Here is a 72089-nt window from a genome sequence, read left to right as displayed (position 1 = left end):
GTTATCTCTCTTTTCTATCTCATAAATTCCAATATGCCATTAATGTGAATGCCCATTTCTTTATAAAGTGACGGCTCTTAGGGTTTGTATTGTAATTATTTGTGTGCCCTAGGGAAAGGTTCCCTTCATGTATGAGGCACAATTGGTTTGTGGGTTCATGTGTATATCTTCATATAAATATCTTCTTTTGTCCTTTTCTATTCCCAGAAATGTTGTCCATAATGTTGCAGCATAATTTCATTTCTCATCAAGTTTCCTTAATTTGCACATGCAACACTAAAATACCACCTTTCTCTAATAGTATCACCATTTTATCAACAAATTAAGTTCAATAAGAAAACTCCACCACATGCATGATTTATGAACCTTTATGAAACTAAATGAACTTGAAAACTAACAATGCCTTAAGTAAAAAGACATGAAATATACCATTTTATAACGGTTAAGAGCTACCGATAAAGGGTCAAAGGCATGACGTAGTTTAGGTGCTGGTGGATCTATTAAACAAGTCTGCTAATTTTCTACTAGTATTGATGGATTTCACCTTAGAAAAGTTAGCTCTACTTTACATTAAAAAAATAATGAGATTGTATGAAGTACCAAGACCGAATATTTCTAATTGAAATTTGAGTTTCACTTCGAGATTTTGGAAAACGCTTCATGATAGGTACCCAACTATATTTTAGCACTGTCTTCTATCTGCTGGCTGATGGTCAATTTGTTCATGTGATTTATATTTTAGAGGACATGCTTAGGTGTTGTGTTATAGACCTTGAGGGTGGTTGGGAGGACCATTTACCGTTAGTGGAATTCGGTTACAATAATAGTTTTCAGTTGAGTAACCAGATAACCCCTTTTGAAGCACTGTATGGTAAAAAATGTAGAACCCCATTGTATTGGACATAACTTAGTGAAAGAAAGTTAGTCGGTCCTGACTTGATCAGACAAATAGAAATTTTGAGTGATTTAGTGTCGGTTGATAGAGGCTTTCGATAAATAGATGTCATACACAAAATTGAAATGTAAGGAAATAATGTATACAATTAGTGACAAAATGTTCCCCAAGGTGTCTCCTTGGAAGAAAATGCTTCGATTTGGACGTAATGGGAAACTGGCTCATAGCTTTATATGACTGTTGATAACTCCATAAAAAGGTTATACATAGGGCCCTTTCACTTAAGTTATTAATTGTTTAAGGGCTAGCTCATACAGGTCCGGTTAGATGCATTTATGAGCAAGTAATTACATTTGGTGGATTTATTTTTCCCTGGTATTTTCTTTTGAGAATGGTGCTATTTTATGGGGAAAGTCTGGTTTGGATGTTGATGCTTAGGTTCTAGGAGCAATGGTGTGCAAGGAAAATTGTCGTGGCAAACTGGCTAAAAAAGTCGTGGCATTTCTAGGTGGAGTGCAAGGAGAATTGTCGTGGCAAACAACGCTAAAATGATGCGACATTTATGGGTGTAGAAAAGGACAAGGAAGTTGAAGATATTTTCACACAAGGCCATTTGTTCTTTCACCATATGTCCGTTGCTGCCAACCGCCTATAGGGGGCCCACTATCAGCTATTGTACTATTCCTCACATGTAATTTTCGCATAAAAAAACCTAATTATATTCCCATGGTATATACAGATTATGACACCACAAATGAAGGAGCTTTTTATTGGAAAATCTTCTAATTTCCATTTATGAGTGAAAGGGGCAACTAAAATGCTTCTTTTTTTCTTCCATTTATTTCTTCGTGAGGGAGTGGAGAGTTTGGCATCCGAGAGGAGCAAACGACACTAAGGCAATTTGTGGTGGCCAAGGAGATCACGACAATGCAAGTTGGGAGTTTTCCTCCACCTTTTTGTTTTGCTTTATTTCTCTTTCTATTCGATGGGTTGCATGGAACATATTATTTTTATGGATTATTTGACCCTACCATGAATTAAACCTTATTTGGTGGGGTTTATGATTGATGATTAAGTGTTTTTATTTAATCACTGGTTGATACTTTTATGTTTATCACTTTTTTTTACATTGCTTTGAATTACCTAAGATCGTAGGAGGCATGAGAGTGACCATTTTTTTTAAGTATATTACATAGTGTTTAAGAGAAACTAAGTTAAAGATCCTTAGTGTTTGAGAGAAACTAGGGGAAGATCAACATTAGTAATGGGTTTTAGATAATAACTAGAGCCTAATCTGACATTAGTGTTTGAGAGAATCTAAGTTAAAGATCCTTAGTGTTCGAGAGAGACTAGGGAAGAACAACATGAAAAATGGGTTTTAGCTAATAATTAGAGCCTAATCCAACATTAGTGTTTGAGAGAAACTAAGTTAAAGATCCTTAGTGTTCGAGAGAAAATAGTGAAAGATCAACAATGGGTTTTAGCTAATAACTAGATCTTAATCCAATATTAGTGTTCGAGAGAAACTAAGGTAGGATTTCAGCTACTAATAGGAGTTGAGATTATTCGGTAGGTTAGATGTTGATGCTCAGGCCGAAAGGATTTGTCGTTGCATTCTCATCTGTCAGGTTCCTTGACTAGATATAGCATTGGAGCACTCTCGGTGAACTCTCTCGAGCAAGTGAACCATAAAAGTTTAAACCATTCTAAAAGACAAGTATTAGGATTCCTTAGCGACCCCATCAATCATTCCCATAAAAGGTTGCTTGTGAGAGAATTATAAAGTCTTTTTAGTTAATTCCCAAGTTATCATTTCACTTTGCCATAACATTTTTATTCAAGTTGCCCTACATTTCCATTTGCTACACATTCACATCATCAAACCAATTTCATCTTCATACATTTCATTTTGCCTCAACATAATCATTTATGCGTACCACTAGCTATACATAGATAAATTAGTTTGTTGCTTTAACTTGACTCATAATTACCTCCAATCCTCGTGGGATCAATACTCACTCACTTTTTATTATTTGTGCACTTGTGTATACTTGCGCATATTTTTGTGTCCAATCTATAGTACTCACAAACACACAACAAGTTTTTTACGTCGTTGCCGGGAATTTGGTAACTGGAACTTTAACAGTTTTGTCATAGCATTTTTATTTTACTTCTTTATTTTTGTATAATTTTACTTGCCACTTTATTTTTTTTAGGTGATGATTAGTGCATGACCAGAGGACATTCTGAAGGACCACCACTACCAATCAAAAATGAAATTGAAAAACTCTTTAGATGAAGCAGACGTGCTCAACATGCTCAACGGAACATGTATGCAGTAGGACACCAAGGTGTTAATAAAGTATTGGAGGATCAGGCAGATCTAAATGCTTGAGTAATTCCAAGTACTGGGAATGTTGCTATACCTCGTGCTATTCGACATCACTTAAATCCCATCATGGATTATCTAAATCCTATAATTATGATACCCAAGATTCAGGTAGCCCACTTCGTGCTTAAACTAGTCATGTTCAACATGCTGAATTCTATAGGGCAGTTTGGAGGTATGCCTCATGAAGATGTCAGATAACATATTCTTAATTTCTTGGAGGTATGTGATACTTTTAGGTAAAAAGGAGTGCATGGGGATGTGTTAAAGTTAAAATTATACCCATAATCATTGTGTGACCGAGCAAGAGCTTGGTTGAGTGGAGTTCTATTCGGCTCGATGGAGTCATGGGCTGATCTATGCATAAGTTTTTTGCTACGATATAATTTGCCAAACATGAACAATCAACTCAGAAATGAGATATCATCTTTCTGTCAAGCTGATGACGAGTCTATGTATGAGTTTTGGGACCAATATAAAGGATTACTTCACAAATGTACTAATCATGGATTCCAAGTTGGACTCAAGTTGTAATGTTTTACAATGGAGTTAATGCACCCACCAGGATGATGCTAGATGATTCAGAAATTGGCACTTTTCTAGACAAATCACTTGAAGAGGCAGTCGACTTTCTTGATAAGATTGTGAACAACGACTACCAATTTCCTTCTTCAAGGCATGGAACTGGGAGGAAGGTACTAGGGACATTTGAGCTAGATGCTAACGATTCAATCTCTATCCTACTTTCCACTATCTCAAATATGTTGAAGAATTTGCAACATTCTAATAAGGTGAAAGAAGTACAGGTGACCAATTCAGCATGTATGTTATGCCGTGACAATCACCATGAAAGTGAGTGCCCGGACAATCAATAATCCATCAAATATGTGAATTTTAACCAAAGTGACAAAAAATAACCCTTATTCCAACACCTACAACTCAGGATGGCGTTAGCATCCTAATTTCTCGTGGGGAAATCAAGGAGCCACTAATGTTGATCACTCCTTTTGCAATAGAATGTATACGAGTCCCCAGGTTTTCTAGCAAATATGCTATGGAAAAATTCCAGCAAGGGGCCGCGTCTTCATCTAATACCAACACGTTGGAGCTACCATGCGAGAATTTATAGCAAGCACAAGGACTATACTACAATAACATTCTACCGCTATCAAGAATCAAAGTATAACAAATTGCCATGGCATTACAAGAATTCCAGCTAGGTCATCTTCCCAGTGACACTGAGGTCACTAAACCTCATGGCAAGGAGTAATGTAGTTAACTTACACTAAGGAGTGTCACCCAAATTAATCATCAAGAAAAGTTTGGGTGAAATAAGCCACAAAATTCCATCCCCATAAATGTGCATGTAGAACCAGAATTACCAGAAGAGATACTCGAGGAGAAGGAAAATGATGAGGGTTCAACTAGTGAGCCTGTTGAAGGAGAAAACAAAAATTCCAAGGAAAAAGTTATTCCCACACTATCAGTAGAAGAAGTCAAACCACCACCAATCTTCCATCAAAGGCTGAAGAAGCATAATTATGAAATTCATTTCAAGAAGTTTGTAGACATTCTTGACCAACTATATATTATTGTTCCACTTGTGGATGCCATTAAATAGATGCCAATATATGCCAAAATTTTCATGGACATTATCACCAAGAAGAGAAAAGTCGAGAAGATTAGCCAAATTACCATGGAAAAAGAGTACTGCTTCGCATTAAGAAAGTTGTCGCCAAAGCAAAAAGATCTAGGCAGTTTCATCATTCCATGCTCTATAGGTGACAACTATATTGGAAAGGCACTGTGTGACCTTGGATCAATTGTGAATCTGATGCCAATGGGAAATGCATGATCCGTTATTTTGCAACTAGCCGACCTCTCCCATGTTCGTCCTGAGGTGAGAGTCAAAGATTTCATAGTAAGGGTGGACAAATTTGTATTTTCAGTTGACATCCTTATACTTGATTGTAAGGTTGATGTCAAGAAACCATAATTTTTGGAGACCTTTCCTACTTACTGGTTGCATTTTCATTAATTATGAGAAATATGAGCTCACTATGAGAGTAGCTGACCAGAGTGTGACCGTAAATGTATTTCAGACTCTCAAGTATGTGGATGAGTACGAAGAATGCCAGATTATTTTGGAAATGAACTCAATCATAGAAGAGTAAGTTGATCAATTTTTCCACAACAATTTTATACAACTAGCAGATTATGAAAAGCTCTTGGCAGAGGAAAATAAAGAGGAGGCCAATGAATTTCCATTAGAGGTACATTTGTCTAGCTTACTCTTGGCTAGACTAGGTGTGTTCTTTAAACCTCTTGATTTCAATGAATTTATTCATACCAAGCCCTCAATATAGTATGAACTTACCTTATAGCTAAAAACATTACTCTCGCTTCTCAAATATGCTTTCATAGCTAGTAATGAGACATTGTCAGTGATTATCTCCTCAAGCCTTAATCCTGACCAATAACGTAGTTTGCTAACTATTTTGTCACATCATAAGAAAGTGTTGGGATGAACCATGGAAGATTTGAAGGGGATAAGTCCCACCATATGCATGCATAAAATTATTCTTGAAGAATGTCACAATAATTCTATAGAGCCACAGATAAGGCTCAACCTTGTCATAAAGAAGGTGGTGATGAAGGAGATTCTCAAGTGGCTTGATGTTGGAGTTATTTACCCAATATCTAATAGTTCGTGGGTGAGACTGATGCAATGCATCCCTAAGAAAAGAGGCACGACCGTGGTAAGCAATGATGACAATAAGATCCTACCCACGCACACCATCACTAGATGGAGGATTTGCATGGACTACAACAAGCTCAACAAGGCTACCAAGAAGAAACATTTTTCTCTACCTTTTATCGATCAAATGCTTGATTGATTGGCGGGTAAGGCATACAATTACTTTCTAGATGGATATTTGGGGTACAACCAAATTATCATTCCACTAGAGGACCAGGAAAAGACAACATTCACATGCCATTATGGCACTTATGTTTTTAGGATGATGCCTTTTGCCTTTGCAATGCTCCGATAACTTTTCAACGATGTATGCAAGCCATTTTCTCGTGGAGGATTTTCTGGATAATTTATCCATCTCTAGAGACAATTTTGAAAAATGCCTTGGCAATCTGGCAAAGGTTCCCAGGCGCTGTGAAGAGTATGAACTTATGTTGAATTGGGAAACGTGTCACTTTATGGTAACTGAAGGTATTGTGTTAGGCCACAAGATTTCGTACAAGGGTATTTAGGTGGATAAAGTTAAAATTGAGGTGATAAAGAAGTTACCCCCACCAACCACAGTGAAGGTTAGGAGTTTTCTTGGACATGCGGGTTTCTATAGGAGATTCATCAAGGACTTGTCTAAGATTTCTAAGCCCTTTTGTAACTTGCTACAGTAAAATTACCCTTTTTTGTTCGATAAATTTTGTCATGGCACATTCACAGAGCTAAACAAAGCCTCATCTCAGCACCTATTGTTGTTCCCCCCGATTGGACACCAACGTTCGAGCTAATATGTGATGCAAGCGATTATGTCGTGGCATTAGTGTTAGGGTAACATCGAGATAAAATCTTCCATTTAATATATTATGCTATTCATACTCTGAATGATGCACAACTTAACTATTCTACCTCTGAGAAAGAATTACTTGCAGTGGTATTTGGATTTGACAAGTTTAGGGCATACTTGATAGGCACCAAAGTTATTGTTCACACTGATCACTCAGTTATCAAATACTTAGTTAATAAGAAGGATGCCAAGCCTAGACTTATTAAATGGATACTACTCTTGCAAGAATTTGACTTAGAAGTTGTATATAGGAAATGTACTGAGAACCAAGTTACGAACCATCTTTCTAGGCTAGAGAACAATTCAAAATGCCATGACAATTTGGAAATCAAAGAAGAATTCCTTAATGAGAAAATTTTATATGCCACGGGAATTCCATGGTACGCTGACATTGTTGATTTTTTATTAGTGGTATTTTTCTTTATGACATGAACAACCAGGGAAAGAGGAAATTCAGGCACGAGGAGAGATTTTATTTTTGGGAGGAGCTATACTTGTTCAATCAGTGTGCTGACTAGACGATCCGAAGGTGTGTCTTTGAGGAGAAGCAAAAGGACATCTTACACCATTTCTATTCGACACCATGTACAAGTCATTTTGGAGGAGCAAGGACCACTGCAAAGGTCCTTCAATCAGGATTTTATTGACCTATACTATTTAAAGATACCCATGAGTTTTGCAAGGCATGAGATAGATGCCAGCGCACTGGGAATATTTCCAGACGACACAAAATGCCATTGCAAAATATTTTGGAGATAGGGCTTTTTGATGTGTAGGGCATAGACTTCATGGAACTCTTCACGTCCTTGTTTGGTGACATGTATCTTGTTAGCTTTGGACAATGTGTCCAAGTGGGTTGAAGCAATTGTGACGCTGAGAAATGACTATAATACGATGCTCAAGTTCCTTCACAAGAATATCTTAACATGATTTGGAGCACCTAGAGCCATTATTAGTGATAAATGAACCCATTTTGATAACAAGTTGATTGCCAAGGCATTGCAAAAATATGGGGTGTGACACAAAATTACCATGGCATATCACCCACATACCAATGGGCAAGTTAGAGTGTCAAACCGTGAGATCAAGTAAATCCTCAAGAAGGTGGTGAACCCTATATGAAAATAATGGTTACCAAAGCTCGATGAAGTACTATGGGCTTACCGCACAATATTTAAAACTCCACTAGGAATACCCCCATTCAAATTGGTGTATGAAAAAGCCTGACATCTCCTATTGAGTTAGAACACAAAGCTTATTAAGCCATCAAAAAGTTAAATTTTGATGCACAATTAACTGGTAAGCGATGATTATTGGAGCTTAATGAAATGGAAGAGTTTAGGGTACAAGCATATGAAAATACTAAGATATTTAAAGAGAAGGCCAAGAAGTGGCATGATCAAATGCCTTTTCCACATCATTTTCATATTGGTCAGCAGGTCCTCTTCTATAACTCAAGGTTTAGGCTCTTTCTCGGTAAACTTAAATCGAGATGGTCTAGACCCTTCGAAGTGCACCAAGTTTACCTTCATGGAGCTGTAGACATCAAGAACATGGACGATAGGACTATCTTCAAAGTCAACGGGCAACGATTGAAAGCGTACAATAGAGTCTCACCCTTGTGTGACTAGTCGACACTCTTACAAAATGTCTGAGTTACCCTTTTAAGCTTTTTGAAAATTCTATGGCATTTTGGGTTTACTTTTGTGCATAAATAACACATGTCGTTTATTTTTTTTTTCTTATTTATTCAATTATTTTAAATCCATTCTTCGTTTTTTATGGCTCACAAAGGTTACATGCATGAGGGTGGTGGCTACAGTACACAAGGATAAAAAAGAAGAATAACCCTAAATTTTAAGGATGGATGACAAAAAGACAAGAGAAGAGAGAAGTTTTTTAAACCATTTTTTAGTATTTTCTCTTTCCTTTTTTTGTCATTTCATTAATTGTTTTTCATCATTTTATACTTGCAAAACCCATCCACACGTTACTTAGGATAACTACCCCTTTTTATTTTTCTTACTCTTTTTCTTCTTGATTTACTCTTATCACTTCATCTTCCTCTATTTCTCTTTCACGCCGAAAACATCCATAGCCATTAAATCTCAAAGAATTTTTTATTATTTTATTCACTCATACGAGTAACAATAGTTCACACTCGTCTTTTAAGAAAAAATCCTTAGAAATTCCAAAATTATGAGGCAAGAGAGTAGTTTCAAATGATAAAGAACTAGCGAGTTTTCTATGATCAAGGATTTATTTTCTCTAAGGATATCAATGGTGACCTTGGGCTGGATGTTATGGAGGTCGTCACTCAATAACACTGACAGAAATTCACACGTCATCCCGGGAATATCAATGCTACCCTCGTTAAAGAGTTTTGTGTCAATTACTCTGACCCAAACCAACACTCAGTTTTCGTGTGAGGTAATTCTATTCGTTTTACACCCTCTACGGTTAATCGATACTTTAAATTGCAGGGCATCGTTGATTATCATACTAAGTTTAAATAAGAGGATGACAAAGTGACCTATCATGGGGTGATGGAAGATTTATGTTTTTCGAACACCAAATGGAATGGATAGCAAGCAAGTCGACACTCGATGGATAGAGAAATGGTTCAACAAAAGGGCCAAGTTATGGAACCACTTTATAAAGAACAAGCTATTGCCAATCTCCCACAATACTACCATCTCACTCCCCCGGATGATGCTCTTGCACTCAATACTTGTGAGGCGATCGATTGATATGGGTAAGATTATTGTCAAGTAAGTGCATACTTGTTTGAAATGGCTGACTATGCCCTAGTCTTTCCCAACCCCATTACAGCTCTTTATCGTAAGAAAAAGGTCATGGAAGAGCAATTTGATGAAATCTTACCCGAGTTGAAAGGTAACATGAAAGCAAATCCCCCATTCCTATTGTGGTTAACTGAGAAAAAGGATGAGGACAATGATGAGGAAGCTTCAAAGTTTGATGCAAACCAATATGCTACATCAAATTTCAATGCTCTCAAAGACCCAATATAGCAAATGAGGGAACAGTTAGAGGCCCTAAGTTATGATCTCAAGACTTTCATTGCTTATGCAGTTGTGCCAAGCAAAGAGACGTGATCTTGGCATCTATTTACAAGGAACTGCTTCCATATTTGGCTCATAATCTTCCAGTGTTTTCAGACACAATCTTACCAACATCTGAGGATGCCACAACATTTCCAAATCTCACCCAGCAAGATGCTACGCCCAAGCCACAGGATGATACCCCCTCAACATAGTGCTTGAGTAAGTGTGTGAGCCCCAGCCAAAATACCAGTCTAAGCCCAACCTATTTAAGGAGACATACACTTCTGATGAGCCCTCGAGTGAGATACCTAGCCAGATAAAAATGCCACACTAACCTTCATCGCGTATGAGCAGAAGACACCTGAAGAAGTCTGTTGGGTATGTGGTGACCTCGACTCCTAAGGCTACTGAGAGACAGAACACCCCACCTACTAAACCCAAATTAGACCCCAAGTCAAGCCCTACCCTACTGAGGAAACGCCCCAGGCACAACACTTCCAATACTGCACCACCACCATAAGTAAGTCAAGGTACCCCTCAAGTTTGGGGGAGGTAGTGTTCTTAATAGGTCATTTTCATGATAGTGTTACCGGAATTAGTAAGATTTAGGATAGTTGGTTGGAATAAGTTGATAATGCCCAATGATGATGAATTCTTATGGCTAATATGAACTGAATGTACATGACTTTGGAGTTGGATAGGATTTACTCTAGGACTTGGTTGTTTGTGCTTTTAATTATTACATGATTGTATGCTCTCAATGCTTAGGAATTTTTTTTAGGAAATAAATCTTGAATGCCTTAGTGTGTATTAATGAGAATGAACTTAATTGTTTAAATTAGACTCCCTTACATTTGTTAATTATGTTTAATTGTGAATAAATGTTTCGGTATAACTATAAAGGGACACTCCTCTACTATGACATTGTATGGATACTGCATTTCAATAAATGGAAGCTATAGCATATGAGTGAATAAAAGTAATCATGTGATGACTCTACACCTTTACCTTTCATTGCATCGCCTGGATATTGCATTTCAATAAATGGAAGCAATAGCATGAGTAAAGGGTAGTTGTGATAGGCTGACTCCCCTCATAGCAATGTTTATTAAAAAAAATCATTAACTACTAAGGAAATGAGAGTAATGAACTTGTAAAAGACTTTCTTAAAAGACCTTGTCCTAGGGTAATACTCTTGAATTCTCCACTTGTCAAACTTGTTGATGGCAATACATTTATGAGGGCTGAAACTCTATTCCACATGATTGTTCTGAAAGTGAACTTTTCCATTACTTTTTTCTTTTGCTAACTAATATCCATTGCTTAAAGATAAGCAATAGCTTACGTTTGGGGGTGTGGTAACTTTGTAAAAAGGCTATAGTTATGACCTTTTCACTTAAGTTATTGAAAGTCTAAGGGATCATATAGATTCAGTTAGATGCATTTAGGAGCTTGTAATTGTATTTGATGGATTTGTATTGCCTTGGCATTTTATTTTGTGAATGGTGCTATTTTATGGGGAAGGTCTGGTTTGGATGTTGATGTTTTAGGAGCATGGGTGTGCAAGGAAAATTACCCTAGCAAACAACACTAAAATATCACAGCATTTCTAGGTGGTGTGAAAGAAGAATTGTCGTGGTAAACAACACTAAAATATCGTGACATTTTTTGGCGTAGAAAAGGACAAGGAAGTTGAAGATATTTTCACTCAAGGCCAGTTGTCCTTTCACCACATTTTCTTTACTACCAACCGCCTATAAGGGGCCCACTGCCAGCTATTGTACTACCCTTCATATGTGGGAAATGTGGCTTAGGGTACCATTAGAATTTTGGAACAAAAACCTAAGTATATTCCATTGGTATATATAGATTATAGCACCATAAATGAAGGAGCTTCTTCTTGGACAATCTTCTAATTTCCATATGTGAGTGAAAAAGGCGGCTAAAAAGCTTCTTTTTCTTCCATTTATTTCTTCATGGTACTCCTCTATCAAACTAGCTTGAGGGAGTTGTGAGCTTGGCGTCCGAGAGGAGCAAGCAATGTTAAAGCATTTCATGGTCGGTAGTGCAGGTTGGGAGTTTTCCTCCACCCTTTTATTCTTTGTTTCTCTTTTTTTCAATGGGTTGTACGAAACAAATTATTTTTATGGATAATTCAAACCTTACCATGAACTAAACCTTATTTGGTGGGATTCATGATGGATGATTAAGTGTTTTTATTTAATAAATGGTTGATATTTTTATGTTTATCACTTGTTTTGTTCATTGTTTCGAATAACTTAAGATTGTAGGAGGCATGAGAATGGCCATTTTTTAAGTATATTACTTAGTGTTTGAGAGAAACTAAGTTAAAGATCCTTAGTGTTCGAGAGAAACTAGGGGAAGATCAACATGAATAATGGGTTTTAGCTAATAACTAGAGCCTAATCCAAAATTAGTGTTCAGGAGAAACTAAGTTAAAGATCCTAAATGTTCAAGAGAAAGTAGGGGAAGAACAATATGTATAATGGGTTTTAGCTAATAATTAGAGCCTAATCTAATATTAGTGTTCAAGAGAAATTAAGTTAAAAATCCTTAGTGTTCGAGAGAAACTAGGAGAATATCAACATGAACAATGGGTTTTAGCTAATAACTAGAGTCTAATCCAAAGTTTGAGAGAAACTAAGGTAGGATTTCAGCGACTGATATGAGTTGAGTTTATTCTATAGGTTAGATGTTGCTACTCAGGCCGAAAAGATTTGTTGTGGCATTCTCGTCTGTTAGGTTCCTTAACTAGAGATAGCGTAGGAACACTCTCAGTGAACTCTGTCGAGAAAGTGAACCATAGAAGTTTAGACCATTCTAAAAGACAAGTATTAGGATTCCTTAGTGACCCCGTAAATCATTCCTATAATAGTTTATTTTTGAGAGGATTATAAAGTCATTTTAGTTAATTACCAAGTTATCATTTCACTTTGCCTTAATATTTTTATTCAAGTTTTCTGACATTTCCATTTGCTACATAGTCACATCATCAAAACAATTCCACCTTCATACATTTTATTTTTCCTAGGCATAAACATTTGTGTATACCAGTAGCTATAAATAGGTAAATTAGTTTACTGTTTTAACTTGACTCGTAATTTCCTCCAATCCTCGTGGGAACTATACTCACTCACTCTTTATTACTTGTGCAACTGTGTATACTTGCACATATTTTGCGTCCAATCTATAGTACTCACGAACACACAATAATTGTATTAGGTACTCGAAAGGATTAAACTAATAGTTTATCGGTTAGCTTTGCCTCCAGAAATAGAGCGCATTCACTATGTGTTCCATGTATCAATGCTTAAGAGGTACCACTTTGATCTATCCCACATCATTACATTAGAACGTATCGAAGTAAGTCAAGAAATGTCTTACGAAGAGGAACCGATAAGGATTTTGGCGTGAAATTTTAAGGAGCTAAAAAATAAGAGGATCATAGTAGTGAAGATTTTGTGGAGAAACCATGGTGCCAAGGAGGTAATGTGGGAGACCGAGGAAGATATGCAACTTCAATATCCATATTTGTTTCGTTCAGGTAAATTTCGATGATAAAGTTTATTCTTAAAAGTGAGTTGTAATGCCCAAAATTCTTGGTTATTCGTTTTGGGTTAACTTGAATAGGATATAGGTAAACCTAAGAGCCCAACAAGAAGCCTTGAGTCAAGTTTGAGTTATTAGGTTTGGATTGAGCTTACATGTCAATAAAAAGAGCATTTTTTTAATTTAAGACCAAATATGGAGGGACCAAAGAGGTAAATAACTCATAAAGTATTTTAAAGGTTGAAGTCATTAATTTTTTATGACACCACATGGGGAAGCAACAAGGCAAAAAGTTGTGGGTATTTCTTATTTTCACCCCACTCTTGTCTTCTTCTTCATTCCATATCTTTTTCATTTCTTCTTGGTGGGTTGAGCAAAGGAAACACATTGGTTGTGTACATTCCATAGTCTAGATTTATGAAGGTAAGTAGAAGAATCTTCATCATTAGAGCTCTCTTTTATGCTCTTAACTTTAAAGTTTGGTCATGTTAGGGTTTAGGAGGGTATTGAGTCCTAAAGCTTGTGGGTGGCTCTCAATTATTTCTAACCCTTTAAAATCATGTTTTCAATCCTTTTAAATCTTTATATGAGTTATTAAATCATTCCTCTGGTTGTTTGATTAGTGAAAAAGTTGGGTGAAGCCTTTAAAAGTGATGGTAAAGAGAAGTTGGTACTTGGGTGAACATGTGGTTGTTTCTTCAGCAACTAATACCAAGATAACACACCTCTAACACTTCTATAACTCTTTTAGATCAACATGTGTAGTTTGGTTTCTTGTATTAGTTCATGAAGCATGTTTGGTACATTCATGTTCATGATAGGGATGTAGTGTGTTAATGTTGTTCATGCATAAAGAAATAATCTTTTATGATCCCTTGAACATTTATAAGTTTTAATAACATTTGAGGGCCTTAGAAGGGTCTTGGATATAAGTATGAGTGTTTTACTCGTGAAAAAAAAGTATTTTAGGTTCAGGGTATCAATATTATTCATCTAATATGCCAAAAAAGGAAGGCTTTGGATAGGTGGTATCAATACCCTATTTTTAGGGATTTGCTACTATTCTTAGTGTATCGATATTGTTCATAGGGTATCGATACTCCGGGTTTGGTATTGATACCAAATGATAACGTTAAATTTTAATAGCCAAAAGTGGTATCGATACTAGGGTAGTATCGATACTACAAGAAAGAGTGTGTTAACCTTGTAAAAAAGGTATATTTCATGCCTTTTTGCTTAGGTTATTGTTCGTTTTCAAGTTCATTTAGTTGTATAAATCACGCATGTGGTGGAATTTTCTTATTCGATATTAAATTGTTGCTGAAATGGTGCTACTATGAGAGAAATGTGGGATTTTGGTGTTGTGTGTGCAGGTTAAGGGGACTTGAGGAGAAATGGATTAATGCTGCAGAATTTTGGACAACAGTTCTAGGAGCATAAAAGAACAAAAGAGGATATTTTGTGATAGTTGTTCACGTGAACCCATAAAGCCAATTGTGCCCCACATGTGGAGAGAATGTTTTGCATAAGCACACAAGGAATTAGGGCACAAATTGTGAGTTAAGAAATAGAGGAAAATGTGTTTGCTCATTCTTCTTCTCTCCTTCGTGGTGACCTCTATTTTTGAAGCTCCAAGAGATAACAAGTTGAACTTTGAGAGAAGCAGCAAGCTAAAGGTATTTCACGACATATAAGATCTTCTTCTTCATTAGTGCTATTTCATTTCTCTTTATTTTAATTAATGGGTTGTATTATTCTAATGAGGATGGATGATTTATACCTAGTCATGAAATAACTTTAGTTGTTTTGGATTTATTGTGGATGATTATAACTTATCTTTATGATTGTTGAAACATTTCTTGTTTTACACTTACTTTGTTCACTATTTTGGTTGCTTATATTTGTAAGATCTTGCGAGAATTAGCCTTAATCAATGTTTGATGCTTAATATTCAAGAGAGTTAAGCGTAGATCTACGTGAACAATGGGGGTTAAGTTGAGAAGAAAATCCCTAAATCATTTTAGTGATAAGGATATGGTTTCAAAGACTAAAAGTAGTAGAGCTTCATAGATAGTAACTTGCTAGGGTTTATGGAGAGATATATTGCTTTAGCATGTCCACTATTAGTTTCTTTCCAGGGATAGCTTAGAAACACTTTAGTAAAACTCTGTCGACCAGCGTATTAAGGGAAGATGTTAACTAATTAAATATAAGTTATGGGAGTCCATAATATACCCAACCATTTTATCCTTCTTGAATGTTTTACATGTGTGAGGTCTCGTATCGTTGTCTTATCTCATAACCCAGTTCTTAACACAATTTTACTACAACATTCCTCTACTTTACCTTTTTGTTACAGTAGTTCATACTCTTCTTATTTTGTTAGAGCATTCATCTCACCTTGTTCAAACCATTTACATACATTATTTGTTTATAGATCTAGTGTGCATATTCTTTACTTAATTTCCCTCCAATCCCAGTGCAGACGATCTCACTCATCACTTCATTACTTGTGCGACATGTATACTTGCACAGTTTGTGAATCATAATACACATGCAACATATGGTAAACAAATAAGGTTGTGAGTTTCGCGATACTATGCGACCCCGAGCTATACCTTGATGCTTACCCTTGTTGTGTGTTGATGCATGTTTGTTCATGACTATTCCTGTAGCATGTTCATATGGAGAATGCATGTAGTGTAGTAGTGTTACTTGTGTGGTACTAACCTTGTGAGCTCAGTGCGATATTTGAAAGAGTTGCACACCTAGATTAGCGCGACTAGGCCAAGCCTCGATTTCCAATTTTGCGTTTGGATATCTCTAAAGAAACTCCCATATTTTACTATTTTTTTTCCTTTCAATTCTTCCTTCAACCAAATAGGAAATTCCCCTACCGTCAATCAAAATAGAATGTGAAAAGTGGAATCCCAAACCATAGATGTACGAAAAAGGCAAACAAACAAAAATACCAACACTTTTTCAATACATATATGGAAATAAACAAAATACAAGAAAATTTAAAAATAACTGAATAACACAAGCAACTTTGACTACACAAACAAGAGATCAAAGTTGTAATCTACAGGGTACAATCATAACATGAAAACATCGATCATACATTGAAATTAATATGGTTGTAAAGCTCAATTCCAATGAACCAAGCTCCTTCTTCTTCGTCTATTTCGTGCTGCGATGTGCGTATAGCTCGTCCAATGCATTGTGTATTGCCTCGGCCGCTACCCTGAGCTCCTCCGCGGCCTCCATGAAAGTCTCGGTGGAAGTTAGGGATGAACACTCCAGTCCCTCGTGACGGCGGAAGGTCTCCGACGTACCAAAATAGGTTATTTCCTAACGGAATGAAAACGGGAATAGGAGTTCTGACTCTATGGCTTGCCATTGAAGAGGAAAAGGTGAATCTTGATAAGGAAAGTCAAATGTTTTATAGGACTTCCATTGTTAGAGGATGATGAAAGATGGCTTGTGCGCGTATTTCTTTTTGTTTCGTTGTTAATCACACAACATTGTACGTAATATATGTGATCAAATGGTTATTAAAATGGTTATTAATATTTAAGTAAGTTTTATTTTTCCACTAAAATTTTAAAAATAATAAATTAATTATCAAATTATCGATTATAACAAAAATGATTATTAATGTCAGGATACATATTTGTTTTCCCACTAAAGTTTCATAAGTAACAAGTGACTAATTTGTAACAAAAGTTCACTGCACCATCATCCTTATTAAATTGATGATATGGTAACGTTAACAAAAAGGTTAATATTTATTTTTACTCTTAAATAATTACTAAAATGTTAAATAAGTATTAAAACAATGATTTTATATTTAATTTATCTAAAAGGGTTTTTAATTTCTAATTTTTTCCAAGTACTCGTCACATCACTAAATTCATCTGAACCATCTACCCTTGATGCAGTTAGGGATGGACTTAAGCGAGCTGTCACCCCTGAAAATTTAAAATTATCATATATTTTAATTTTTTTATGTATTTTCTATTGAAAATTAGTTTTCGCCCTCTAAAATTTTATAAGTTCAAGTTCGTTCTCCCTTGAATTTTATAAGTTCATGTTTGCCCCTTAACAAAAAATCCTACCTCCGTTCTAGATTCAACACCAACAACGAGCGTGGGTGCGGAGATCGCTTGATTTAGACCGAAAAACAAGATTTGATCCCTTACACTTTCCATCTCATCACGCTTCTACTCTTCTTCGTTCATCTTAAGAGTCTACATGTTCTTGGAAACTAACGTTTAAAGTTTGGTCAATGAGTATATTTCTTCTTCCTTCTCGGCCCATGAAGTAGAACTTGCCATTAAAGGAAACAATATCCTGAACAAAGTGCAAAGTTTCAAGCATACTCCAGACCTTTTCGCCCGACCTCAAAAAAGCCAAGCTAATTTCACTATATAGACCCGGTATTGGGGCTCTAAAGGATGATCGATATGAGTATACTTCATGTCGAGCAGTATATTCATGGCCTAGTTCAATGATTTGAAAGTTGTTCAAATCCAATACCATTAAAAAGTTACCGAATAAGTTAGTTTCAGATCAGAATCTGTAAAAGGTGTTTATGAGAGAGTGGTCGTTTCTACCGATAGATGTGTCGGGAAAAGTTAAGGGCCGGGTAAACTTTTTGTGGAATGCCAAGAAGAGCAGACAGACTGGATTCTAAGAATATCGAACCCAGTTTCCAGGTGTTTGCCGATTACAAGTAGAAGTTCCGATGGGAGTTGAGACCGGTTGGCTGCATCTTTTGTTTTTGGGTAAACTAGATATTTGTTCAATCACCTATTTGATGTTTCATTAATTTATTTAAGGTAAAACTAAATATTAATTTATTTATTTTTTTGACATTCCTCCGTCATCAATTTAATGAAGATAACAGTAGAGTGATCATTTTGTTTCAAATCAACAATGTTAGTAGTTAATTTGTTACTTCTGAAACTTTAATGAGAAAAACAAAAACTATTTAAATATTAGTGTTAATTGTGTAATTTACTCAAATTTAAAATCCTTATGAAGGAAAATATAAAAAGAAGATAAACTACTCCAATGGTAACTAATGCTTGGGTTATTGTTTATTTTCACCATTGATGTTTGAAAAGTCATAAATCGGTCACTGACGTTATCGTTTGCTACAAAATGGTTACTCGGTGTTAACGACCATTAATAATCGTTACTGCAGTAACGGAATACTAACGTGACACGTTAAACCTGATGACTTAACATGTTTAACCGACCGTTTGACTCTTCTTTTTCTTCTAAACCGTTAGTGATTTGCTGTTAAACATAGCTATTGAAACAACATTCTCAAATGGGATAATATGTTAGAGAAAAACATGGAAAAATATAACCTTTCATTCGCCTCAGAAACATGTACCCCACGTTCATCCATGTCTCAAAAATGGAAAATCCAACACGATCTCACTAAAATCCCCATTATTTTACACACAATTCGTTTCTCTCAAAACACATCTTTTGGAAGAGGGAATTCTCGGGAGATTTTTCCTTATTCTATACACAGCATGCAGCAATTACAGTCAAAGATTTCGACAACTTTAAAGATGGTTGCCGTTGTCGTTGTCAAACAAGAAAAAGACAGTTTAAAGCTTAGTAAGTTGTTTAATTTTCGGGGTAAATCGTTGGGTTCGAAGAGTACGGGCGTCAACAAAGGTGGTGGTGGTGGGTCGGAAGAGGCAGCGGAGAATGGAGGGGTGGAGGGAAGGGAGTTTCATCAGCTTTAGCACTGTCGAATGCCATTACGAAACTTGCCGGTACTGGTCCCTTTTCCTGTTAATTACTACGGATTTTTGGTCTAATCTGTGCAAAATTCCTCACCGATGTTTCATCAATGTCTTGTGCAATTCCTTCACCTGCATTGAACTTCTGTTTTCTGTGAACAATCGCGCTTGGAGCCGATGACAGCTGAAACGAGAGCAAGGTGGAGAAAAGAGATCGATTGGCTCTTGTTTGTAAGTGATTGCATTGTTGAACTTGTTCCCTCTCAACTCAACAGAAGAACAAGGATGGATCAAACATTGAGGTTCCTAGTTTTCTGCTACCCTTTTCTAACTCCATCTAAGCAATTATAAAGCTATAACTATATCTATATATTTTTTTGTTTGATTTTCAGATTATGACCAAGAAGAAGAAGAGTCAAACTATCGGTCAAACATGCTAAGTCAACGGATTTAAAGTGCCACATCAACATTCTATTACTGCAGTAACAATTTTCAACGACTATTAACATCAAGTAATCTTTTTATAACAAACAATAATGTTAATGATCGATTTGTGACTTTTCAAATACCAGTGGTGAAAACAAATACTAACTCAAACATTAGTTACCATTGGCGTAGTTTACCCTAAAAAGAAATCCTATACAACGAATTAATGAGAATCAACTGGCGGCAGAGTTAAAAAATTTTGTTTACTTTTTAGATTAAAAAAGCGTAGGACATCATTTTTTATTAATAATTGAAATATTGATATGATAAATTAAACATAGTTTAAGATTAATTAAAAGAAGATGAATTGAAATTTTATAGCTTTTAGATTCTGAAATAGCCTCTTCCTTTCACCACTTCCTTTATGGGTTTTGGTGCTCCAACTTACTGAGAATAGCCTCTTCCATTCACCACCTCCTTCCTTTAAAGATTCACAGTTCCATTTAAGCCCTTGCAATCTTGAACAAGGATCAATACCAAACTGAAGTTAAATTCCCTGGACTAATAATGTGCATATATATATATAAAGCAAACTAGAAGAGATGCTCTTTGAATCCAACATTTGCCATAAAGAGTAGATGTGCGTACTCAAATTTGGAAAAAAAAGCAACGTTGCAAGAAGAAGCAAAATTACGTATTGAGGCTGGATGACTAAGAATTTCAGAATTTGATTCTGATAAAACTGAATATACAATGTCTATCGAAACAATTGATTACCGGTTACAATGCTGTTATGATGCTGTACAATCTGGTGAATTCCAACATGGAAGTTACCAGTAAACATCGAATCACTGTAAATTCATAATGACAAGGCAAACACGCAGTCCTAAATTTGCTAATGTAGCTGCATGCAAGCAATTTTTTAAACAGAACAGAAATGTAAAAAGTCCAGAACCCGGTGGCTTTCAAATACGAAAAGTCTGCAAGTGTTTACCAAATATTGCATTGAGCCAAAACACAAAAATGATGTTCTGCATTGCTGTCAAAAATTGTTATGGAAATTCAAATGATTATTTTAAACTAAGTTGAGATGTATAATAGATTGAAAAGGATAAAGAATTGAGTGTTTAATAATTTCATACCCAAAAGAACTTTTTGAAAACCAAAAGAATTGAGAGTGTCTAAAAGTCCTAGCATGCAGCAGTGGCTCTAGCCTGGTGCATAATTAAACCATACCAATCCATAAAATGCTGCTAGCCACATACAGTGCCTAACTATGTTACTCGAATTCCAATGTGTCGGATTTTCCAAGATTTCCAAGTATTTGGAGAGTACTTGGAGGATCATGTCGTTGTATCCAGACAAGAGTGTCAAACAGAGATATTTCAATAAAAAGAGCCGGGGCAAATTTGGCACCTAGGTATATATATCTTGCTTGAATAAAACACTCAATGAGAAATGACAAGGAAAAAATGCTACTGACCTTGTTTGTTTTGCCATGGGAACTAAGCTTGATGCCTGAAATTCCACAACAAAAACAAGCGCCATTTGGAGAAACAAAAGAGAATCTATGAACTGTCTCAGCTTGTGGATCTATACTTGATTGAAGCAAATCTACATCATCTTCAGCAACATAAGAAACTCTATTGGTTCCTCATCTTCTTTAACAATCTGCTCATAGTAAATAATCTATCTCCACATTAGAAGGTTAAAAGGTAAAAGAGTTGATTCACATCTATTCTTCGGCTGTATACAAAGGAACATAAAAATAAGACAGAATCTCGCAAAAGAGAAATCACAGACAAATCTTACAAATTTCTTTTATAGAGGTACAAAGGTTTTCTGTATGTTTTCTTCTCTCCTTTTTACTTTGTTCGTAAATTAATAAGATTTACACATTAATCTCCTAGTTTTATATGAAAGATATTAACTTTAAACTAAATGCAACTTTGTTAATTATTAATGGTTTTTATAATTTATTTTATAATAAACCCCCGGTTCAACCAGGAAGCGGAAGTCCAAGCTCAATACAACCTCTGGGCCAGATTTGATAATGGTGGTGAAAATCTCAAACAAAATTCCACTCTAGCATAAGCATAACAAGAACATTTTATTTGAAAAGAGAATAGATCCCTAAAGAACAATCCATGACACCAATCTTATGCTTGATTGAATATAATCTAATAAGTAGCACGGCATATTTAGTTAAATTCACCAAATCAAACATAGATATGGTTCCTTTTTAAAAGGATTAGGAATTATGCAATGATATTTCTGAAACATCTTGTGGTTATCATATTTTTAAACATTGATATACAGTTGTTAGGGCTAAAATCTTATTCAGGATCTTAAATCAGAAGCAAACATGCCATAGAATATATACCATAACGCGTGAATGGACATGAAAACAAGAAGTAAATAATATAATGTCCAAAACTTCAAAAATATCAATCACCTTGACGGGGATATCCTTTGGCAGACCCACTTGAGTTAGAACATCATAACCAACTTGGTACCACCCAATATCCACTCTATCCATCATCATTCTGCTGCTATCTAACTGAATCGAGCTTTTCTCCTGTTGAAAAGACCTTCCTATCCAAAAATATAGAATCATATCTTCATTTTTGCCTAAGGCTGTAGTCGGAAAAAAATTGCAAAAGCGGATTTTGAATCTAGATCAGTTCTATTAAATTTTTTCATCTTCTCTATACTGGGCTAGCGGTATACTAAAGGCTGAAGTACACCAGGGCAAGCTGGAATACTTTCCTCCATTCTGTTTGGAACAGAAGACGCAGGACCATCACAAGGAAGATTTTCTGGACTTTCACAAGTTTTAACAAAAGCAGAGCCCGTATCACGTGAATCAGCATTAGCTAGTCTACCAGGAGATATCTTCAAACCGGAATCTTGAATCAAAATATTCACACCATTTCCACCACCACGCTTGGAGTTGAAGACAATTTCAATATCTGATTCACATGATGAACTAGAATTTTTATTTATCCCGATCCCATCTTTCTTGGCAAGAAAACATGACCGCTCATTTGTGTTTCTTACATTATCACTCACCACCGGCAGCTTGAGAGACTTTGACAAACTGCCTCGGCGTTCAGCAAGAGAAGGTGAAACCTTTTGTACAGGTGATGAAGCGGATTGAGAACAAGGTTGAGAAGTGAGATCAACACAGCCAATTTCCATGCTATTGGATTTATGGTGTGAAGAAGTTTGGGATGAAACAAGAGACAAGTTAGACAGGTTAGGCAAAGTTGAAACTGGAAGAGTATATGAAACAGCTAAAGGTGAATCAAGAGAAGATTCTGAAAGGTACTTTGAACAAGTGCTGGAATCAGAAGAGATAGAATCCGGTGAAAGATAAGGAGGTGAGGAGGATGAAGATGAAGAGGATGATGTCCATGACGGTGATGATGAATGAACTATCATCATGGAATCTGAATAAACCCTGTAGTGCAATATCTTTGGTGCGGAAACAAGCTCCATTACACCAGAGGCAAATTAACATCGAAGCATGCTCCAACTGCTTTCTCTTGCAGGAAGGTGGGTTTCGACTTCATTCTCGGATAAAGCAAACGGAGGGACAAAACCACCCTTTATAGCCTTCTCAAAAATCTCAAATTCAACATTATATGAATCACCTTTTCTCTCACCATGGCAAATCTTAACTGCTGATTCCCCTAACTCGATTTTATTTCCAGATTTATCCATCAATCTGACAAACAGCTCCTAGTGCATCCCTTTCCATGATAGATTCACAGTTTTGGCCAATCCAAATATATATTGCAGAAGGTATATGAACAATAAATGCACCTCGAGAATCCAGACCCAAAGGAGACGGATCATTCAGCATTTTAGGGACCAGGTGCAAAGGATCATAAGGTGAGTGAGGTGCCATTCTATACATCCTCAATAAGGAACTAGGGCTCAACGGGAATGCATGGACCCTCTTTTGGCACTGTAACAACTGGCAAGCAAAACCCATATTCGGATCAGCAATTCCTCTTGCAGCTTTTACATACTGAAAGGCATCATCGAAACTCTGTCCTTCTCTCCACATAAGATATGCTATCACCAATGATGTGGACCTCGATACACCCTGGCAGCAATGAACAAAAATTCTTCCACCCAGCTCCTTAACATCTTCGAAATAATCAAAAACATCATAAAGTATGCTAGTAATATCCTCTGATGGACTGTGGACTGTCTTGCAACCGCAAAGTTCTGTACACAAAATCGGCCTTGAAATATTCCGGCCAAACAAAGCCGACACAATTTAAAACATGAGTGATACCATTCGTCTTGAGTATTTCCCTATCCTTCGCAACGGCATCTCCACCGAGATAAATATGCTCTGCCACTTTCGAGCATTCTTTATCGAAGAAAGCAATCTTGTCCCTCTTTAGAAGCCAACCATTCTTATCATTATTCCACTGAATTGATGATAAATCAAGCTTCAACCTCTCACCACTCTTGCTCCCACTTGGGGTTGGCCACTCACCAAAGTCATCAGAACTAGCTTTCGGCCACTCATCCACACTCCTACGTGCAGTGGCTGCAAAGGTGGCAAACAGGACCTGGCCTTACAATTCTGTTGTGAACGTGGAGTTAGAGGAGGAGGAGGAAACTGGCGAGTTTGTCCATTATTATTTGTACCATCATTACCTTTAGGACCTTCTCCTAGATTCTTGTCCTCGGTTAATGGAATTTGGCCACTCGTCTGGGAAGCGGACCATGAAGCTGAACGCCAAAACATTTTCCGTGAGCCGGAAACCTGGCATGACGGAGCCCTAGGACTAGCAGGAGCATCCTCATTGCCCACCATTTCCACTTTACAATATAACCTTTAGTAATATTGCAAGAGAAACAAAAAAAAAATCCCAAGAAAGCTCCCTACTCTTTATCCACAATGCTGCCACAATTACATATACAATAATAAGCTCATCAAAAAAAATATATGAAACAAATCCAAAAACCTAATAAAAACCCTAAATTTTCACTATTTTCAGCATACGCAGTTTCAATACTTCAATAAAAATCACAAACTAGAAGAAAGAAAAACCAACTTGAAAAATTAAAAAGGGAAAAGAAAAACCCTTACTTGAAATTACGAGTGGAGATAGCAGAAGCAGAACTAAACCCAATATGTGAAGAAATCAAAAACCCATGTAGATCAATCATGAAGAACAAGTCTCTGCAAACACGAAGAGTAAAGAGTAAATCGAAATCCCATCTTAAATGCTACAAGTACAGAAAAAAAAGAAAAAAAAGAAGCAAAGATTTCAATAGAAAGAAAATCGATTAAAAGAATGGAAGACCCAACCTGAAAATCTATCAGTTTTTTTTTTAAGAAAAAAGAAGCATGAAAAAAGGAGAAAAAAATAGAGATTTGGGAGTTACAGAAGCTAAAGGAAGATGAAAAAGCCCTGGTGGAGTTAGAGAGAGGGAAAAATATCAAAAACCAAAAAAAAAAGGAAAAGGATGAGTAATGAAGGGATGATACCAGTCTTTTTTTTTTCAATAAGTTTCTTTCTTTATTTTATTTGACTCTGTTTGAGAGACTGAAATTTAGAACTGTTCCTCAACATTAATTCTTATTCCGGTAAAGTACACAAATGGTCACCAAAATATAGGGTATTATTATATTAAGTCTCTCAACTATTAAAAATTATAAAATGATCCTCAATACTATATAATGTTGTTTTATTAAGTCCCTCGACTATTAAAACTTACAAAATTGTCATCTGACTATTCAATATGTTTCAAACTTATCATTTTTATTAAAAAATTGGCGGTTGTCTAAGTTAGATGTTAACATAATAACTAGAATACGATAGTCGTTTGAGATTATGATATCAGTTTTTTTTTATCATGGTCGACAAGTTAGCGTTCAGCTCATAATACCATCAATTTTTAACAGAAAATGACAATTTTGGAACATAATAAATAGTTGAGTGACCATTTTGTAAATTTTAATAGTCGATGGACTTAATAAAGTAGTACCCTATATTTAAGGGACCATTTGTGTACTTTACCCTTCTTATTTTTAGAGGTGTTCACTATTTGATCATTTGTCCATTTTTCTTATTTTAAAATATTTTAAATCTAATATTTATCTTTAAAAGATTACAATTAATATGTATAAATCTTTATAACGAGGACTCGTGGTTGATTCAATTTCAAAATTTTAGCATCAACCAACTTACATAAGTGGTTAAAAGAATCGTTCTTGTTTCTAAATGTCACTTGTTCGAACACGAACAGTTACAGTAGGGTGATTGAGTGTTCATTTTCAAATGATCGAGAGTATTTAGAACATATATTAATTTATAATCACCTTAAACTTAAAAAAACTTCAAAATTTTAGGATTTTTTAAGTAAAAATTTTAATTTTAAAAATATTACTATTTTAAATGATTAATTTTAAAATGTTAGCATTGCGTGTTATTTTTTGGATAAAATAAGTTTTAAAAATAGATTATTAATAATTTTTTATTTAAAAATAATTATATTAAAAATAAATAATAAAAAAATGCAATATAACTTAAAAATATATTAACACTTTTAATCGTATAAAATATAAAAAATATACATATAGTTAAATAAAATAATATTTTAAAGTTATTTTTTATTTTATAGTGGGGTTATGTACGTAAAATAAAATAAAATTAGGAAAAATTAGAAAATAGCATAATTACCTAGACATGTATGACAAGAACAATATAATTACATTTTAACTTATAAATCATCATTAATTGTAAAATTTTGTACTATACATTTATATAAGTTCCAATTCTAAATAATATTAAATATTATAAAAAAATAAACCTTACCTTTTTTTATAAATAATTAAGTATTATAAAGTAAAACTACAGATAAAAATAAAATTTACTAGAATTGCAAAAATGTGTTATAATTATATATAAAGAATAATTATAAATTGTAAGTTAATGTTATAAGAAAAAAATATATAAGAACTTCGTATTTATATATATATATATAATAAAAATATATTTTATATATAATTAATGTTATAAGAAAAAAATGTGCATACCTAAAATGATAATTAAAGGTCGGATGTAACATCCTAAACTCGAATAGATGTTACATCGGAAACACCACTAAAATTTAAAATCTTTTTAATTTTCATTTCAAAACATGATACGTTCATCAAAATAGATGCATAATAGTTATAAAAATACTTTTATAAACCAAAAATCTGTAACACATAGTTTAAAACAAAATAATACAAGTAGTTTAAATTAAAATAATACAAACTTAGAGTTTCAAATTCAAATATAATAACAAGGTTCTATGTATACATATGCCCGCTAAAAGTAACAGTACAATACTCTAGAAGGAATGTTGGAAGTCCTATTATGATAGTGCTCACCGAACGACTCAAGCGACTAACCTACAAACAGGAAAATCCAAATGTTGAGCTTACAAAGCTCAGTAATATAGTTAATCTAGAACATTATGAATTTCTTAAACATAAGCATGATATAAGACATGATTAAGTAATAGGTACATACATGATCATGATCAAGTGTACTTAAGGTTCAACAGTTCTATCAAAATAGTACGAGTTTCATGCTTCCCTTAGTCTACTGTTAAGGGTCTCGTCGTGAGTATGCATATACTAAGTCTCTAACCACAATATCATACAATTATGCATCATCATATATAATACATAATCATCACACAAACACTGATAGCACCTGATATCACAATAGCCTTCAGGTACTAAACACATATTGGGAACCCAGTGTCACATAAGCCTTGGTAAAATTCTCATCAATCATACAAATGATCTCTCGGTCATCACATAACCTTCTTGATGTGATCCCAATCAGCACTTACTTTCTTCTTGATCTGGTTAAATCATTGAAGTTCACCAAGGCTGATTCAAAGGGAGTTCTACCTTACTTTATGTTTGTATTTACCTCTTAGGATATGCTTATCATATGATATCATTCATCGCATGAATTTGCATGAGTTTTATTAGTTGCATGACATCCATTGCATTTAATAAGTGTTATGTTCATTTAAACATGCATTGCATTTAAAGCATCTAGTTCATTTAAGGAAGTAGTTCATTTATGCATATTTAGATCATTTAGTAAGCTACTTCATTCATGCATCTAGTTCATTTAATAAAGTTACTTCATTAATTAAACTAGTTCATTCATCAAACTAGTTCATTTATTGGACTAACTCTTAATTTTTTAATGCATGTTTTCAATTAAAGATTGAATAAAGTTCACCTTTGTGTCTAGGTGCATGAGAGAAGTTGAACGGTTTCAACAGATGCAAGAATATCGGTCAGAATGTATTCTAATTTTGGATGCGATACAGACGTTTTTGGGTCCAGAAATCAATTGGAAATTATTCATCTATCTTTTATCTTTTCAACGCCTTTTGAATCACCTCAATCCGATATCGGGAGCTTTAGATATGACCGATTTACTGAAGACACTGCATGCTGGAATTTTCATTACGGGAATTTTATACAAGGATGATTTGGATGAGTTTGAGCCAAGGAAGAGTCCTTTCATCTTCTACTAAGAGACAAGCCATTTAAGTTCATCTTAATTCACCAATTCAAGGCATTCAAGGTTGATGTTATCACCCATTGAAGGTTATTCATGTTCAAGCAAGGGGACATGTAATAACCAGCATTCAAAATTATCATTCAAGGTCTTTATCATCTTTTGAAGGATGATCATATTCTACAAGGGAACAAGCAATGAAAGCTGACTTTATTTCATTTAACCACCAAATTTAGTGATAAAATCAACAAGGAATTTGAAGAGACAAGCTGGTTTGGACATGTAGGATGTCCACATTCATCCCATGACTTCATTTATCCTCTTTTCTTCCATTTGCAAGCAAAGTAAGGCAGCCCAAGAGTCACCCCTCCTTTTTGGACGAATTTAAGGTTGGAATTATCTTAAATTAAAGCTTAATTCAACTATTTTCAATCTACATGGCCAGCCATCAACGGATAAGAAGAATGACAAGTCATTTAATTAAATTCAATTAAATTTAGGTGATTGTTTTATTTTAATTGTAAAAACTCTTCATATGGTGTCTATCAACACTATAAATAGACACCTCCATTGATTTGTACATATAACTTTTTGCATAATAAACTCTTTGAAAGGTTGCTTTCATTTTAGTTCTTGGATTAGAACTCTATCGGTTTCTTGTCAGTCTTGAAGCCTTCCTCCATTTCATTTTTTTAATAATGTTGGTTCCTAGCTCACCTATAGCTAGTGGGTCATGTTCCACACTCTATCACTTCGATTTCATCTTTGTATATTGTTGGCTCCTAGCTCCATATAACTAGCGGGCCACAATCCATACTTTTTATTTCATCATTCATCTCCCATACCATAACATCTTTTACCTTCACCATACTGTCATTCTTTCCACACTATAAATTATTATCACCGCTACACTTTTCCCATTTTCCTTTATTTCCTTAAACCACAACAATCATCACTCTTCCATCACCATCAAACCACTTTATCATAACCTAAAACCTTTCATTTTCAATTTACTTATATCAATTTGTTTCTTGTAATATTGTTTGTGCATTTTTAGTCTTCAATCAAAGCACTGTGAAGTTCTTACTAGAACCACGATTGGGCAACATCGTATATGACTTGAAACACATAATCGATATCATATCATTTGGTATCAGAGCTAGCCAATTCAATAAGTGTATCGTATCATTTTCTCTCTCACGGGTTAGTAAAAAATTAAAAAATTAAAAAAATAAAAAAAATAAAAAATAAAAAAATAAAAGAAAAGAAAATTTTAAAGAGGGCGAGAGCAATCTTTTTCATCTTTGAAAAAAATAATTAAGAAGGTTTCGTATTTGTTTCATCATTTCTTTCATTATCTTTACGATTTCATTATCTATTCTTATCTTTGTTCTTTCTTGTAGCCATTTCTTTCTTTACTCACATTATTCTCCAACCAAGCCACAATTGTTTCAGCCGAAGTCTACGAGACGCCTTGTAAACCTCGAGGGAGTTCCACAAGAACTTTAAAGGAAAGTAAGAGAGGTAAAATGCAAGAGTGAACATCAGGGGTAAAAGCCATCCCGAGTGAAACACGAGTGTAGTTCCTTTTTTTTTTCTTTGGAGTGTATTGGTGAGATTTTGTGTTGGTGATGTCTATTTTTCATTTTTTTATTACTAATAATGTCTCGCAATTATAGAGACAATTATCATATTTTAGGAGGTAATGCCCAAAATGATGGTGGTGCACCAAACTTGCAAATACAAGCCATGACACGAGAGATAAGGAGTTTGTTTCAAAAGTATCTCGACCCAAACTCAAAGAAACTGAAGTGAATGATTGAACGACCTTCTTGTTCACAAATGCATACATCGGAGATCAAAACAAAACTAAAAAGGAGATACGACAATCAATCTTTTTTTCTAGTTCTACACCCAATTAAAACAAAAGATCTTACAATGAAGACCCCAATTTTCTAACAAGAAGCAATGTCAAAAGTTTAACGCGAAGTGATCCAAGGAATTTTGTATCTTTCAATCCAGAAAGTCTAGCTCATCTTCAAGTGTTTTTGATAATTTTGTCAAAGAAACACAATTGCAAGAACAATTATAAAAAGAAAGTTTATGCAAAAAAGAAGAAAAAGCGAGAGTTGAAAATGACATTGAGAGCATTGAAAAAAGAATTGAGAGTGAAAATGAGCACATTGAAAAACAATAGTGTGGTATTGAAGAGATAGTTCAAATGAAATATTAAAGTAAAAGATAAGAATGTGAAGAGTTGGAAAATTTGTTTTCTACTAACCAATCTTTTCTTCCTACTCATCCTCTTGATTTATAGGATATTCCAAGAGCATACCTTTACAAAATGATGATTCAAAAAGCATGTCCATTGAAGTTCCAAAAGGAGTGACACTTGAAGTTTCAAAGGTTGAATCGCTTGAAATTCCAAGGGAAATGTTTATTGACATTCCAAATATACTCTATATATTCGAATAACCTCATAAAAGGGAAGTTTCAATGAATCTGATTCTTGAGAATGTCAAGGGCCAAATTCCATTCATGAACTTTCATGAATTTTCTATGTTCATTCATTTTATTAATAGTGTTCCATGTTCTAACTTAGATTTGTTTTTTAGAACATTGATTCATGGAACTTCTCTTGTTTGTGATGATCGATTCAAGGAGATGAAACAAGTATTATCGATCTATTCAAGGTTGATAATGTGGAAGGGCATGAATATTAAAGTTGGCAAGATCTACCTACTTGAAAAAGTCCAAAATAATTGTGCACATGCAAACCCAAACCATTTATTCAATGAATGTTTACAGGAGCTTCATGCATTAACCAATTGGCATGATGATTCCAAGGGACACCATGAAGAAAGATCACATGAACCAATGCATATTTCCATGAAGAACCTCAACCATCGACCACTATCTCTGAATATTCTTGGGTTTGTTTTCTCTGTCTCTTTAAATTTGATTTCCTTTTCTACTAATCTAGTTTTGATTATAGGAAACGAAAGGAGACATCCTTTTGAAATAGAACAACACCGAAAGATAAGAGCATTTGAAGATAAATGTTCTTTAATCAAAAGTTGTAACCTTTCAGACCAAGGAATGATTCAAAGGACAAGTTCTGTAACACCCCTAACCCGTATCCGACCTAATATGAGTCTGAGGTGTAACATTGACTTTTCAAACTTTGACACTTAAGAAAAACAGGGAAATTTTAAACTTTCATTACAATGAAATACTTTAATTTACATTAAAGAGACCACGAAATAAAAAATAGATCAGAGCATTCGTAAATGAAACTTTACTTACATGCCAACACTATACACAACAAAATACATACTTTATCAGTTACTTCTGATCTGATCCTCTAGCAGTGATGCTGTTCTTTCCACCCTATTTTCGCTCTTCCTTATTCTTGGTACCTACGTGTAAATCACTTACACGCTAAGTCACAATCTTAGTGATGCATAATATAAATGTATGTATACACATTTATAACCATGAATTTATGAATATGCATTCTTACCGTGGATCAGTACATTTCAATGTTCATGTATCAATTACACTATAACATATATGATGATAACATGTACATATAACACATACATTTTCATGCCAATTTCACTTTAATTTATCTTTGGATTGCCCATGTACATTATTGAGAACAAAGGTATGTGAGTACATAGAGGTTGTGCACTATGTTGTCACCACAGCTTGTATAATTTCCTCAAGGGGCACTGAATATTTGTCCCGAAGGACCACTATGTCCCGAAGGACCACTGATTGTTTCGAAGAACCACTATGTCCCAAAGGACCACTGATAATCCCTCGACTCTTGGCATGCCAACTATACCTATAGCTCTCGTATCATATAACATGGGCATTGCTATTTATCATTTCACATATTCATATCTCTTTCGTCACTGTACATGTAAACACATAAGTCGTTTATATGATCATTTTCATTATTTCACATACCTAGAATAATCCTCTGATAATAGCATTCATTCCTATGATGTCATGTTAATCATAAATGAAAAATGCATGGAATCACTATAACGTTAACACTATATATGTATGCATGTGCATGAATATAGAATCATAAATTCAATGATAAGAGATAGACTTATCGCAAGTCTTATCTCAATTTCGTTTCATCTAGGATATGCGCTCACCTTGTCCTTTCTTGTTTTGACTTAATTCTAATCCTTTGTTTGTTCCGGGATGAAGTTATGTTCTATAACTACATAATAATACATTGATACATGTCAATATACTAATTGATATATTTTTAACTACCACTCCTTAGGCTAAAAAGGAAGCTATTTTTATCTTTTAATGAAGGTATGCATCGATGCACTACACCATGTATCGATGCATCCCTTGACGGGTGCATCGATGCACTTCCTATGCATCGGTGGATAAATCCCATTCGATGTTTGTAATTTAAACAGGTGCATCGATGCACTCCTTATGCATCGATGCACTAATGGCATTCGATGTTCATTATTTAAGAGTGCATCGGTACACATTGAATGTGCATCGATGCACACAACCCAGAAATTGTATTTTAAGCCCGAAAATCATCAATTTTTCACTCAATTCCTCTATTTTAGACCCCTATCATATCATTAACCCAACCATCATTACTTAAACCAACTTATATCCATGAAAATCATCTTTAACCTCAAAATCATATCCTTCATATGTAATTCAAGAATCATTCTCAAATTTCAATATGTTCTAAATACAATTCTAACACTTCATATTAATTGATTAAGTCGATGACAAGTCAAATTCAACCTCCGATTTCAAATATGAACTATGTTTCAAAATTCCCTTTAAGAACTCATAATCTTTAATTCTTCCTAAACCCTTCATCTTGTTGTTTTACAACAAACTAAGCTTTCCTTAAGCTTAATTAGCATCTAAGGAGAAAAACCAAACTTAAATTTCAACTAACAAACAACTTATAAGAAATCTCACCTTTGCTATGAGTTTTCACATTGGGAGGAAAGAAGAGAAGAAGAGAATTCTGGAAGCTTATGTTTTTCTTCATTCTTTCCACGTGTAACTAAAATAAATATAAGAAATCTTAATTATTTTCCCTTACAAATGACCCTTCTATCCTTCAATTCCATCTTCCTTGCAATTTAACCATATATCAAATTACAACACTATTTAATCATTCTATTTTAATCACCAAATTTTGAAGTTTTATAATTTAGTCACTAACTCGGTATTGAGGCTATTACAAATCTCTCCCTAAAGAAAATTCGCTCTCGAATTTTCATTGCACGAAGAGATGGGGGTACTGATTCCTCATATCCTCTTCACACTCCCATGTAGCTTCCTCTACTTTGTGATTTCTTCATAATACTTTGACTAATGGAACAGTCTTGTTCCTTAATTGCTTAATCTCATGAGCTAAGATTTTAACCGGTTCTTCCTCATATGTTAAATTCGGTTGAATATCGATCTCTTCTGGAGTCACAATGTGGGGGGGATCAGATCTATACTTCCGAAGCATTGAGACATGGAAGACATCATGAATCTTTTCCATTTCAGATGGTAATGCAAATTAATATGCCACTGGTCCAACTCTCTTTACAATCTCATAAGGTCCAATGAATCGAGGAGTTAACTTTCCTCTTCGACCAAATCTCGAAACCTTCTTCCAGGGAGACACTTTGAGAAACACTTTATCTCTTACTTGATATTCGATCTTTTTTCTCTTTAGATCCGCATATGATTTCTGTCTATCAGCTGCTGCTTTGAGATTACTTTGAATTACTTGAACCTTTTCTTCCACTTCCTTGATCAACTCCGGACCAAGAATTTCTTTGTCTTTAAGCTCGAACCAATTTAGAGGCGTACGACATCTTCTTCCATAAAGAGCTTAATAAGGAGACATTTTGATGCTTGATTGATAACTATTGTTATACGCAAATTCAGCAAGTGGCAAGTACCTTTCCCATGATCCTTTAAACTCGATAACACAAGCTCTTAATATATCTTCCAAAATTTGGATTGTTCTCTCTGATTGCCTATCGGTTTGAGGATGAAACGATGTACTAAAGTTCAACCGAGTTCCCAACGCTCCATGTAATGATTTCCAGAACCGTGAAGTAAATTTAGGATCTCGATCTGAAACAATAGAAATAGGTACACCATGTAGACGTATAATCTCCCTGATATATAATTCAGCATACTTATCCATGGAAAAATCAACTCGTACTGGAATAAAATGAGCTGACTTAGTCAATCTATCTACAATCACCTAAATGGAATCTCTTTTATTCAGGGTCAAAGGTAACCCCGTTACAAAATCCATTGTTACATTCTCCCATTTCCACTGAGGAATAGACAGAGGTTGCAACAGTCCTGATGGAACTTGATGTTCAACTTTAACTTGCTGACAAGTTAAACATTTGGATACGAATTCCGTAATGTCTCTCTTCATTCCAGGCCACCAATATCGACTCTTGAGATCCATATACATTTTATTTCCTCCCGGATGCATAGTCAATGGACTACAATGAGCTTCTGTTAACAAGTCTTTCTTCCACTCATCATCATATGAATCACTAGCCTCCCTTGATAATATAGGTTCCCATCACCTTTCACTTCATAATCTATAACCTCTCCATTCCTTATCTGCTGTAACTTCTTTAAACATTTTTTATCTCTAGCTTATAATTATTTAATTCGATCTAACCATGATGGCTTGAGAGTCAATTCCGCACATATGGCACCGTCTCTTCTTAATGATAGTCTGGCATCCAAAGCTCGTAAGGCTGCAAACGTTTTTCGACTTAAGGCATCCGCTACCACATTCACTTTCCCTGGATGAAAATCGTTCACTACATCATAATCCTTTAAGAATTCCACCTATCTTCGTTGTCTTAAATTTAACTCCTTCTGAGTCATCAAATATTTCAAACTCTTATGATTCGTATACAAGTAGCTTCGCTCACCATACAAATAGTGACGCCAGATCTCAAGTGAAAATACTACTGCAGCCATCTCTAGATCATGTGTGGGATAATTCTTCTCATGTGGTTTTAATTGTCTCGAAGCATAGGCCACCACTTTGCCTTCTTGCATTAACACGCATCCCAACCCATTATGAGACGCATCACTGTACACTACAAAGTCTTGTCAGACTCGGGTTGAATCAACACTAGAGCTTCTGTTAAAACCTTTTTCAGCCTTTCCAAACTTTCTTGGCACTCCGGAGTCCATACAAAATTTACCTCTTTCCTCAATAATTTAGCTAGGGGTTATGATATTATCGAAAAGTTTTTAACGAACATTCGGTAATATTCTTTGGAACTTCCCATTTTAAAATGGCTTTGATATTTTGAGGATCCACTCAAATTCCTTCCGCATAAATCACATGTCCTAGGAACATCACTTCCTTCAACCAAAATTAACATTTAGAGAGTTTAACATAAAGCTTCTTTTCTCTCAAAGTCTGTAGAACGATTTTCAAATGCGAACTATGCTCTTCTTTCAACTTTGAATACACTAAAATATCGTCAATGAATGCCATAATGAATCGATCCAAATAGGGTTGAAATATTCGGTTCATCAAATCCATGAAAGCAGCTGGAGCATTTGTAACTCCAAATGGCATTACGATAAACTCATAGTGACCATACCTCGTTCTGAATGCCATCTTTGGAATACCTTTGTCTTGAATCTTCAATTGATGATAACCAGAACGTAAATCAATCTTCAAAAACACTGAAGCTCCTTTTAACTGGTCAAATAAATCGTCAATTTGGGGGAGTGGATACTTGTTCTTGATGGTCACTTTATTGAGTTGCCTATAATCAATGCAAAGACGCATGAATCCATCATTCTTTTTGACGAACAAAACTGGAGGTCCCCATGGTGAGACACTCGGTCTGATAAACCCTTTGTCCAGTAATTCTTGTAACTCTTTTTGGGCCATTCTGTATGGTGACATGGCAATAGGTACATTTCCCTACATTACTTCAATCTGAAATTCTACCTCTCTCTCTGGAGGAAAACCCGGTAACTCTGCAGGAAAAATGTCAGAAAACTCTCTGACTGTAGGAATTTCTTCTATCCCCTTCTCTTTTGCTCTCACATCCAGCACACTCGCAATAAACCCTTGACATCCCTGTAGTAATAACTTCTTTGCCGACATCACTGATATTACATTAGCCAATGGGTTCCATCATTCACTAAATACAATAACTTCTATACCTTCTGAACTTCTCAACGTTACTCTTTTCAGTCTATAATCAACATTAGCATAGTAATGATATAACCAATCCATTCCCAGTATCACCTCGAATTTGTCAAAAGGTAATTCCATCAGATTAGCAGGGAATTTAATTCCCTGAATCCGTATGGGACACCCCCGACACACCATATTGACTCGAGCACTGCATCCTAACGGATTAGTCACTATTACCTCATTGCTAGTAGATTCTAATGGAATATTCAATTCTTTCACAACCTTACTACAAAAGTAAGAATATATAGATCCCGAATCAATCAATACAAACACATTCTTGTCATACAACTAAAAGATACATGCTATGATTTGGGTCATCTCTATCCTCGCTAGTCTTAAGATTATACACTTGAGTTGTGGAATGTATCTCTTGCGGAGTTGAGGATTCTGACTGACTTCTTCCTCTACTTCTACCTATTCCTCTCTTTGTAGCCGAGGCAGACCTCTCTGGCTGAGCAAATTCACCCGCTAACATGGGACAATCCCGGACAAAATGTCTGGTGTCCCCACATTTAAAATAGGCTTCAGAAATCATCTTGCATATCCCCAAATGGTTCCTTCTATAATGTGGACATTGTCTCACTTGGCTCGGGGTAGATCTCCCAACTCCAGATCCCATTGATTGTGTCTGTCAACCCCTCATCTGATTTGATCCCCTTGTAGAGGATGCAACTGACTCTGATCTCGCTTGGGGTCGAGGACCAGCATCTCTGCCCCTTTTTGATGGTGCCGAACTCGATGATGCACCTGTTCTTTTTTATATCTGAGCCCGCGAATCTCTGAACCTTTCATTCTGAGCTCTTTCTAAAGCTTTAGCACGGTTCACCACTTCTTGAAATGAGGATAAATTTAACACAATTAGCATTTCCTTTAGTGTTGGACGTAAACCTTCCACGAACCAATCACAAACATCCTTTTCTATAGGAATTAACTCAGCAGCGAAGCGGCTCAACTTGTTGAATTCACATTCGTACATATACACTGTACGATTCCATTGCTTAAAGTTCATGAACTCTTGCTTCATTTTTCAAATGAATTGATCTCCAATGTATTTATGCTTTAACTCTTCTAAGAACAAAGACCAAGTTACTTGATCACCAGGCATTCTCAATGTAACGTTGGTCCACCAAATCCTTGCTTGCCCTCGGAGCAAGGAGACTATTCCATCCAACTTTTCTGGATCGGAACAATGAAGTCCCTCTAGCATGATTTTTACATCATTAAGCCAAAGATCCGCAGCAACAGGACCTTCTTCGGCTTCACCTCTAAACTTTGGTGCTCCTAAACCCTTCAACTCCTTTGCAACATTCATTCTTAGAGTTGAAGTAACAGAAGGTTGGAAACGCGCCAATATCGCGTCCAGTGTTCTGAAGAACACATCTTGATCATTTACAGGCACTCCAAAGGGTGCCTGATCTTTACTTTGCCTGGCTAGAGCAGGTGAATTGCTACTTTCAACGGGCATATCATCTCCCGCTTCACTTTTAGAGCTACCATGTCCGGACATCTATAAAAATATACCCATATCATTCTATCAGCAAAACAACATGCTCACTATTATATCAGATCAGAAGTTTTCACTATTTTGTTGGCATGTATACTTTATAGGACACTCTAGACTTCGGTTTATGCCGAAAATCGACTAAACCGTAGCTCTGATACCATTAAATGTAACACCCTAACCCGTATCCGACCCGAATATGAGTCTGAGGTGTCACATTGACTTTTCAAACTTTGACACTTAAGAAAAACAGGGAAATTTTAAACTTTCATTAAAATGAAATACTTTAATTTACATTAAAGAGACCACGAAATACAAAATCGATCAGACCATTCGTAAATGACACTTTACTTACATGCCAACACTATACACAACAAAATACATACTTTATCAATTACTTCTGATCTGATCCTCTAGTAGTGCTGCTGTTCTTGCCACCCTATTTTCGCTCTTCCTGATTCTTGGTACCTACGTGTAAACCACTTACACGCTAAGTCACAATCTTAGTGAGGCATAATATAAATGTATGTATACACATGTATAACCATGAATTTATGAACATGCATTCTTACCATGGATCAGGACATTTCAATGTTCTTGTATCGATTACATTATAACATATATGATGATAACATGTACATATAACACATACATTCTCATGCCAATTTCACTTTAATTTATCTTTGGATTGCCCATATACATTATTGAGAACAAAGGTATGTGAGTACATAGAGGTTGTGCACTATACTGTCACCACAGCTCGTATAATTCCCTCAAGGGGCACTGAATATTTGTCCCGAAGGACCACTATGTCCCGAAGGACCACTGATTGTTCCGAAGAACCACTATGTCCCAAAGGACCACTGATAATCCCTCAACTCTTGGCATGCCAACTATACCTATAGCTCTCGTATCATATAACATGGGCATTGTTATTTATCATTTCACATATTCATATCTCTTTCGTTACTGTACATGTAAACACATAAGTCGCTTTATATGATCATTTTCATTATTTCACATACCTGGAATAATCCTTTGATAATAGCATTCATTCCTATGATGTCATGTTAATCATAAATGAAAAATGCATGGAATCACTATAACGTTAACACATATATATGTATGCATGTGCATGAATATAGAATCATAAATTCAATGATAAGAGATACACTTATCGCAAGTCTTATCTCAATTCCGTTTCATCTAGGATATGCGCTCACCTTGTCCTTTCTTGTTTTGACTTGATTCTAATCCTTTATTTATTCCAGGACGAAGTTACGTTCTATATATACATAATAATACATTGATACATGTCAATATATTAATTGATATATTTTAAACTACCACTCCTTAGGCTAAAAAGAAAGCTATTTTTATCTTTTAATAAAGGAATGCATCGATGCACTACACCATGTATCGATGCATCCCTTGACGGGTGAATCGTTGCACTTCCTATGCATCGGTGCATAAATCCCATTTGATGTTTGTAATTTAAGCAGGTGCATCGATGCACTCCTTATGCATCGATGCACTAATGGAATTCGATGTTCATTATTTAAGAGTGCATCAGTACACATTGAATGTGCATCAATGCACACAACCTAAAAATTATATTTTAAGCCCGAAAATCATCAATTCTTCACTCAATTCCTCTATTTCAGACCCCTATCATATTATTAAACCCAACCATCATTACTTAAACCAACTTATATCCATGAAAATCATCTTTAACCTCAAAATCATATCCTTCATATGTAATTCAAGAATCATTCTCAAATTTCAATATGTTCTAAATACAATTCTAACACTTCATAATCCTTGATTAAGTCGATGACAATTCAAATTCAACCTCCGATTTCAAATATGAACTCTATTTCAAAATTCCCTTCAAGAACTCATAATCTTTAATTCTTCCTACACCCTTCATCTTGATGTTTTACAACAAACTAAGCTTTCCTTAAGCTTAATTAGCATCTAAGGAGCAAAACCAAAATTAAATTTCAACTAACAAATAACTTATAAGAAATCTCACCTTTGCTATGAGTTTTCACGTTGGGAGGAAAGAAGAGAATAAGAGAATTCTTGAAGCTTATGTTTTGCTTCATTCTTTCCACGTGTAGCTAAAATAAATATAAGAAATCTTAATTATTTTTCCTTACAAATGACCCTTCTATCCTTCAATTCCATCTTCCTTGCAATTTAACCCTATACCAAATTACAACATTATTTAATCATTCTATTTTAATCACCAAATTCTAAAGTTTTATAATTTAGTCACTAACCTGGTATTGAGGCTGTTACAAGTTCTTTCATCAATGGAAGTGATGTTTTGAATCAAGGCAAGGTTCAAAAGATAACTCTCGTTGCCAAAGAATATGATGTTTCAAAAAGAGAGACCCAAAAGTCATGTCTATATTCGAGTGAACCATATGAAAATAAAGTTTACAAGAGTGAAGATCTTGATCCCGGAGAATGGGTTTTGTGTAAATAAAAAGTAAAGAAATTCCTCGCCCAAAGGAAATCAAAATTGTTCCTGTTCATAGCAAGTGTTGATTTGGGGATAAATCACATTAAAGAGGGAGAGAATGATGTGATCCCAATCAGCCCTTACTTTCTTCTTGATCTGATTAAATCATTGAAGTTCACCAAGGCTGATTCAAAGGGATTTTTACCTTACTTCATCCTATACATACTCATTTATGCACTATATTTTATCATATGTTTGAATTTACCTCTTAGGATATGCTTATCATATGATATCATTCATCGCATGAATTTGCATGAGTTTTATTAGTTGCATGACATCCATTGCATTTAATAAGTGTTCTATTCATTTAAACATGCATTTCAATTAAAAAAATCTAGTTCATTTAGGGAAATAGTTCATTTATGCATATTTAGATCATTTAGTAAGCTACTTCATTCATGCATCTAGTTCATTGAATAAAGTTAGTTCATTAATTAAACTAGTTCATTCATCAAACTAGCTCATTTATTAGACTAACTCTTAATTGTGTAATGCATGTTTTCAATCAAAGATTGAATAAAGTTCACCTTTGTGTCTAGGTGCATGAGAGAAGTTGAACGGTTTCAATAGATGCAAGAATATCAGTCAGAATGTCTTCTAATTCTGGATACGATACAGACGTTTTTGAGTCCAGAAATCAATTGGAAGTTATTCATCTATCTTTTATCTTTCCAACGCCTTTTGAATCACCTCAATCCGATAGCATGAGCTTGAGATATGATCGATTTACTGAAGACATTGCATGCTAGAATTTTCATTACGGGAATTTTATACAAGGATGATTTGGATGAGTTTGAGCCAATGAAGAATCCTTTCATCTTCTACCAAGAGACAAGCCATTTAAGGTCATCTTAATTCACCAATTCAAGGCATTCAAGGTTGATGTTATCACCCATTGAAGGCCATTCATGTTTAAGCAAGGGGATATGCAATAACCAGCATTCAAAATTATCATTCAAGGCCTTTTTCATCTTTTGAAGGCTGATCATATTCTACAAGGGAACAAGCAATGAAGGCTGATTTTATTTCATTTAACCACCAAATTAAGTGATAAAATCAGCAAGGAATTTGAAGAGACAAGTTGATTTGGACATGTAGGATGTTCACATTCATCATATGACTTCATTTATCCTCTTTTCTTTCATTTGCAAGCAAAGCAATGCAGCCCAAGAGTCACCCCTCCTTTTTGGATGAATTTAAGGCTGAAATTATCTCAAATTAAACCTTAATTCATCCATTTTCAAATTACATGGCTAGCCATCAAAGGATAAGAAGAATGACAAGTCATTTAATTGAATTCAGTTGCATTTAGTTCCGATACCCTTACCCAGATTTTTCATTTTTCAACTTAGTCTCAAACACTATTTCAAAACATTTTCCCATCTTTTATCATTTATTCAAATAAATCCTCAAATTTTAAATCTTTTCAATAAAATCACTGACCCGATATTTGGATATTACAACAAGTGTCAACCGCCAATGTAGCAACATCCCAATCAGTATAGCAACTATAACAGCAGCACTGTCCTGTATAAATATTGAAAGTCGGTTGCTAAAAGCAGCCCTTACAAATTATCATTAGCTAATTGCATTAACAAATTATCAGCACTATTCTCTTCATTATCAAACCAGCCAACTTCGTTTCTAAGCATTGCAGTTACATGGCAGACAAAACAAGCTCAATAATATCCATGAAATTCAGCATTCAAGAAAATTTAGAACAAATTTGAAGATTCAGATACCCGAGAACATCATTCTGCGCACCCATTAAGTCATCTTCTCCCCTATAATGCCAAAGTAGAAGTGTTGCAAGAAGTTGGCAACAACAGTCACTATACCCATGCAGACAATTATCAAACACCACCTATCTACATCATTTTGCAAGTGATGATTTTCATGCCTATAATATGCCGTTACTATCAATGCAATAACATAAGCAAGAAGTAGATTGAAAGAGCCAAAGATTGCCGCGCCAATACTTCCCAACACAGCATAGAGCCACTCCGCAAAACTAAGTTGTGCCAACTTCCAAAATGATGGAGCTTTCCCATGATGCACACCCTTTGCTTCCTTAACTTTCATTGGGATATCATCAGAGTGACTGAGGCTGACTAAAAGTCTGAGAATGTGAACGTTCATTTCTAGGATCAGACGTCAGAAAGGGTGATACAGGAGATTCTGGGTCCAAATCATTTGATTTTTGCTTTTGGGAAGACTGAACATCAAGTTTAAGCATCTCTGGAAGTCTCCTTTCAAAACTATCCTGCCTCCTAATTGATGGTTCCTTACCACTAGCATCCACAGGCAAGCCATTTTCCAGCATTTTCTCTGGCGGTGGACTATGATGTTTAGGTGATTCTTGTGAGTTAAAAGCATCATCTTGGGGCCGAAATACACCAGGAACTCTTTGGAGAGATGGGTGATTTGACAAACTTTGGAGATAATGATTCTTGGACGCTTTTAACTGATGAAGAATCTTTTTCAATTTGGAATGTTGATGTCTCCTTGTAGTTGCCAACTGGCATCCTGAAAGAAAATAAAAAATGAACCATAAATTGGATAAAGAAACAGAGTATTTTTTTCAATCCAAACAAAGAAAAATCACTAACATGTCATTAAATTTTAAATATGGTATTTCAGCCTTCTTAGCAAAACATCTATAGTCCTAATTACCTCTTTGGAAGTTTTGTGGCCTCTTCACATCTAAGGAGCTCTGCATACAAGCCGTCAAGGGCTAGTAACTCATCATGTGTACCCATTTCAACCAGCTGACCCTCCTCCATCACAGCAATATAATCAACATTTCTTATGAGACAAAGCTGTCGAGCTATTATTATAGTTGAACGTCCCAACATGAGGAGATCTAGAGCTTCCTGAACAGTTCTTTCAGCTTCAAAATCGAGTCCACCAGTAACTTCATCAAGCAGAAGGATTGTTTGGTTCAAAAGCACCGCTCTAGCAACAGAAAGTTTGATTTTCTGTTATTCCGTTTAGGCTAAACCAGCCCTCCCCACCTGAAATTGACAGTAAACAGTTTCAAAAAAATGTGCCACAAGTGAGAAATAATCAAGATGATAAGATTGAAAAATAATATATTTAGTTTTCCACATTTCACCTGTCTCGTATCCTCTCTCTAGTGAACTAATAAATGTATATGCTCGTGCTATTTTTGCAGCTTCTTCAATCTGATCAAGTGTAGCATCTCACCCATAAGCAATATTATTTATGCTCAAACTAAGGTAGGTTCCTGAGTCACAAGTCCTCTTTGGCTTATCAGCCACTCTAGCTTTAGGTTTTTAATATTCTCTCCATCAAGAAGAACTTCCCCTACATGATAAAAAATATATATTCTAGATCACGAAGGTTGACCACCATCAGACCTAATGCAGGATGATAAATAGCATGCTAAAACAGTGTGATATACCAAACAATATGGCCATCATACCTAATGTAGTATCATAAAACCGTTACATGAGTGGGATAATACATCTTTTCCCATAACCATTTCTGCCAACAAGTGCCACAGCCTTTTTAGCAGATACAGTTAGGTAAAAGCCACTTAGAATAGGGATTTCAGTCAGAGACAGAACTAAAATACACATTCCGAAACTCTATATCCTTGAATGGAGACTGGGATGTTCCCCTCCTGGTTCAAACCAGAGGAGGAATAGCTAATCATCTCAAAAAGTCTATAAGCAGCTATTCATCCCTGGTCAAAAGAATAGAAATTCGTTGCTTCTTGATTCAGCCCACTGTACAACAGAAAAAGGATCAGTAAAATACTAGAGATTAAACAAAGTAGGAAAAAAAGGAGAAACTAAAGCTTACAGGCCACTTAAAATAACAGCAAAAAGTTCTGCTATGATTTCACCACCATGAGCTTTGTTATGTGTAACAAGGAATCTTCCAACCCAAAGTTGTAAGGCACAAGAACAAATTGCAAGCCCATATGTAAATCCAAGACTGAGCCCTTGCACAATACTAATCAATATATCGTATCTCAGAGTTGCTTGCAATGAGGTTGCATAAGAATATTTGGCCAAAGTTTCATTTGTAAATGCATACAAGGTCCTGATGTAAGAGACTGCCTGCAAACAACAATAATTATATGTATATTAGCATCACTCCCACACCATGCTTCCCCCTACAGAAGGCCAATTCTATGTAGAAGCTGAAGTTCAACCACGAATTAGACAATTCGTGTCACCATTTCAACAAATTCAGTACTACTAAATTCAGAAAGGCATAATATTTATTCAGTCAATTTTCATATAGCTTTTGCAGTTTAAAAGCCGGAGCCCAAAGTTGGATCATCTGACAAGAACTTTACTGAAAACCTAACTGACAAGTTTAATAGAAACACCAAATAAAAGAATAAAATAAAAAGATAATATATAAAATACTTCTTTTGGCCACAACAAAAAACATTTTCAGTTAATTCAAATTATTTCAAATTGACAACATTTATGGAATGCCAGGAGCAAATTTTCCCAGAACTCCAGTCTGACCAAACAGACTCATAAAAATAACCATCTAAGGCTCTCAATAAATATTACATTAAGTAAGCATTATCAACTATTTTTGCCATCATTTCTATTTCGAATAGAAAGAATTAACTAGCAAAGGTAAGTTTTGTACTCAACTCCTAAAAAATGATCTCAAAAAGCCAGCCAGTTCAAATAAACTCATTATTATTAAAGGTCAATGGTAACTATATTGTTAACCCAACATATACCATTTGGACAAGTCATTCTAAACGAACATTAAGCAAAAAGACATTTTATATTCACTTGGAATCTATATAAACAAAAATATATCGGTTTGAAAGAGTTCAGACAGGAAAGAGAGAAACCTGTTCAGCAATACTAGCTGCCTCAGCATAAGCATCTTGAATGTTCTCAGCAAGCCTATGAAGAAATATATTGGATATGCCTCCAGCAGCAACAATGAATGGACCAGTAGCTAGAGTAATGAGCGCAATTTCCCAACAGTTTATAAATCAGTATTTAGACCGCAGAAAAATGTAGCCATGTTATGAATGTAATTCCCAAACTGAATCATCAAACGAATATTAGGATAAGAGAAGATGTCCAGCGTCCGTAATGAAACCGCATGAGAAGAGACGTGTAACTGAACATACCTTTTCACTAAGAGTAGACTGTATGAGCAGTACATCACTCAATACTTGGCTCACTATGTCTCCTTTATTCCCATAAGTATAAAAAAAACTCATATCTTGATTCAGTAATACTTGAACATGTCATGACCTAATGACAGCAGTCTGTCGTTCTCCAGTCAAAATCCAGCATGAAACCTCTATTAGAAAGAAAAGTCAGCAAAAAATGGTCAGGAAAATGAATCGATCAGAAGAAAACATCAAAGAAACAATATCTTATCTTGATATAAATCAACTTACCAATCCAGCCAGAAGCAAAAACACCCGCAGCAATAAAAACAATAGTTAAAGAAAGCTGCAGAACAAGAATAAACCAGTTGGTGATTTATGCAAACAAAGCAAAGAGAAGATTAATTACACAGAAACTCAAAACACAATTTTGCTTCAGCCATATGAATTGCACATTAAATTACTAATTAAAACCTCTTAAGAATAAAGGCAACCCTGAGCTAACCCAGCAGAAAGAGAGTTTCTAAATCTTCATAGTAACAATTGAAAACAAAATATTGGCCACAAACAAGCAAAAAATACTTACACTTTTACATGCATGAAAAAAGGGCATCTACATAAGAGAAAGTAAGAGTGGCTAATTAACTTGAAGCACAGGCAGCATCTAACTTGTAGTGCAACCAAAATCCTGTGGTTTGCTTTGAAATTTCCCAAGTCATTGCACTAACAATTCCATTCTTTCTGTACTTCACCACCCACCCAATCTCCATAACTTCCTTGTACCTACCCATAAATGTACAAGTCTCACTAATCTAAAATAAATAACATCCTTCACTTGGGAATAATTTGAAAATATTTTTTTACAACCATGTATTGCATCTAGAATGTGGAATAAACACCCTGCGTCCAACTAGAGGGAAGAAGATGAAGCTAAGAGCCTAAGACAATAGTTGACAACCATCCCCGCAAAAATATGAGAACCAAAATAACCATTAATCTCAAATAACAAAGACTTCCAAAACATAATGCTTTGTTACACGGTGATATATCCTGCAAATAAGCTTCAAAGCTGAATCTCAGCCAACTCCCGATGCTGGATGTGAAAATAACTACCTCAGTTAGGTGTCAAGTTGGTACACTCAATTGATATCCTAAAATTACCATTCATAACTAAATAGACCAAGCCGAAAAGGTTTAACTAAGAAAGCAGCTTACTTCATTGTATTGTCACCCAAATTAGAAACGAGTAGCACTCAACTGTCATCTATATTCCAGAAATCATAAATATTACCCCCATCCCACCAAAATAAAAAGCTTGCTTCTACCATTTGCAAACCCCAAAGCCTAAAAGACAGCTTCGAGTACCTTGCCATTTCCATGACACGCTCTCTAGAATCAAATAAGTATCAAACAAACAAAGCAAAGCAAAAACCCAAGGGGATTCCTTAGGTTCAGAATTAAAGGGTCCATCTGTTGGGAAATATCCGAGTACGAGTAATTTCCCTATAACCAGATTAGTGAAAATGCAAAATAAAAGCGGAAAAATAATACCCGAAATTGATAACGGAGTTTAGCCAATTGTGCTTACGTCTCCGGACTGCTACAGACCTTTTACTAAGAGAAAAAATTTACAGGTGTTTACAAAACACTCACTACTCACATGAAACTCTCTAGTATTGGGATAAAGAAATGATTTGGGATGATTTTGAAACTAAATGAGCTAGGGTATTTATAGTTGAAGCTTAATGACTAATCTTGTAAATACCCTAAAGTTCAATGACTCAATTTTGTAATTTATCCCTTCCCAATTTCAACAATTTGGTGCTGCCTTTAAATTCTTCAGCCGCCTCATTTGCAGCTTCTATTTTTGACAAATCACCCGCCCATTATTGCTTCCATTAGCCGTCCATTATGTTGAAGAAAATCAACCATTTTCTTTTACTTTCAATAATCTCCCACTTGGAGACTGATTTTAATCTATCTTCACACCTCGATCAATACAGCAGCTTTTCTGGTTTCGTTATTCTAGCATGCCAACTGAAGCTGAACACAACTTCAGTTTGTCCGTAGTCACCGTCTTTGTTAACATGTCCACCGGATTTTGAGCTCCACTAATCTTTTCAAGTTTCAAAATCTCATCTTCAAGAAGAGACCGAATAAAATGATATCGTAATACTTCGTCCTGGAATGAAAATACGGATTCTTTGCTAGATGGATAGCACTTTGACTATCACAATACAAGACATTGTTTTCTTGTTTCTTGTCTAACTCTTCCAAGAAACTTTGTAGCCAAACCATCTCCTTGCTGGCTTCCGTAACAGCGACATATTCTGCTTCAGTTGTGGAGAGAGCAACTATCTTCTGTAGTTGAAAAACCCAACTCACTGCAGTTCCACCTAGAGTATAGACATACCATGTAGTACTTCTTCTGATGTCAACATTTCCGGCTAAGTCAGCATCTACATAGCTTGTTATTATCGTATCTCCACCTTTGAAACAAAGTGTTTTGTTTGTGGTACCCTGCAGATATCTAAGGATCTATTTGACTGCTTCCCAGTGTACCTTACTTGGATTATTCATGTACCTACTAACATCTCCCACTGCATGAGCAATATCTGGTCTGGTACAAACCATGACATACATCAGACTTCCAATTGCTGAGACATATGTCACCTTCATCATGTGTGTACATTCTTCCTCCGTCTTTGGTGACTGTTCTTTGGAGAGTCTAAAATGAACACCTAAAGGTGTATTTACTGGTTTAGCATCTTGCATGTTGAACCTGGAAAGTACTTTGTTGATGTACTCAGCCTGTGATAACATCAAAGTCTCCGACTTTGTGTCTCTCTTGATCATCATCCCAAGAATCTGTTTTGCAGCGCCCAGATCTTTCATTACAAACTGCTTCCATAATTTTTGCTTCAAGTTTATAATCTCTTACATGTCTGATCATGCAACGAGCATGTCATCAACGTACAACAAAGCTGTTGTCGAACCTCTTGATGTAGCAACAATGATCTGCTTGGCATCTGGTAAAACCACTGCTACTCATAAAGCTATCGAACTTCTTGTACCACTGTCTAGGAGCTTGTTTTAAACCATACAAGCTCTTCTTCAACCTGCATACCAGGTTTTTCTTGCTTGCCTCTATGAAGCCTTCTGGCTGCCTCATATAGATTTCTTCCTCCAAATCACCATGAAGGAAAGCTGTCTTTACATCTAATTGCTCAAGATGTAGATTCTCTGCAGCTACAATTTTCAACACCAGTCTGATTATAGACAGCTTCACAACTGGAGAGAAAATTTCATTGTAGTCAATACCTTCTTTTTGCTGAAAGCCTTTGACAACAAATCTTACTTTGTAGCGTTTGCTCTCATCGTGCTCTTCTTTCATCCTGTAAATCCACTTGTTATGGAGCGTTTTCTTGCCTGGTGGTAATTCAGCTAATTCCCACGTCTGATTTGACATAAGTGAGTCCATCTCATCTTTCATGAAATACTCCCACTTGACTGAATGCTCTACATGCATTGCTTCATCATAGCACTCTAGTTCACCATTTTCAGTCAGCAACAAGTAGTGCAAAGAAGGTGAATAATGCTGGGTTGGTTTAGGAATTCTAGAGGAGCATCTTAGTTCTGGTGTACCTGGTTCTTCTTGAACTGCTTCAGGACTGATTTGAACATCATTTCCAAAAATCTCCTCGAACTCAGCAAATTCCTCTGTTTCAGCTTCGGTATTGGAGCTACTTGATTCTATGGTTGACCTGTCTTTGTACATCACATTTTCATTAAAAATGACATCTCTGCTTCTGATGATCTTTCAATTTTCATAGTCCCAAAACCAATAACCGAACTCATCACCACAATAACCAACAAAGACACGTTTGTTGGACTTGGCATCAAGTTTACTTCTTTTAGTAGAATTTATGTGTACATAAGAAATACAACCAAACACTCTTAAGTGTGAAAGATTTATTTCTTTATTGCTCCAAACTTCCTCTGGTATTCCTCCATCCAAGGGAACTGAGCGCTCACAGTTGATCAAGTAAGCTGCAGTGTTGATGGCTTCAGCCCATAGCAATTTGGGCAATCTGAAATGTATCCTCATGCTTCTGGCACGTTCGTTCAGAGTTCTGTTCATGCGCTCTGCTACACCATTCTACTGCGGTGTCATAAGAGCTGTTGTCTCCATTTAGATCCCATTGTTTGCGCAAAAATCTCTGAATCTACTATTTCTATACTCTCCTCCATTGTCAGACCTCAACCGCTTGACTTTCAAACCAGTCTCATTTTCCACCATGGCCTTCCATTTTCTGAAGGTATCAAAGACTTCTGATTTCTTCTTCAGAAAATAAACCCACACATTCCTCATAGAATCATTGATGAAGGTGACATAATATAGTGAGCCTGCAAGAGATGGAACTGGAGATAGTCCCCACACATCAGTATGAACCAACTCTAACTTTTTTGCCTTAAGTGTCTTGCCAATCTTTGCAAAACTGACTTTCTGTTGTTTGCCAAAGATACAATCCTCACATAGTCCGACATCTACATTCTTTAAATCCGACAGCTTCCCTTTTGACAAAAGCATCTTCATCCATTTCTCGCTCATATAATCAAGCCTTTGGTGCCATAGGTTTGATTTTCCATCAGATTCTACGGCTGTAATGATATTCTCTAAATTTGAGGTTACATAGAGAGTACCAGTCTTCTTACCACGAGCAATGACGAGTGATCTTTTAGTAATCTTCCATTCACAGCCTGAAAAGGTTGTACTATATCCTTCTCCATCAAGCTGTCCCATAGAAATCAAATTTCTTTTGAGACCATGAATATGTCTCACTTCACTCCTGTCAACTTCCAGGTGGTCTGGTTTGGCAGCTTTAGTCGGATGTCTCATTTTCCGATGATATTCAAGGTTTCATCATCAGTTATATGAACCTTCCCAAAATCACCACTGACATAATTCTCCATGATTTCTTGGCATGGGGTGGAGTGGAAAGATGCCCCTGAATCCAAGATCCATGATTCAATCAGACTGTTGATGCTTAGAATCATGGCATCACCTGTCTCCTCTTTTAAGTTGGCAGATTCCTGTGCGTCGGTATTTTTCTTCGATGCTCGGCAATCTATTTTAAAGTGACCTTTATTATCGTAGTTATAACAAGTAAAATCTTTCTTTCTCGTTCTTGATTTTCCCTTTCTGGATTTCGATCTGACACAATTTGAATTTCTTTATGAAGTTCTCCCTTTAGACTCTGTGTGCAAGGCTGAGGAGGTTGATGCTTCACCCGATTCTCTCCGTCGAATTTCTTCACTCAATACCAGATTCCGAACATCGTCGAATTTCAATTTGCTGTTTCTCGATGAGCTGCTAACTGCTGTAACAGTAGCATTCCAACTGTCTGGTAGAGATGATAAGAGAATTAAAGCTCGAACTTCATCATTGAATTCAATTTCCACAGAACTCAACTGGGTTGTGATTGTGTTGAGTTCATTTAGGTGTTGAGCCACTGATGCCCTTTCCGCCATCCGCAAATTGAATAATCGTCTCATCAAGTGAACTTTGTTCGAGGCCGATGGCTTCTCATACATACTGGAGAGAGCCGCCATAAGACCCGCCGTAGTCTTTTCCTTTGCTATGTTGAAAGTAATATTTCGGGACAACGTCAGTCAGATGACTCTGAGGGCTTGTCTGTCGAGAAGAGCCTAGTCTTCAATCTTCATGCCCTCTGGTTCTTTCCTAAGAGAGGTTTATATAGATTTTTCTGGTACAAAAAATCTTCAATCTGCATCTTCCAAAAGCCAAAGTTCGCACCATCTAACTTTTCAATTTTCACATTCCCTTCGTCTGCAGCCATCGCTCCCACTCAAATATGGCTTCGTTTGGATCGTTTCTGACAATTCTTGTGAATCACCATGTATTAGAACACCTCCGTCCACAAATTCGTATCGCCGACAAAATTCTTACTATTCATGTGAATAGTAATGAATAGTAACCTCACAGAAAAAATTTACAAAATTCACAACCAAAAGCTCTGATTACCAGTTGTTGGGAAATAACCGAGTACGAGTAATTTCCCTATAACCAGATTAGTGAAAATGCGAAATAAAAGCGGAAATATAATACCCGAAATTGATAACAGAGTTCAGCCAATTGTGCTTACGTCTCCGGACTGCTCCACATCTTTTACTAAGAGAGAAAATTTACAGGTGTTTACAAAACACTCACTACTCACATGAAACTCTCTAGTATTGGGAGAAAGAAATGATTTGAGATGATTTTGAAGCTAAATGAGCTAGGGTATTTATAGTTGAAGCTTAATGACTAATCTTGTAAATACCCTAAAGTTCAATGACTCAATTTTGTAATTTATCCCTTCACAATTTCAACAATTTGGTTCTGCCTTTAAATTCTTTAGCCGCCCCATTTGCAGCTTCTATTTTTGACAAATCACCCGCCCATTATTACTTCCATTAGCCGTCCATTATGTTGAAGAAAATCAACCATTTTCTTTGACTTTCAACGCCATCTCCTCCAATTTTCCAAATTCTTTAAAACTAAAGTATCACTAGTTCACTAAATTCCCAAAAATATGGAACTCCTAATAATTATAAAATCCAACTATTTATTACACAATAACCATTAGTACCTCACTTCAATTTAGATAAAAAATTCACTAGTGTCAAAATTTTACTACTGGACGTTTCATTTTACTACTGGATGTTTCATTTTAGATCAAAAATTCACTAGTGTCAATTTTTTTTTACATAAAATATAAAAATATTATTATTTATATATGATTAGTGTTAGTTTAAGGGAACTATTAAAAGTTGAATTGCATAAGAGAGGATTGGAACTTGGAAAAATGGTGTGGAGCAACACGAGTTTTATCACCAAATCAAGCTATTTACTTGGTTAAATAATAAAACAAATCCTATTTAATATATACCTATTATTCCAAAAATATTAGGTTTTATAAACCCTAATATATCAATCCGTTTCCCATTTGTAAAGCATTATGAATGTAAAGTAACCAGAGAAGATATTCTCCCCTAGAGAAATTGAAAAACAAAATAGAAGATCAAAATCCAAAATCGAAGCTGAACACTCAACAACATTTTCCTTTTTGAATACTGTAATTGAACCGGGGTTGGGAAGAAGAGAGGCTTCGAAAGATCAAGGGTGATCTCGATGTTAAGCTCTCTTCTTATGCTAAGCTCGGTGCCAGGTTCACCCAAGGAGTTTCGCTGCTCTTTTTTTTTGTAGAAGTTCGCTGCTCTTTTACTGCTACCTTTTCTATTTTTATTATTTCTATAATTCTGTTCTGAATGGTTTTTATTTTTGTGTCATTCAATTGCATTTTGATTTTCTTTTGACAAATTACTGAATTCCGAGTAAATCTGTCTAAAAATTGAATGAACTCCACTCGTTTAATAGATCCAAAATTATATTATGAGAAGAGTTTGGCGATAATCAGATTAGTAACAGGTGTTTAATTTTTTTCATTAAATTCAAATTGAAGTATATATTAAATAGGTTTTGTTTCATTATTTAATCAAATAAATAGCTTGGTTTGGTAGCAAAACCCATGTTATTCCAAACCCTTTTCCCAATTTCCAATCTCCACCCATGCAATTCAACTTTTAATAGTTCCTTTCCTTTAAACCAACACTAATAAGAGAGTGAAATAAATAATTATATTTTATTTTTATTTAAATTTTTTTGATGCGGTCGTGCCACGTCATCATGTTCCCATGACCTAAACAGCCACGTCAACATCTTCCTCCATGTGAACATGCTTGGTCAACATCAGGTGTTGATCGTCAGTTGACTAACGATTTTCATCTAACGTCGGTGTTTTTTAACCTAAAATGAAACGTTCAGTAGTAAATGTTCCAAAAAAACATAATAGGGATAAATTTGACAATACTGTCAAACATTAAGATTATTTGTTGCATTATTTTTTATTTTCAATGGTCAAGCCCTTACAATAATTCTTTTATTCATTTGATTTTCTTGATCAAACAATATATAGCTTATATATATATATATGGATGATTCTATGTTTTTGGATGATTCTATGTTTTTGCATGATTCTACAACGCTCGACCAACACCGATGAGCACCATTAATTTATTTTATAAAAATTTAAAATTTTAAAGGGCTCAATGTATAATTATAAATTAGTTCAAAATTTAAAGGTAAATTATTTAAAATAAAAGGTAAATTGTACAAGTGACCACCTAACTATTGTTCCCTTTTATTTTGACCATCATTTTTTAAATTTTGTCAATCAATTCACTCATCTATTTAAATGCATTCGATTATACATTTGGTCAGTTAAAATATTTGGTATAAATATACATTTGGTCATTGTTACTTTTATATTCTATCAATTTGATCCTAATTTTAATAAATCAAATATACCAAAGTAGTTAATTTGAGAAGAATCCAATTTAATGCCATCCAATACAATTTTTCTTTTCTCTTTATCGGCTTTTATTATTTCTAATAATAAGTAAAATAAACATTCCAATGTTTTGTGATGAGACGTGCCAACTTGTCTCCATATTCTTCGTTTTTTAGCTTAAAATAATATATTTTATATTGATACAAACAAGACAAATAGTTTGACAAATGTAACACCCATTTCCCGTATACGTCCTCGTACACGAGTGATAGATGTCACATCAAATAATCAAAACATTTCTTGACCCAAAATAGGTAAAATCTTGTTTCTTTCACAAATTCCATATTTGTACATTTATTATGAAATAAATAATAAGAGAAATTCAAATTATAATATTTCAACTTCTAATTCAAATCCAATCTCAGGTAGTAACAAACAATTTTGCTTTGTTCATATAATAAATAAAATTGCATGATTTAAAAATCCAATTTAATTAATAATTAAAATATAATTTAATATAGTAATATTTATTTATACTATAAATTTATTTATTGCTAACTACAATGAAAATTTGTAGACATTTCATTCTCGCATTATAAGTAAAAATACATATATATTAAGTAAAATAAAAATTTAAACTTTTAAAAGTTAATCCAAAACAATTATATTTTACTTATAATACGACCAATTAGGTAAAAGTAAAGTTATAATATTTGGATAATTAACTAATAAAAAATAAATATTTTTAAACAAACGATCTAAAAAGTAGTTACAAAATAAAATAAAACATCTAATTTAAGTTTCTAAAATCATTGAAAGATATAATTTAAACATATTAATTTGTTGTAATACCCCAAAAAAATTTTAGTGACCAAAATGTAAATTTTAAAAGTTTAGTGACTAAAGTAGAAAATTGGGAAAAGTTCAGGGACCTAAGTGTTCATTTTTACAAAAATATTATTCCATAAATGGATAGTTTGATCTTATGAGTGGGGTTTTAATGAAATTAGATTATTGAACTGGAAATTGAGTTAAAAACTAGAAAGTGTTAAAGTTCGGTAAAAATTTGGTAAATAAGATCGAATAGAAATTTTGAGAAAATTTGAGGGATGATAAATTAAGCTTATAAATATTATTTACACATGTTAAAATGATAGGAAATAATATGGACCATTGGGTTTGATAAATTTATTTTCATGTTCAATTTGGATCGTTGGATGAAAAATGGCAAGATTGAAATTTTTGGAAATATTGCATGGCCAAAGTTATAAAGATGAAATATTTTGTTCATCTTTGACTTTGGAAGATGATAAAAGTTATGTGGTTTGGTATTATTGTAAATATCAAGTTTCATTAATGGTAAAATGGACACTTCACATTAAATGAAAAAAAATTCATTTAAGCTTAAATCAAGTCCAAATTAACATGAAATGACGTAAACATTTCATGAAACCTTATCCATTTTCAGGTCCATTTCTTTCTCCCCATGACCAAGGTAAGAGAAGTTTTATTTTTCATTTTGAGCAATTTCCTTTGGATTTTTGATCATATCGTGAAATAGAAAATTGTTTTATTTGAAAAATTCTATAATTTGATACCATTATTGTCTGCTAATTTTATTTGTATTCAAAGATCCCAAATTCTAGGGTTTATTTTCATATTAGGGTTTATGGAATCGATGTTGGATTTTTATGTTATTGAGATTATAGAATCATTTCCAAGAATGATTGATGATTAAAATCACTTGTACATGATCATATGAACATATGAAGTTTTGTCCTAACCCTAATCTTTGGAAAAAAGATATGTTTTGATGAAATTAAGTTAGTTTTTTTATTGTAGAGATTTTATAAGGTTGAATCGAAGTTGATTTCATGCTTGAATTGAATCAAAATCGAGTAAAATCATGAAAACCCTAATCTTGGACATACAAAGCATTCGGCCTTCACTATCGAGGATGAGAAAATTATGGAAAAATTATTTAGGGGCTATAATTGATGTAGGAAGTATTCTACATGTCTTATAAAAATTTGGGGATCATTTTGTAAAATTTGAAAGGTTGGGGACCAAATCATAAAATTTGAAAGTTGTGAATTATTTTGTAATTGTTCAATAGTTGATTTACTATGATGGAAATTAATGTTTGAGTTTTGAAATTGAAGTTAGGATGTGAAATTGGATTATTTTGGAAAACTTGTTAAAGTTGAGATTTAAATAAAAAATATAGAAAGGTTGGGAGCTTAAGTGAAAATGTTATTGGAATTTGGGATAAAAGGAACTTGAGTGGTCAATTAGAAGTATTAAGGTTAACATTTATGTTGTGATATGGAAATTGTATCGAATAAGAATCAGAAAATTTGTTAGGAGTTTATTTTCCAAAGTATGCTTATGTTAGTAAGATTCTAACATTTGGCTTGAATATATATATATATGTTTGATAATGATGTTCATTTAGAGATTGAGTGCTTGAAATCAAGATCAAATATTATTAAAGCTAAGGAGAAGCTTAAGGATGAAATGAGAAATTCTAAAGCAGGTTGCAAGCTAAGGACACTAGATGAGTGCAAATTTAATTTGTACTTATGTTATCAAACAAACATTGGCTTGCGATGAGCCAGTGACGGAGTTACTATGGTAAGGAGTGACTCCTAAAATATTATGTGATTTTTTATGCATGCATATATATGCATTTGGTGAGCTAATAGAATTAATGAACAAATTGAAAATGCAAATTGATGAAATCTACTTAGAATTTATGTTCTGGACTGTAAGTTTACCTTTAAATGTTCAACTAATTTATAATTATACGTTAAGCCCTTTAGAATTTTAAATTTTTATAAATTAAATTAATGGTATTCATCGTTTGTGGTGCTCATAGGTGTTCGTCAATCGTTGTAGAATTTTCCTTTTTTTTTCATTCCAAGTAACAATGAATTGATATGTAAAATCCGGAAATCATAAGGATCCAATACATTCTAATTGAATTTTTTTACCAAAGAGAGAGAAAATAGCTTAGCATTTAACAAGGGTTCTTCTTCAACTCTGCTTATCTACTTGGAGAAGCAATCGGATAGTAGTAGACATGTTTTGCCATTCAAATAGCCCAATGTGCCTCGTGTAACCATAACGGGTGAAAGCGTCGGCAACACCGTTGACTTCCCAGTAAATGAGAATAGCTCGGCAGTCCAATTTCACTGTAGAATCTCTCAAATTCTCCGAAATAGAGTCGGTTTATAGTTTTGACTAGGGATGGTGATCAGTTTGATAGATTCAATGTTATCCATCTCCACCGTGATGCTTCTAAACCCATGTTTCCAAGCCAGATGAAGACCATCCAAAAGACCCCAGAGCTCAGCGTGGAACGCTGAGCAATGTTTGATATATCGACTATAACCCATGATTCAGTCATCATCGTGGTTACAGATGTGCCACCACTAGCTGCTTCTAGGGACGTTTGTTTGACTGTGTCATCCGTGTTTAGCTTTACCGCTCCAGTGTTGGAGGTCTCCAAATTTGATTTATTTTCATCCAGTTAATGTGCTGGGAGCAATCTTTTGGTCTAGCATAGATCGACTTTACCCAAGCCTGAGCAGTTTGGATAATCGCCTCCGAGGACCAACTCACTCCATTAAAAAAGAAGTTGCATCGATGTTTCCATATTCTCTGAAGCATGATCCCGAACAGATGCCTCCACCTATATGAGCCCCCGGTTGTACCTGTAATATCATTTAAGTTAGACTGCAGCCAACCAAGAAGGGGAAGAAAGAATAAGCTCCCTACATCATGGGTCGATAGGATTTGTGACCAAGTGTTGTTTGTGGCTGGGCAATCCCGAAGTGTAACACCTTTAACCCGTATACATTTCCGAATACGAGTGACATATGTCATACGACATTTATAATCATTCTACAGTTGAAAATTAGTACAATTTTGTTCCTTTAAAAAAATTTGAAATTTTAGTTCCATCCGATTATCCAAGTTTTATAACTTTGAATAAAAATCCCAAATGAAAATTCTGATTCTCATGAAAACATCAATTTTGTAATAAACTATTTATTTACAAGCAAAAATATATAACTTTTTAAAATTATATTTTTGGTCATTGAACTTTTCCAATGTTTATATTTTGACTACTAAACTTTCAAAATGTACATTTTGGTCACTAGTCAAAATTTGAGGTATTACACGAAGAGTATGTAAAATGGTTTCATCACATCTAGGATCCAATGATATTCTACGTCTAGTTCTCTCTATGTCAGTTAAGAGTCGATTTCACATAATAAGCCTTATGAAATTTCTCGAGTTAAGTTGAATGGGGAGATATGAGCTGATTTTATATTTAGGTCGGCACAACTTGACCCAGTGAGCTTTGGTCTGCATTAAAAGGTTTTAGCCAAAGTTAATTAGAAAAGTTCCATTTTGATTCCAAAGAGGACGTAGGCCCAGCCCCAATGAGATATAGGTTGACAACACGAATCCTATTTAACAATTGGGTGCTCGTTTGTTCCACACCCCAAATGAAGCGATGAGTGATCATCTCAGTTTTCTCACACAATTCTTTAGGGATGGTCACTGTCTGCATAAAATAGTTAGGAATAGCAGTCAGGTTGACTTAGCTATCGTAATGTGGCCAGCAAGAGATAACTTTGAGGTCGTCCAGTTGTTCAGCTTAGCATTAACTTTATTCACAATGAATTGAAAAGTACTCTTAGTGATGCGACTGTGAAAGAAAGGCATTCCCAAATAGGAACTCAAGTTAAAGGATCATTGGAAGCCCATAAAAAACAGAGATCATTAGCCATATTTTCATAAACATTTTTGGAAAATAATACTTTAGTCTTGCTAGAGTTGACTTTATACCCAAAAAAAAACCCGTTGATTTGGTCAAGGATGGATCGAGCGAGAAGTTCTTGATTATTGGTTGCCTTCTAGAACAAGCAGATCATCAGCGAAATATAAATGGGATAGCTTAGGCATTCGTTGAGATAAAACCATAGACTCCCACTGATTCAAGTTTTGAGTATAGTGAATGCTTTGACTGAGACGTTCCATGCAAAGAAAAAATAAGTAGAGGTAGAAAGGGCATCATTACCTAATACCTCTAGTAGGTTTGAACTTAGAGGAAATAGAACCATTCCATAAAATCTGTAAGTTGGAGGAATTAATAGAATGCATAATGAGATAATGCAAATGGATTGGGCATCCCATGTCCCTAAGGGAATCAAAGATAGCACCACTCAATCATAAGTCTTCTTTAGGCCCACTTTGATAGTCATTCAATGAGTTTGCCCTTTTTTATTTCTCATCGAGTGGATAACTTTATGTGCCACCAGAATGTTACCGTTTATGCTTCGGTCAGGTATGAAACTCGCTTGGTTATACGCAATGATTTTCTGGAAGATAAATCTGAATCTATTCGATATGACTTTCATAACCAGCTTATAAAGGATAGTACACAAACTAATAGGCCGAAAATCAACAAAGGATTCAAAATCTTGTTAATCTCTAGATCAAAGGGCTTACCATTGAAGATATCCTTATACCCAAGCACAAATTGACGGACCAATGGTGTGCCACTGATTTTTTTTTTAATAGAAGAGAGCATTCATACCATCTACCCCTAGGGATTTGAGAGGACTCGTTCCTAAAAGAGCAATACAAATTTCCTCATTGGAAACTTGGGCATCCACGTAATGAGAATCAGACTCCGAAAGGCTAGGGAAGACCTCTCTAATCAGAAAAATAACGCTACAATTCCCCTCATCCTATATAGAACCATCCTTATAGCACCAATCCCCATTACACAACCGAAGAGCTTGAATACAATCCACTTTCAACCGGATGAGCGATTATGAAAATACTCCATGTTACGATCACCCTCTAACAACCAGGTATCGTAAGACTTTTATTTCCACATAAGCTCTTCATAATCAAGCACTTCCTCGAGTTTCTTGTGGATTCTTAACTCATCATCTTGTTGTTGGGAGAGGCCATATTTCTCAAGAGTCTTGGATAGAGGAAAGATTTTGTGTTATTCTTGAACAATATGACCAAAAACATTTTTATTATAACCTTTAAGAGATTCAATAATGTTACTAACCGATTGATGGATGTTCCCATCGAAAAACCAGTTCTCCTAATTGAATTGGCTTAAATTCATATGCTTGGTCCATCCTGCCATGAACTGGAAGGATCTCCTAAACATTCGAGATTGATTGTTTGAGATCTGGATAAGAATGGGTTGGTGATTTGACTTGATATGGGTGAGGTGGTGCACTATTGAGTTCGACGCAAGCAAGATCCAAATATCGTTGGCTACCATCCGATCAACATGTTTGAACACACATACACGGGCCCAAGTGAACTGAGTGTCTTTAAAACCAAGGTCAACGAGACTATAAGGATCCATGAAATTCTGGAACAACTTGCACCTAGCTTCTTTTTTGGGTCCCCCTTTCTTATTTACACTATGAAGAAGAGCATTAAGATCTCTAACTAAGAGCCATAACCCTTTACGAATATTGAGATTACTCAAATCTCTATAGAGGGCCTTTATTTTATTGGCGTTCGGATTACCATAAAAAAAAAAATCAAAATAGAAATCCCTTAAATAGAGGTGTAAATATATTGAGGATGAGCTGCGATAACATTCACCGATATCAAAAAGTTCTAAACTAACCAAATTTCATCAGAGAAATCGGAGCTTCGACTCTGAAATAATACTTAAAGACTAGTTTACTGATAACTCTATCAGCGATATACCCACTGATACGAAGTTCAAACAAGGCGATCATACTTGGTTTATGGTCTTGAATATGTTCCTTAAGAATCTTTAAGAATTTGATCCTACCACAGCCTTGACAATTCTAGGTTAGTATTGTAACGTCCATAAAAACCTAAAGATAAGGAAAAATTACCTCTACTATTCGATAGCCTTACCAGCTTGATTCACCTCAAGGGACTGTAGATGAAATTGGTTTTGAATATTATACAAGACATCCTTCATCACTCCATGTATAGGTACGTATGATCTATAGCTAGATTTAACTTTGAGATTCTTACTCTGAACCGTGTAGGATGTTTTTCCTTTCCTTTGTAGTAAGGTTTACTCCATTGTATCCTTGATTGTTAGATTTACGAAGCCCATTAGTAAAAGGATCATTGAAACTGACCAACGTACGGGACTCATGGTTCAGAGTTGTGATCATCGAGCTTTCTTCCATCCCTAATGAGTCGTAAAAGATAAGATTAATTTTTGAATTAAAACACTCACCATTTAGGCTTACCTAACTGTTTTCATTATTTTTGTTATAGTTGAAGAGCAATGCTTCATATAATCGGATAAGCAATTGTCCTGGGTCGTGTATAACAAGTTATGGAAGTATAAGGGATCATGGTCAACTTGCATAGGAATAACAACACGTGTTCTGGAGCTCGAGTTAGTTTCAGCTATAATTGGCACTGATAGTTGAGTAGCATGGCCCACTTTAGCTTGGGCCTGTTTCTTAGTAGAAACATGTTTTTGGCTATTAGGCCGTTGTTCCTTGTTAGCGGTATGAGAAGAATCTAATCGTTATTACTGTCCTTATTTGTAGCCTCTAGTCTTAATTTGGAACCTTCAATACGGAGATTTCTCCATCAATTTTACCTTATTCTTATGATTATGTTTGTCCATTCCATTATCGTTTCCTTCTACAATTAAGACTGAAAATTTGGACCTGTGAGACTTGGTTTCCTTAGAAATATGTTTTTTACCTTACCACTTCCAATTGGGGTCATCGATGTTGCTATTCTACCATCATCCAAGGTCCATAGAGATTGTTTTTAGATTGAAGGCCTCTGGTCTCTTTGGACATCATGTTGATAACATAATTCGAGGTCCTCTCATCGATAATGGGTTCGAGATTTATCAAGGTCATCCATGTTTTTGTTTCTTTCGATGTAACCAGAATAACAAATGTGCATGCCTCTTTGAAGTGCCTGAATCTTCTACTAGAGAAGCAAATGAGGTGAAGATTCTCATATACTATAGCCTAAACTTTGTCTTCTACTATGATTTGTGAGATAAACGGTTGTTTTAGATTAACAAAAACAACCACTCTCTTAAACTATCATCTACTGCTCGTATCTTTCCGTAAGTCCAGTTTTGCTACCCTATCTATAAGATTTCCCATATTAATTAATATTTTCTTCTTAAACATACATTCATGAAAACCTAGAAATCGAATATACGCCATAATAGTGGTAGGGTATGCTTCTAATGTACTGAAGCTCCATGTCTAGGGTTGAATAGTTAGGTAGTGCCTTTAGATAATCCATGAACCCTCGGCCAAAACTTTCTCGTGGTTATCATCATTTTGAAATTTGTGGAGGAAATATTCGTTTTCCAGATCGATGAGGGTAAAGGATTGGGATAGTTTCCAAATTGTGAAGGTTTATTCGGGAGCATGTGCAGATCAGTGTTCTTACCCAAGAGTTTTAGTACAACAATTCTCACCATACTGGTCTCCATAAGTCTGTAGGCTCGCTCGGAGAACTGAATAGCCAGGATGCCACAATGGGTACCAATTATAAAATCTTTCAGTTAATATCTTTTTCTTCTCCTCCTGGTTCGTACTAGAGGTATTTTCCCAGCAGGTTTCCCAGATGGTATCGAGGCATAGAAAGGATTACTTCTTACTGATGTGACGACCGCCATATCTAAATCTTGAAAGATTCTGGTGTCTAGCTGCTTGAGATCAACTTCCATGGTTTTATAAAAAAATTGCCATTGGTTCTCTGGGATCACTCATAATTTTTATTGGTTGTTGCTTTCTAGTTCATTGTCTTGGTTTTTCCAAGATTTTCTTTGACATGTTTTTCATTCTAATTGAAATTTAAAAAAAAAGGAAAATACATACAAGAGACATTGGTTTGAACATTTGACTCAAGGCTAAGTAAAATCGAGAAAACAAAACATATAATTCAAAGTAAATAATATTAAAAAATTATGATCGACGCAAATATAAATTAACACGGATATTGATAATTCTCTAAAAGAGTTATCTTTAGTAGCCTTTTTCACCTGATCTAGTTTGAACTTGAGCATTTTTAGGAGAATTTTAGAATATATTTGCTTAATTTTATACATTTTGCATATTAGGAACTTTGTGGGTTACCAAGGGCCACTACTAGAAAAAACCCCTTTGATGATGCGCATTGCGCGTCATCTATGGGTGCAGATGACACACAAATGTATATCGTTGAAGCCACTAACATGAATTTCAGATGACGTGCAATTGTGTGTCATGAATCTATGACGCGCATTTATGACGCGGATTTATGATGCTCATTGCGCGTCATTGAAGTCCCCGTCATAAATTAAGATGACACACATTTGTATGTCATAAATTAAGATGACACATTTGTGTGTCATAAATTTATGACACGCATGTATGACTTACATTGAGTGTCATTGAAGTCCCCGTCATAAATCTGCTTGACAAACATTTGTGTGTCATAAATTTATGACACGCATGTATGACTTACATTGCGTGTAATTGAAGCACACGTCATTAAAAAAGACAACTCGTGATTGTATTTCGTAAATTATATATATATATATATATATATATACTTATATATTAACAAATAATCAAACTAAATCACATTTGCATACAATATATTTACATTAAGTTATCAAAAATATTGTATTAATCATATGTCGATACAAAATATCAAGGCATAATAAAGTTTACCACATAAGATACCCATTCTTTGCGAATATCATCAATGCCATCATCCGTGTATTCTTCTTTCCCATCGCCAACCTAAGTAAAAAATATGAAATAAGTATATAATTTATAGTTATTTAAAGTGAAGTATATAATTAACTATTAAAGAGTACTAAAATGACTAATTTTACATATGCATTCTTTGAAGCATAATAACGTTATGCACTATATGATGCGAAAATCAACGATGTCTATGCTTTCAATAAAAAAATATATGGCATGAACAACTTCAACAGTTTACTTGTACCCTTTTACATCTAGAGTACTTGACAAAATCAAATTTCTCTTTTTTGTCTAGTACGTCTCTCACATTATCCAATGCTTTCACAACTCCACCGAACATTTCAAATTGTTCCATTAGACATTGATTCATATATCGAAAACTAGTCCTGATTGCCACATACTTAAAACGTGTAATTAGATTCAAGAATTTACTCATTACTTACAACATGATCTATCAATAGAAGCAAATAACAATAAGTTTACCATCAATGTAATCTTCCACTAAGTTAAATTCACAAGATTTTTAAGTTTGTTTCAAATTATAAACGATAACCTCTATACAGAAACGTGAATCATCAAAATAAAAGAACATTCAAACTACAAGGTGATAACTAGAAGTCTAGAATAGCATCTAACTATGAGTTTTTCGGCAGAAATAAAAAGAGCATGACAATTCTTATTAATATGAATATACAAGATGTTATCGTAGATGAATTTCTAATAATATCATCCTACTTCAAGTCCATATGATAGTTGTATGATATATATGACAGATGTGTATCAGAAAAGTTTGCTTACATTCTTATTGACCAACACTTGAAGTCCGTTCTCGACTATCTCTTTCATGAACTTACAAACATAATATCCACACTCGGTACCTCCCGATTGACGGAGACACTACAAACAGTTTACAATAAATGATTAGTCAAAATGAAAGCTGCAATTTAAACAAGGAATGATCGTTTGAAGTCCTCACCAAAACATTGATCCAATTGAGGCCAACCCTTTTGTTAGATCCACTTTGAGCAGTGTACAATTTCATTGCCCTATAAAAATTGATGAAATATATCAAATAATATACTATAATGTTTCGATAATTTATGTTACTTACGCATCAATAACTTGCTTCAATTGCTGATGGACATTGGTGGGCCCCAAGGAATCAAGATAATAATAACTTGTTGCTTTCATATCTATCACCGCCAACACCCAATGCCTTCTATAAAAATGAAAAACCAAATTAAGTTACTAAAATATATTGATAATCAAATGAAAAATCAAATGAAAAAACAAACCCGGGATTATATGGCACTAGGACGATGTCATTTTCCTTTCTTAGAGACAATCGATCTGCAACACTTCGAATTGCCTCATCGCTATTTTTGAATTTTGCCTTACGTCCTGATAGCTAGATTGCAGATGGGCTCATAAAACAAATTCCATGATCTCTTTTTAGCCCATTCTTCATTTCCTCAAACAAGTACCTATATATTAACATTAGACAAGTACGATGATTAAATATATTGTGTTTTAATAAAAATAAAATTAAGCACTTACATCATATAACAAGTAATCGCATAACCGATCATCTCATCTACAGTAAAAACCACTTCAAAATCTTCCCAAGTTATGTACGTGAAATTCTCGTACCCAAACATATCGTCCTCACATTGCACTTTCATGGACTCCACATTTTTAAGTTGTATATCAACCATACGTGCAAACACTTTCAAAACACGGTTGCTTTCAACTCTTAGCCTTGTCCTTATTTGTGCTCTCGTCCTCCTCCTTTGCAGTGTTCCCTCCTCATTTTCTTTCTTTTTTTCCCTCTTCGGTGTCCCTTCTCCTTTCTCCTCTTCCTTTTTCCTTTGCGGTGTCCCTTCTCCTTTCTCCTCTTCCTTTTCAACAAGTTCTCTTTGTCGTTTTTTCCTTTATTACTTTCTACTTAATCTCCGTTCACACATTTTTTTCCCATAAACGCCAACACTTTTTCCTACAAAAAAAAAATAAAGATATCATTTAAATTAGATCTATATAATTTCTTTAAAGAAATTAAAATATTACCAAATCAGAGCATCGAATGACTAGATGTCTAAGCCACTTCACTAGGAACCCCACTGCATCTTTAACCTTGTAAATGAACTCCTCATCTAGTGGAAACGGTAGTAAAACGTCTCCTTGTACACTCATTTCCATCATTACTTCAATGTTTTCACATGTTATATAAAGTTAAAAGTAAGATCCAATATTCTAAAAAGTCAAAAAGAAAACTGATATTTTTTTGTAATACCTGATAGATCATTGTGCTTCACTATCGTTCCTTTGGCAACTATATTAGAGGCAATATCAATAGCAAGATAACAGGAAGTATCCTACAAATATATATTTTAGTTGTAGTCAAGACTTACATTTAATTCATACTATAATTTAATAAGACTTACAAGTAATTCCTTGAGTGGGTTGTCTTCAAAATCTACTTTGCCCCACCCTTGGTAACTTGCGCCTTCAGAAGCATAATTCATCCCTTTTTGTAGTTTCTCTATTGCACCTTCAATTTGGTTGAACCTTTATTCAATCTTTTTCTTCTCACCATCTAAGTAGTTCTTCACGGTCTTGGGTAAGTAAAAGTATTGGTGTGGCCTAACAAATTTGCCCATCCCTCGTACACATCCACGTTGTTCCTGGGTACCTAGGGCTTGGGTAAGCATGATTTGTTCCAAATCTGACCTCTCCTAAAGTTTCTGACTTCTGCATCTCTTCCTGTAGTGAAAGAAAATATTCATATTCAAAATATTCAAAGGATTAAAGCTCATATGGTGCTATAAAAATAAGATGAAAATAAATAAAGTAGGAATGTTCACAGGAACTTACCATTTTATCAACAACAATCTGGACATTCGGGTCATAACCTCTTTTTTTCATTTGTCTTACCTTTTTCCACAACAATGCTCTATACAGTCTCAAGAGTTAGTCCAGTATATCCTTTTATACTCAACCGATGATTGTATCTATGCTGTCCACGCATTTTTTAGCTTTCTAACTTGTTTCCTACATTACAAACATTAAAACAGTCAAGACTGGTTTCTAAAACTAATATATATAACAAATATAGACTAGTTTCTAACCTCCCATTTCTTTGAAAGTCTTTGCGATACAAAAACCTTCCAGTCATCTATGTTCAAATAAGGATACATCTCTGGAGGGTTGAGCTGATTTGCATTAGGGTCATTCTTAAACTTCTCAATGAATTTCTTATACAGATAATGCTTAAAGTTCTTCCACTTTGTCCCAATGGATTGAAGGGTGTTCTTCCGACTCCTTGGATCAAGTTCAAAATTTATCTGAAACATAAAACATTAATTAAAAAAAATAATATTTTTAACAAAAAATGATTAATTGGACGTTAAGATCAGATGTTAGACTTACCAAAATGTATTGCATAAGTCTTCTTTTTTTTCCTGTTCAACATCTCGCCAAGTGGCATAAGTGATAGGCACCATTGATCTTGCTACCATGCCCTCAAAGAAAGCAAGTTTTGTTGCTTCAACGCCAATCGAAACACCTTTTTTATTGTAAGTAACGATAACTTTTCCTTTAGTAGTTTTCCCTTTATTGTCAGACCTCTTTGTTTAGAGTCTTCATCATGACTCAAAGACTGATCCGATTCCATGGTACTAAGTACAACCTGTTTCAACATGATTCAAATAAAAAAAAGTTTGTACATTGCTATTTCTTGCAGTTGGGACATAATTAATAACATACATATGTTGAAATAAAAACATACCAAAAAGTAAAGATTTTATTTTGCACAAAATATTTTAAACTAATATACCCTATCCATCCGGGCGTGTACACAAAAAATCATCATCAAGTTCTACTAAAAGGGAGTCTTGTGAAAAATCAAAAGTAGCATGGTATTCCAACATATCATCAGTTTCACCATTTGCTCTATAATTGTACGTCTTATGTGGTGTGAAGCCAATAACAGAAAAATTCACATCTTGTTGATCTTGAACATAAAAAACTTGTTTGGCTTAGCTAATATGAAACGTTCAGATTGGTGATCCAGCCTAGCAAAGTTAACCATTTTGAATCCAAAACCATATTTTTTTATTCCACAATTATCAACCCAATCACACATGAAAACAAGAACAGTGAATATGCAATAATCAAGATCCCATATCTCCTGTATACAACCATAGTAAGTAACATCTCCATACACGGGATTGGAGTCTTTTGCACTAGCAATCTACATAGCATGTGCAACTAGAGATACTCCACTACATTGAGTTGTTCTTGATTCATCTGTAGATTTTGTATGGAACCGATACTTATTTATGGCAAAATCGCTATATTTCTTCACAGCAAAACTTGGCCCTTTGGCCAACCAATGAACACTCTCACAAATGTCTTCCCCGTTAGCGAAATGTGTATCAACCTTGGTCTTAAGCCAACTAATAAATGTTCGATTGTGCTGAGTCTGCAACCATTTACTATTTCGAGTGGCACGGGGGTTATGATCCTTCAATTCCAACATATGTTGCCTAAATAATATTAGAAGTTAGAATCATATTAGAATTTAGAAAAAGTTTAAAGCATTACATAGATTACAAAGAAGACACAGTGGTTCTTATTCTATATACGGCTCCACATCAGCAGTGTTTCGTAATAAATAAAGATGAGCTTCATCAAGTAGCTTAGCATCTACAACTTCGACTGTACCCTATGATAAAGGTTTGCCAGTGCAAATTCTTTCATCAGCACATTCATGAGGATTGCCAATTGATTTCATGTTCTTAAGCAGTTTGAGCAAAATTCCAAGGCTTCCTCTGCCACATAACATTCTGCAATACAACCTTCGGGTCAATCCTGCTTCTGCAATTCTAGCAGACTTTTCAACCGTTAAGCGCTTGCAGAAGGCTAGGAGATGGACGATTTTTGGGATGTGCACCATTGTTATATCTATGGATCCGTAGCCATTTTTGGAGGACAAAAAAGGTTTCATACCGTCTCTTTAGTACGGACTACTCACCGTTGAAAGAATTTCTAGAGCAAGAATGGTCGAAAGAAGTCAGTAAACACATGTGGATAAATGCCCTTCGAAATTTGCAAAGCCACGACATCGTTTGACGCACCCCATGGAAAATTCAAAGGGAATTCTTTTACAAATGTGGTGACTACAATTGGGTGATGCTTCTTGGTTTGTGGGGAGGAATCGGATATGCACCACTTATGGTTATAAGGGAATACGAAGGTCATCAATTTGTTCCTGTTACTGCTGGGTTATATTCGTCTGAATTTGCCTTTCATAGAAAAAATTACAAAAGAAACATCATGGAGGCCGTTAAAGATTGGAAAACAACTTTATGTATTCGAGCCAAAGCAGCTAAAAAAATGTTTACTCCTGATTATGAGGAATGGAGATCTGTCAGGAAAAATGAAAATATTCCTCAATCAGATTAAAATGAGGATATCTCTATGGAAGATGGCATTCGTGTAGTTCCATCAGAGATTAAAATCCTAAGAGCTGAGTTTGAAGAAGAAAGAGAATGTTGGTCGAAAGAGTTAGAACAAATGCAACAAGATAAAGCTATGCTGGGTGTCGATGTTGACTTTCATTCAGCACAATGTGCAATGCTGAGGGAAAACAAAGAAAAACTTGATGGTGAATTCAGAATGTTAAAAAAGAATTACCATGAGCTGTAAAAATCCCGGAGAGCATCAGGATCGAGCATAGCAACAACATTGATGACCAAAGAGTTTAACATCGAGAAATGCCGAGTTGAAGATTTAAAAGGAAAAAATAGCCGTTTACTCAAAAGCCTTAAGAAAGGAAACAGATAATGGAAGATCTTGAGGTTGACAAAAGGGAGCGAATTATAAAGCACAAATCCGAAAATCGCGAAATTATGAATGAAATGCAAAAAGAAAGAGATCGAGCTAAATAATTAGAAGAGATGAAGAATGGCATTCTTGAGAGATTTAAAGATGAGAAAAACACCATGTTCAAGGGATTTGAATCTGAAATGAATAATCTGATTGTCGAACTTGAAGTCAGGGGCCAAAGGATTGAAGAGTTCAATATTGAAAAGGAAATATGGGAGGTTGGAGAGAAAGAACTTCAATACCATACTTGAAGTAGAGCAAGAAGTGGCCAGCAACTGGATGCAACGATGTAGAAACAAGAATGTGCAAATCCAGAAACTCAGTCAAAGAACACAAGAAACACGAACAAAACTGGAAGATGATTTGGATCAATGTAGAAACAAAAACTCAGAGTTTAATGCTTACATCTTGCAATTTGAAGAATCATTATTTCAAGAAAAGGTTTGTCTAGGACCTAGTGAGAGAGTTATGAGGAGAACGCTTCACTGCGAAGACGAATCCGAGATCTTGAAAAAACTCTGCACAGTTATCAAGTCAGAATCACTGAGTTAGAGCAGACTCTCGAACAAACTAATGAACGATGGCAAAAATCGACTGATTTCTATGAAGAAAGAAGTGAAGAGAGAAGCAATATGGTATTCGAGGCCATGGTACAAATGAGTGAAGTTTCCAGATACGTTGGGGAGTTAGCTGCTGAAGCAAAGATTATTGAGCATCACATTGATCCAGTTTTTAAGTTTGGAAAGAAGATGTCATGGCTGATAAAGGAAATCACAGAGCTTAATAGGAAAGCTATGTCGTATATGTAGTTATGAACTATTATAAAGAAACTTTTTTATACCGATGGAAGTTGTTCTATGACAGTTAACTTTTTGGGATCAATACCTTTTGCATACACTCATTTTACATACATTCATTATTCATTGCATTATTTTCTTTATAAATAATCATTATTTTTATTTTACATTAAGATAAACATTCATTAAATAAAATTCAAAAAAATAATATCAAAAGGATTTTCAATCGCAGTTATTCTGGCCAAACGAGAAATTCAACATCACTACAATACTATACAAGCTACGAAGAAAATCATGGAGGATAAAATACAACGTCTCGAGGAACAACATAATAAAGAACAAGCAGAGATGAGAATGAAGTTAGAGAAAATTGAAGCCACTATTGCAAACTCACAAGATAATATGATACAGAAAATAGAGGATATACTCTGGAAGCAAGCTACCATTGGAAAAATTCATGAAAATCCTATACCTTTCGACCATGAACCTGTGTATCCTTTAGGTTTAACACCGGAACCGGTTTATCATTCTGACATCACACCTGTGCAAATCCATGCTCGCACATCGGCACTTCAAGAGACCAAACCACATGAAAATCAACAAGTGGATCCTGCGACTTCAAGCAAAAATCCGCTTATATCAGATGTGAAGATAGGGGAATTTAATGTTGAGCATCTAATTCCAAATTTGAATGAGCTGAATGAGAAAGAAAAAGACAATGAAGAATTGACCAGACAGATCAACATCTTAGAGGAAATAATAAAATCCATAGAAGTAACTGAATCATTCTATCGGTTTGACGCTAGTGAATTGAGCTTAGTCCCGGACCTAATCCTCCCCATCAAGTTCAAAGTTCCTGAATTTGAAAGATATGATGGTACTATATACCCTTCATATCTCATTACCATGTTTTGTCGCATAATGCAGGCCATGTGAAAGATGAGAAATTGTTAAATCATTACTTTCAAGATAGCTTGGCAGGACTAGCTTTAAAGTGGTATACTCAACTGACCAAAGCCAATATTAGATCATGGAAGGATCTGGCAAAAGCATTTCTCGAGCAGTACCGCCACGTGACAGATATGGTCCTTAATAGATGGACTCTATAAAATTTAGAGAAAAAGAACAATGAAACATTCAGACAGTATACCCAAAGATGGCGTGACACACCAACACGAGTTCAGCCACCTTTATCAAAAAAAGAAGCCACAGTAACGTTCATCCATACTTTAAAGGCTCCTTATCTAAGCCATTTAATGGGGAATGCAACCAAAAATTTTGCAGATCTAGTCATTTCCGGGGAACTCATTGAGAATGTCATGAAAAGTGGCAAAATTGAATCAAATGAGGGGTCTAGTTCCAAAAGACCTATATACCAAAAAAAGAAGAATGAAGTTAACAATGTGAACGCTTACAACAAGGATATTTCGAGAAGTGTTACGGTAACCCAACCAAGGATTAAGAAAGAAGAAACAAACACTAATCGAACGGAATCCAAAGGATCTCGTAGGGAAAATGAAAGGCTTT

At 35.0% G+C, this 72089-nt stretch overlaps 1 non-coding gene and 2 pseudogenes across 1 annotated transcript; all 3 read right to left on the bottom strand.

Annotated features, from left to right (window-relative positions):
• Positions 1-3689: 3689 nt before the first annotated feature.
• On the bottom strand, positions 3690-3796 carry LOC120193248. Its single transcript, XR_005522850.1, has one exon. It is a non-coding gene; the product is annotated as a small nucleolar RNA R71 (small nucleolar RNA).
• Positions 3797-20783: 16987 nt separating this feature from the next.
• Positions 20784-25201, bottom strand: LOC120193095 (annotated as a pseudogene).
• On the bottom strand, positions 24606-68833 carry LOC120193144 (annotated as a pseudogene).
• Between the last annotated feature and the right edge of the window lie 3256 nt (positions 68834-72089).

This window comes from Hibiscus syriacus, unplaced genomic scaffold (assembly GCF_006381635.1).
Source record: "Hibiscus syriacus cultivar Baekdansim isolate YM2019G1 unplaced genomic scaffold, ASM638163v2 tig00116989_pilon, whole genome shotgun sequence".
Lineage (NCBI taxonomy): Eukaryota > Viridiplantae > Streptophyta > Magnoliopsida > Malvales > Malvaceae > Hibiscus > Hibiscus syriacus.
The sequence above is the reverse complement of the archived record's forward strand: the minus strand, read 5'-3'. Positions and strand labels throughout refer to the sequence as shown.